We start from the raw sequence: 72089 nt of genomic DNA on the forward strand, positions 1-72089 counted from the left end.
TTTGATACTACCTATCACCAGGATTCTTTCTTTCATCGTTGATCGGAAACCGACACTTGAGAAGGCAATCCAAATTCTCTTCTCTTCATGTCTTGAGTTCGCGGAATGCTTTTTTTTTTTGCTGGTAGCTGAGTTTGTGCATGTGTGTACGGTTGTACGGGTTAAACTTTTTCAATTTCCCCCCCTTGATATCATCGCATTTCCACGTTTTCCACTGCGCCCACTCATATATGTATATGTACCTATTCAGCTACTTATATGAAAACGATGTGAATGGTGCTAGTGCTTATCGCAGACTGTTGCTTGAATTGATGCAAAGGAATTTATTGAACATTTATTGGATTTTAGGTATTCGCAGAGATGCTCGATGGAGAAAAAAAAACACAGTCCACTTTCTTGAAATCTCATCTTTGGCGCTATACGGAAGGACCAGATCTAGAGCAAACACTGGCGACAACTATGCAAACCGGAGTGTAATAAAAATGGCAAAGTGACACGCTGGCGAACAGATGAAATGGAATTGCTGCGACGAAATTAACATGGACTTGGGCATTCCAACAAACAGTAATGTGATGGGTTTGAATTTTCATTCATTTGCTTTGATCGCCAGCTGTGCATGTAAGTGGAATGAATTTTAATATACCCGACAAGGAGTTTGAGATATTCCAAACCTAATTAAAAACCCTATCCATTTTGCATGGAATGATATGTAAAAGTTCACCGAAGCGAACCATCATATTACTGCAATAGAATATATGGACATCAACTTAGCGTGATGTTTGTGACTCAAAAATGCCAGGAATTTTTCGATGAATAATTCCGAATAGACATGTGAACAACGAAAGCCTTGTGTTTATTTACCATGCTTGATATTATTATGACAACGCACCGTTATAGAACCAGCTTCGATAAAACTTGCTTCCCCTTCAAAACCTTGCAAGGAGTGGGTGTCTTTCCACCTGGTTGGTACAAACAACTAAAAGTATGTCACCAGTCAGTCTGGAAGGATATTCAGTGCAGTGCAGTGTCTTTTCCATCGGAAAACTGGATTTGTCTAAAATCAGTCAACGGATGGTGATAAGTTACCATCCAAATTACTTGTTGATTGGAAAACCTTTGGAGGAACCAATCATGGGTAAATGTTTTAAAATTGTACCTCCTGCAAGACCACACGAGCCTCCGGTGTTGGATACTACTTTGGCTTGTGTTAGTTACCATCAACATATCGTTAAAACTGAGCGTTCATTAATTGTGTGGTTTTTTACTTTTAGATTCCAATATACTGTCACTTAGTTCTACATCCACCGTCGGAAATTGTACGTCCTAAAACACCAGAACTTCTTGTAAGAACTAGGATGGAGAGAGTCATGGATACATGGGTTGATTAAGTCATCCAGTAGAGTAGTGTTCCCTAATTTATTAGAACGACGTGGTTGAATAAATTGCTTAAGTCAATAAAAAGTTCTACCGGTACCGGAACTCTTGAATTTAGAAGTGCCTAAATTATTGACGAAACATTTTGCTTTCTCTAGTTTGCTACCCTCCGAAGGGATGCGAAATGTATCTGGAAAGCTCTTAACGGGTCCAGTTCAGCAGTCCGTTCAGTACGTGCACCTCTCGACCGGAGTAGTAAATTATTTTCTTAGCTGGGGCAACATTCTCCTTTTGTTTTCCTTCATTAGCACCGATGACGCTTGACGTCGGTACGTGACTGTGATCCTTGAGCGCAGATGAGTGATACATTTGCAGTATAATTTACTACTTGGCACCGATGTTGTTACGAGAGAGGAATTCTACCCCACAGGTACTTGTTGATGTTTACAAATTGTCCTTCCTCGCCTGGTGTGGCCCGTTCTGTGCCATGCCAACTAATGTTCGAAAATGGGCTCGATGACCCCACGGCCTACTAGCAGATGTGGCAATCTAATATTTCATCCACGAGCCATTCCTTGTTCCAAGGAACTGAACAAATGTTTTGGCTCTATCTTCAATTTGAACCTGAATTATCTCTGAACACTTTACATACTTTCTGCTTGGCTAGGAGCATCAACATTCACGAAAATGGTTAGAAGGCTGTAATCATCAATTTTGACGTAGGACTACGTCTAACCACACTATATCGAGATACATTCTGCGGAAACTAAAACCAAGGTGTAACGTTGGAATGAAAGATTTCAAACGGTAATGCTGGTGTAACCCACATCCATGTCACGAACGTCATTCTCATACATTTTGTTTGAAGCCGTTTTTCTCTGGCTCTCTGGCTCGATTATACGTCAAACAGTTGTCAGTGCTTTCAAAAAGACCGAATAAGCACAGTTCATGCGAAATCAGCAGGCGTGTAGAAAGCGAAAAGTGAAAAATTAAAACGTTTGTTTTGTTTTGTGCGTTCGATGAGTTCTGTATCGGTTCTGCTGTGTTCTGCTGAAGCAAATCGTTTGCGTTTTCGGTGCTCGCGGTGTTTGCGTCGGAAAAAGATATAAGCGGTCTGTGGTTGCAGTATATTGAAATAATGAAGTGCATTATCACTGGCTGTGATAGCAATATCAATAAATCATTATTGCAAGGGGGAGTCTCCAGTCATAGGTAACTATCGTGACTTAAAATTATGCTTAAGATGAATAAACGACAATTTTGAATTCAAGTGATAATTGAAAACAACCGAATGATTCAAGAGTTTACGATTAATATTACATGAATTTCTTTAATTAATGGTTTTCAGCACGGGGAGTGGAAGTAAATAATCATTTTAACCAAAAATAACCTGCGAAAGCTATATAAATTATTTTCTAGAGCAGTAGTTTCCAACCGAAGGCTGGTACAGAACCGCGGTGTTTTTTTATATCTCCGTGAGGGCGGACTTTCATCCCTTATGCATATTACGATCAAGCCATAAATCAAATAAAGTGTGCAGGAAGATATGAGACTATAGGCAAAAGTTGCATTCGAAATTCTAAGGGGCCAAGAAGCTGTACCTATCAAAAACGACCGCAAAGCCGAAAAGGTTGGAAACTACTGAAACTACAACTCTAGAATACTACGCAATTATACTAGTTAACTGTTTACTGATGAATTAAACATTACCATTTTCTCAGCTACAAAATGCCATAGTGGATAAAGCAGTTGGGTCTTTTGAAAAACGCTCAGATCTCAACATGTATGGAGATTTATATTTGAAATTTTGACTTTTTATATTAATTTCATTAGATTTCCTTCATCGGAAAAAAGAAGCAAAGCAATGGGTACATGCGATCAGGATTTTCACAGGTCAAGAAGTATCACCTGCATCAAATCAAAGGATTTGTGGGAAGCATTTTAGGACTGATGAGTTCCGAGTAGTTGGAGCAAAGCTTTGTTTGCAAAAAGGATCAATACCATCCGTGTTTGCTAAAACACATTCTTGCGATACGTAATATTTTCTAAATTAAAGAAACCAAATATGATACTATATACTCATTTACAGTGAAAACCTCGAGATACTTTTCAGTGATGAATCAGAACAAGATGTTCCAGTTTCTGTAAAGTAAGTTAAAATGTTACAAAGTGATAATATAATATTAATTGAAGATCACATTTACTGGCTGCAAATGTAAAATTTCTGTTTTTTTACAAAAAGCCAAATATTTTACAAATAGATAAATTAAAGAAACCAACAGTAAAAACCAGCCCAGATGAGCCGGAGGAAGAAGGAATTGTACGGAAATACGAACATAAAATTCGTATGTTGCAACAGAAAAACCGAAGGCTTCAACAAAAATTGACTAGCTTGGAAGACATACTGATGCAAACCCGCGATAGAAACATGCTGTCGCAGCTAGCTGCAGATCATCTCAGATCAGTAAGTGTAGGCACTTTTGAAATATAGGGTAACAACCCCACGATTCGCCAGAACATAAGCCTACCCATGTTTCGTCTATTTTTTTCTATAACCTCGCAATATGGCGTCCAATTTTGTAACCGTGCTTGAACATAAAAAAATAGTAGACGAGTGGATGGCCGAGTTGAGAGGTCTTGGCGAATTTTGGTGTTCCCCATGTATTTTTATTTTGTTTCGGGTTGTTATGTTTTTGTCTAGACTCAGAAAATACCATTCTGTACGGTAGTCATATTAGAATCTCCTATAGGCTTTCGGTAGGATAATACCATTCTGTACGGTAGTCATATTAGAATCTCCTATAGGCTTTCGACGAGAGTAACACACTGATTAATGCGCTACAGTCGTACCGGCGCAAGCAACCGTTTCCTGATCAGTTGAAAAGTTTTGCCATTACGTTGCATTTCTATTCCCCTCGCGCTTATGAATTTGTACGCCGTTCCTTTGGTAACCGCTTACCTTATCCAAGGACAATCATTCGCTGGTACGAATCGGTGGACGGGGAACCAGGTTTGACCTCAGAAACAATGACAGCCTTAGAAGTGAAAGCTCAGGAGCACAAAGCTCTGGGTAAAAGATTGCTAGTTGGGATCATGATGGATGAAATGGCTATCAGAAGGCAAACTGAACGGAACGACGTCAAAAAATGTTTCGAAGGTGTTGTACAGTTCTCTGGATTTTTGACCGAAAGCTCAGATCAACTACCCGTTGCCAAAGAAGCTTTGGTTTTTATGGTAACCGGAATCAGTGAAAGCTGGAAAATTCCAATCGGATATTTCCTTTCTGACTCTTTAGATACGGAGCAGAAAGCGTCAATTGTCGAGAATATACTGACGCATCTGCAAAACATCGACGTACATGTCATTTCATTCACATTTGACGGGACGAGTACCAATTTTAGCACGGCTAACAGATTGGGTGCCTATCTAAAAAGCGGGCCAGAAATGAAAACCTTCTTTCGTCATCCTATTAGCGATGAACCAGTTTATATAATTCTGGATCCTTCACATATGCTCAAACTAATTCGTAACACGCTTGGAGCGAAAACGGTGTTTACAACTCCCACAGGGAACATTAAATGGGAATATATTGAAGAACTGAATAAAACCCAAAATGTGTGCGGCATCAAGTATGCTGGACGACTCTCCGATCGACACATACGTTATACGAACGAGAAAATGCGTGTGGATTTGGCCACCCAGACTCTGAGTAGAAGTGTAGCGGAAGGAATAAAAAAGCTGAGTGAATGCGACGAGGTCAAGATACGCAAGCAATTTGCGGGCTCTGAAGAAACAGTCGACTTTATCCAAACCGTTAACGACGTCTTCGACGTGATGAATAGTAAACATCCTGGAAGCGAAGGCTATAAAAAACCCATGTCGATTGATAATGTTGAACAATACACAGCGTTGTTCAACAAAGCTGAACAGCTCTTCAGGTCCCTGAAAATTCAGGTTAAAAAAGCGAATTGTATGGTGTGGTCGCCGCTTTTGACATCCATTAACAACACTGGATTCCTGGGGTTCATTATTAACATGCACAGTGTTCTGGGCTTATTTCAAAAATATATTGAGGAGTTAAAAGAAATCCAAATGATCTACGTTTATAGAATCAGCCAGGATCATCTGGAATCTTTTTTTTCTGCTATACGATCACGTGGCGGGTTCAACAACAACCCCACAACCGTACAATTTAAAGCTGCATACAAACGGCTACTTGTCAACAACGGGGTACGATCATCCGCAGCTGCCAATTGCAATGACTTTGACGAGATAAAAATGGTTCATTTTAACGACAAGGCGAGTATTACTACATGATGCGAAAACATTTACATACTGCAGTCTGGGCATTACTAATTTTCTTCTTGATCTCATTAAAGGCGCAGTACTATTTGGATGCAATCAACAGCCGAAGGGAGGAGAAGTTGTCTGCTTCAATCGGAACGGATCTTCCCGATAATGCGATCGAAAAGTCGATTGATTTGGACAGCGCCATATTTTCATGTGCTCTTAAAAACTCTGCACACACTGTGCACAAGAACTTGAATAAGAAGGTCAAATGCAACGAATGTTTGTTTGAACTGACGAACATTCAAGGTGTTGCACAAGAAGACATATTCTCAATATGCAAAACAACAGAAAGGACCTTCAAATCGTTGGTAGGCGGCTATAATAATTTCAACATTCCGCAATATTACGGAAGATTAGTAAACCATGTTGTTTTGGAAATTGTTGAATCTCAAAATATTTTTTCACGTCTATCTAAACACATCCTTGATCAAGATGCTCTAATGAACCATCGCAATCTTCTGATCAAGCTAACGATAGAGCTTTATTTGAAGCTTCGATTGGAAAATTACTCCAAAGGTTTCGCCGGCTTCAGAGAAACTGTGCGTAAAAAGCTTACAAAGGTAATATTATTTAAGGGAGATTGACTAGTTTTATTTTTTGTTGTTGTAAACTTGTTGATTATACTTTTTACTATGAAAAAAAAGCTCGATCTTTAATATAACTGTCTAAAATGTATTTCTTTCCAATTACCGATGACTGTTACATGCTCCTTAATATATTGGTCTAGAACAGACAATAAACTTCAAACCCATCGAACCCCTTATGTTACAACTCTACGTAATTGTAATTATAAAATCTAAACAGTTTGTGGTTATATCACGGCATGAATGAATGGAGCTTAGAACTACATAGTCATCACTAGCGCTACTATCATCGACGGCGGCTTCAAGAAACAGTCATCATGACACTCCTCTGGTGTAACCACATGATGGATTACAATAATCAATATGTCGTTGGATTGATAAAATGATGGACAATTTTGTGATTCCTCAGTTATCATTATCATTTCATTGTTTAACAGTGAAAATTGAATAAAAGTTTCAAGGTCGAATTTTCACGAACAATGTACCAATCACATGCGAGCACCCCTGGCACAGACTTCATGAATAGACACCAACTGGTTGCTGTGATATCCCGTATAGCAGTGGCAAAAAAAAAATTTGACAGAATCCCCCCGTCCCAATAGGTCAACTAACGTTTGCTTCTATGAGCCTAGACTATATTGATGTCTTGAAGATGAAGCTTTTTCGGGAAGTTCGTAACCACCTCCACTATAAGACAGTTTCACGTTCTGCTGTCAGAATGTTATTAAAACTGATGTCTTGATGGGAAACATGCTGGCACAGGCAACAGTACTGCACCGAGCAATGTATGAATAGAGCGCTGGTCTAGTGTTGGCCGATATCGTATCGATACTTACGGTATCGATACCTTGGGGCCTGAACATAGCTATTTTTTATCGATGCACGCGACTTCGATATCAAGCTGGATCGATACTTTCGCCCCGATATTTTTTCGATACTGAAGAGAAACTATAAAATCGGAAAATCTTGTTGATTGCTACAAATTGTCTAGCGGAAAAGACTTGTAGAAGTGCGCGGATATGATCCATCGCGTTAAAATCTTCTACAAACAGTGCAGAAATATGGTTTGTGCTCTTTTTGTAAAAGACACCAACAGGATTGAACACACCCGCGAGAAAAATGCTGCCGCATTTGGTAATACTGTCTGTGCAGAGCAAAATCGTAAGCGCCGAGTTCTTGCAAAAAGGCAGGCAATAAAGATTTTTATTGATTCGCAGATAATTATATTTTTTCCAAAGTCTTTGCAGATTTTTGTCGAAGTTTCTTTATATTTACGCAGACTTTCTCAACATCTGTGAAAATTTTTGCAGACTTTTGCCTGCGCGAACGCATCTTTTCAAATCACAGACAATTTTTTTCAGACTTTAAGCAGATTTTGTCGGTTTTTCGAAGAGTTGCTTACATTTTTCAAAAACACCTGGCATATCTGATTTTCCCTTCAAGTAGACCTGTTTCAAGTAGCAGGCAGAGTATCGATACAGCTGGTATCGATGCTCTGCCTGCTACTTGAAACAGGTCTACTTGAAGGGAAAATCAGATATGCCAGGTGTTTTTGAAAAATGTAAGCAACTCGATATCAACCTGGCATCGATACCACCAGGGAAAAATTATCGATACTCGAGTATCGATACTTCTGCAATTTTTGGCCAATGCTACTGGTCACTCGTCGTCTATCAGTACAGTAGAACTCGATATCCATTTGTGTGCAACCAAGCCAAGTTAAGACTACATTGCCGTTGTCGACGCACAATGGGGCGTGTTGGGTTAACGCGTAGGTATCGTTTGACGATCTGGAATACAATCGAATTGCCGTTTAAATTGTCTTCTTCTTCTTATTGTTTCTTATTGTATATGTAGTAGCAAATATCAGAATTCAATATGATTATTCGGGTATCGCAAAATACGCTGCGCCACCGGGGACAGCAAAATTCTGTACGTGTCGGTAGAGGCAGATAGCAGAGTATATAAATTAGGTTCATTGTACAGATAATCGCGTTGTTTATTTTTAAACTCTACACTCTGTTTTTCTCATGTCCATTTTAAGTTTTCTGTGAATAACATTTTGGTTCAAAAACTGTAATTTTTTATCGTTATTTTTTCCACGAACTTGTAATTGCAGGAAAATTTTATTATGTGACATCTTTGCCGCTTGGTGATTGGAGAGTGAGCCATAACAACAAATAAATATTGTTTAATTTCTACTAAATCGTACTCAATTTAGGTCTGTATAGAAGCTTGCCTTTTCGCGTATCGAAGAAAATTGACTATATAACCGGCACATGTTCCGGTCATGTTCCGGTCATGTTCCAGGAACCGTTTTACCAATTCCGGTCATTCGCTTTGGCAACATAAAGAACCAAAATACCTTTCTTTTGGAGGATGTTGAGCTTAAATTTGTTGAAATCATCAAGAAGAATAAGAAATGTGTTTAGACATAATCGCTCATGTGTGCCAAAATCGAACCGTGCTAGAAGTAAAACGAGCTCAAATCAAACAGAGCCTCAAAGGGAAATATAAAACTATTGTAGTCCTACGTCAACTACGCGGTCGTATCACGGATACCACCCTCCTACTATTTTTTTAGTTTAAATTTTTTGACGTGGGACTTCGTCTTTGTTTTCTATACTGGAATGCATTCTGCAAAAAAGAAAATAGAACTGAAAATGTTGCGTCAGCAGGGCTAGTAGCGAACTTGGAGTAAAATAATAGTGACTTTAGTGACTTTTTTCATTAAAATAGTGACCAAATAGAGACTAAATAGTGACCAAAAATATACAAAAGAGGGTTTTGAAATTTATTGTTGAACCATAAATGAATTAAATTTTATCTGAAATTTATGTCTTTAGAACATAGGATGTGCAATGATTTGTTCTCGTAGAAAAAAAGTCGAACTAAAATCTGTATCATGATTTCACATTGGAATGGTTGTAATAACACCTTGTTCAATATATTCGAATACAAGTTTTCGAGTTATAAGTGTTAATGAAAGTACGTGAACGAATGTATGCACTCTCGAATACGCATTGGTGTGTTGGTGGTCTGTCAGTTGTATTTAGTTCTTGATGTTCGATGTAACAAATCCGGAAGGTCGTAGTAAAACGATTTTTGGTTAGTGACTGCCCTTGCACAATATTCAAACATCTCAAATCGTGTGAAGCTAGGCGAGATTTCGTTTATTAAACCACCGAAAAATACAAGGAGACATTCTCTTTGGGGGATCGTTGAATATTCTGTCGGCCACAATCTGCAAGGATGCTGCAAGTCGTAAAATTGTGACTGTTATGAGGAAGCGTGTCCGGCGAAATGATAACGGTCAGTTTGTAATTCCCACTCATCTGAGTATATCTATTAAATCACTCCACAATATTTTGGCCGATTCTTTTAGAAAAAGAGGCTCGATAGAGTGAAAATGATACTTTCACAGCTCGCTGTTCGCGAGTTCACTGTTTCTGATGAGAAACTATTTGTCCTGGAGTGTGACACAAAACAATCGAATGTGGGCAGCAGCAAGAGACAACGTTTCAGAGTTCTAAAGGAGTGTTCCTCGATTGCAGAGTACAGCTTTAGTGATGGTCTCAGAAGCAATTTGCAAGCGAGTGAACGTCCTCTGATTTTCATTTACAAAGACGCCGAATTTAATGCTGTTTATTATAAAACGGTAGTTTTGGAAAAAACGTTACCTACCCTGTGTCTTCGAAAACTCTTAAGGGCTAATTACTATATGTTCCAGCAAGACGGTGCATCAGCGCGTACTGCGAACTTGACTCAAGGTTGGTATAGGGACAATTAGAGGGACTTTCTGAATAGAAATAAATTGCCATTAACTTCACCTTATCTCAACTCAATAAACTTTTTTTTACAAAATCTCCAACTTGTAAAGCGGTTAAAGCGGTCATCCAGAAAATCTGGGATGAAATCTGGGAATTCGTGACAGCTTCGAAAAGCGTTTGGCATTGGTTATATTAAAAATAGCATTGTTCGTTCCGAAAATCTGCAAAAACAATACTAAGCTTGTTTGTCCCATCAATGATTTTCCACGCATATTCAACCCACTTGACATTTTATAATCAAATTCGTCCCACTAAACAATCGTTTGTTTGATCTGGAGCATGGGACAAATATGCGTAGAACGGGTTATTATTATGGAATTTCGAAATGGTATCTGGTAAACACCTGTAGGTTCGGATGATTGAAAGCAAAACCCTACGAATTGAGACCTAAACACGACTATGCACAATACAACTCGAAATTTTTGAATCCACTTCAACCAGGAGGAACAGTTGATCTGAGACAAGCAAATCAAACTACAAACGTAATTCCACGCACAACACAGATTAGAGACGCGAGTAGCTTGTAGAATAAACCCTTACATTCCTTTGCAGCTCTTAGACAATTCGTTCGTAACTATTCTGCACTGTTCACTTCGATGAGAAACTTGAAAACATTGCCTGGCATCAAAGATAACTAGAACAAGATACCTAACTTCCATATTTTTCACACATTTTGAACACGACCGATTTCTGACGGTTAGTGCTGCCAGTTGCAGTTCGGTCAACTCGACGCTTAAGATAACCATATTTTTTGCACTTCAAAGTACGAAAGGAAAGTGTGAAATTGACTGTCAGAGTGGGGGTTTGTATTGAGGGGTTATATTTATTTTTAGGTCCCATTCTACCAAAACTTAAAGTTCGCCAGGTTTTAGTACCATTGTTACCGGAGCACCCGATTTTTGCTTTATTAACCTCTGCAAGAGTAGAAAACTTGGCTGTAGAGCGTGCTCATAGTGGTTATCAGGAAGTTCTGATGGTACGCTTAATTTTAAATGATGCGCCGATAACTCTTGATTCTTCACGTACATAAGACATACGTAACACTCAGGAAGAAATCTTCCAAAAAAGTTGGTACAAAATGAACTACTCGAATGGTACCATCCTCTGAATAAAATCACTGTTTGAGTTGTTTTTTTAACCCAATGTACCTGCGCAGCCCTGCATTTGTCTTTCCTACTCGAATAATGCTACATTATTTTGTAAATAACTTTTTGACAGTTCCTTATAGAGTTCTCCAAGCAAGATCTCACGAACATTAGCACCATTGCAATCTAAGATAGTGTGCGTAGAATTCATCTCTGTTTATTCATTTTTTGTTCGAGATTCTTACAGCTAACCAAAAATTCTTACAGCTAACAAAGAAAACTATCTCACTAACATCACTGCATCGCATCAATACAGAATCAAATGAAGAACTCTATGGGATTTTCTTTGGGGCTCGATAAAACTGGGAAAAAGAAAATTCATTTGGTTCATTATTTGTCGAGCAGTTGGACAGGACGAGGTACGGAGTACTATGGGCAACATGTACCAGAAAAAGTGTTACGTATGTCTTATGTATTTGACTAAACATTCGTACACATTATTATCATTTTTCGGATTGCAACACCGTACAGTCGTCCACATGGGTACTGAAAAAATTGTTTCACCTTCCAGCATTCATATCTTGGGCTTGTCGTCAGTTGATTTTAACGTTATGTATACATCATATTTACAGTGTATAAATTAGTTCGACTTTTGCTCACGCGCAGCGACAATCATGTCCAATGAATTCTGCAAGAGTCAGATATCTTGTTCAAGTCATCTTTGCTGGCATGAAACTTCTATGATGGTAAAGTTAACAAAAATGCCTTACAAACCGAACTGTCGAAATATTGTGTAAATGAGAAGCAAGCTTTCTAAAGTATGTTGCAATACAACAATAGTTAATTTATACATTTAAACTTGTTTGTTTGTCGACTGTAACGGTTAATTTTGTAGATTTATCGGCTTAATCAGTCCGTGTATAGAAGCAAAAACTATTTTTTGTTTCCTAATCCGACAGTTTCGGTGAATTTAGTTTCACCTTTTTCAAAAAAAAAAATCGTATTTGCTTCTAAACATGGACTGATTAAGCTGATAAATATAGGGTAGGGTACATATTTTAAGCAGCTTTAGGAGCCGCCTGTGTATTGAGACGAAATAGGGTAACCCATAAATCGCCCACTTCATTCATGACTAACCAGTTAAACGTTATACATTTTCTTTTGTTGTTTCGACGATGTGTAGTATTTACTGTATAGTGCACAATAAACATTGTGTTGCACATTCGGGTTGCTTTACAACCAAAATAACTTATCTAGTCGAGTTAAATAGAAATTGCCTGATGGGTTTCCGAACCCCTAAATTCGACCCCGAAAATCCTAATTTTGTTAACCTAAGGATCCATTTTTCGCCCACCTCGGAAATATGACTCTCGGAAATATGATCAACTTAATTATGTATGGTTGGTTAACCGTGAGAAGCATTTATTTTATAATTTACTAGCTGATTACCCAGCCTTACTCGGGATTCCATGTTAGCTCTTGTTGTTATGGTGGCTTAGAAGTTGTTACGGTCTGGTTTTTTTGATATTCTATGTTACTATTGAACCTATCATTTCAAACTGGATTGTAAGAAGATCATGTTGTCAATAATGCGTTTATTCTTCTATAACAATAAATTTCATATCGAAAAATACCTATGTCAAGTTTGGTCTAGCTGTTCCGCAATGAACATGAAATATACATTCAAATACACCGCTATTTTCATATTAAAAGATTTTAAAAACTCTTATTTGTTTCAATTGATAGTCTTCCTAAATCTTCAATTTGAAAATGCACCAGATCCAGCAACTTTTCGAAACGTATTTTGAACTCTCCGCTATCAAATCATTATTATTATTGTTACATCAAGAAGCGAGAGGTGAAAACAAACAATCGATCAAAGCGAATTTTTGAAATGCTTCTTTAAAAATGTTTTTATGAAAGTCCAAAAATCGCTGGAAATGCAACATCAGCCACAGATATTCCTAGAACATCCAAATAGTAATCGATAACGGTGGTTAATTATGCATGAAAAGTACCGGAAAACGTCGATTTACTTTTCGTAAACTGGAAATCGCCGTGTCGGGTTTCAAAATGGCGTGGGACACCGATTCTAAATTTCTGAGCATGATCTTTTTTCTGAGCATAATCTTTTTTCTAGATGGTTATCCCTTTCTTTCCTTTCAATTCTATGACCATCAGCTCTGTGAAAAACACACGTATACCAAGTTTGATGGAAATCAATACAAGCATTCAAAGGTTATATTGAAATATACTTGATTTTTATGTAAAAAGATCATATCAAACTTGTGTCGGAAACGTTGTTATTATTTTCCACTTAATTGTTATTCACAGAGAGGGCGAAAATTAGGCACACATCATATTCCCAAAACAGTGTATAGAGATTTGCCCAGGGCGAAATATGAAACCAAGGCAAGTAATGTGACCCATTTTTCGCCTCTTTATAATTATGAAAAATCTTCAGAAAAACCGATATTTTTGTTATAACTAACATGAAATCATTAAAATCACATTCAGGAAATTTTAAATGCCTATAAAAAAACAATATGCTCATAGTTTGAAGTACATTTCCGCTTAGAAATATTTAGCACTCGTTTCTGCAAACCAAAAGAAAATCAGTCTTACTAGCAGACGCTCTATTGATAGCTCGTAAAATAGTAAAATATTATAACCATGAATCACGTTTCAGCGTTAAAGATATCATGAGATTTCAAGCTTGAGAGTAGCGAATATAAATCATTGTCTTTGAACATTCAAAAGGATTAATATCGTGATGATCCATAGGAGGGCGAAATATGGTGCCCGGACGAAATATGGTTCCTCTACCCTACTTGAAATCTGTAAGGTGAAATACAAATATGAGTATATCGATTTGTTCTCTATCCTTTTCTTTGTCAGCACTTGTTTTCAGATTCTAAAACCGATTTAGCAAACTTTAACAATGATCAATTAAAGTTCCCTATCGAGGGACGCTATTCCAATCACCCCGAACCTTTTAAGCAGTTTGCATCTGTTTTGCAGGGGCTTTATTTCAGCACCCAAATAGCGCCTGTATAGCTGCAACATTTTTCGTTTGATGTTTTTTTCGAAGTTTTTTCCGTGTTGAACGGAATTTTATGTATTCGTAAGACAGCTAGTCAATCAGAGTTTCCGTTCTCATCATTGAAATTGTCGATATTGATCAAAATTCAGGAGATTGAGGCTCGTTTATTTCGACAGATTAGAATAGGCGCCGCTGCTTAAGCCGTTCCTTACCCTACATTTAAAGCTAAAAAAGTGACTTTAGTGACCATTTTGTCGTAAAATAGTGACTTTTTAGCGTAAATAGTGACTTTTTAGTGACTAGGCTAAAAATAGTGACAAAGTCACTAAAAAGTGACTCACTACTAGCCCTGCGTCAGTTTTTAAACGATAACAACAGCATAACCACATGAATAATAACAATATGTTGTTGGATAGATAAAATGTTGAACAATTTTGTAATACGTTCATTGCTCAGCGCTGAAAATTGATGGAAAGTTTCAAGAACAAATTTAGGTGAACAAGAACCAATCACATGCGAGCATTCCTAGCACAGACAACATGAATAGACATTAGGGTGGGGAATCGTTATATGGAAAAAACGAAATTTGATAGCAGAAAGCCAGAACCAAGTTTTTTTTTGTTCTGTTTGGGGTCCTAAACAATCCTGAATTTATTGCAAATCGATTGGTTTTGTCTCCGCTTGGCGCATTGCATTTTAAATTTATATGGAGATTTGTATGGAAAAACCAACTTTTTTGCATTTTCCATTCTAAAGAGCTCAAAATGGCTCAAACCATAGGTTTCATGACTTCAAACGGTAGGTTTATTGATGCCTAACAACTTGGCCGAAGACACTAAAAAGCTAGGGTGAGCCAAAAAAATACTAGAGCTGTTAAAAGCTGAATATGTCGAAATTTACGTTGCGAACCATTTTTTCTGCCAACACTGCCAGTGTACCGGCGTCAGTCAGATTTCCTTCAGAAGTAACCTCTGAAACACGCTGTAGATTCTATCTACGCCTATAATATTGACCTAAATTTGTTTGTTTGATCCAGCTGAGTGTATAAACTCGTTACTGTCGGTTACTTTTGATGGGAATCCTACTGACGCCGGTTCATTGATAATGTTGGCAGAAAAGAAGATTTTCTGCATTTAAATCGACATACTCAACTTTGAACAGCTATAGCTCTTCTTAGGGACGTTCTAGCTCTTTTGTGTCTTCTACAAAGTTGTTAGGCATCTAAAATACTATACTTTAACATAATGTAGTGCACTATTAGAGCATTATTGAGCTCTCTAGTAGGTAAATGCAAAAAAGTAGGTTTTCCCATATAAATTATACAAATTTGAAATGCAATGCGCCAAGCGGAGACAAGACCAATCGACTTCAGGTAAGTTTAGGGTTGTTTGGAATCCCAAAAGGATCCAAAAAAAACTTGGTTCTGGAAAATCGATCATTTTTCCCGCCCCTAACATTTCCTCTGATATTCTCTTTATCAATATCAAAAGGAAAATTGACAGAATCTCCCCGTCCCAATAGGTCAGTTTATGTTTGCTTCCATGGACTTAAACTAACTTGATGTCTTAAAGGCAAAGGTTTTTCGAAAAGTTTGAGACAACCACTTTTCCTTGAAAAATTTCTAAATCGGCTGTTAGAACATTATAAAAACTGATGTCTTGAAAGAAAATATGCAACATGATAAAGGCAACAGTACTGTACCGTGTATGTGTAGCAGAGAGCCGCAGATCTCTCGTCGTCTTTGATTGTAGCGGTACACTTCTATTCGTAGATAGAAGTGTACCGTATAGCGTGAATATATATATATATATATATATATATATATATATATATATATATATATATATATATATATATATATATATATATATATATATATATATATATATATATATATATATATATATATATATATATATATATATATATATATATATATATATATATATATATATATATATATATATGGTGAATAAAAGTTTATCTCATGAATATAATTATCATAAATTACCCAAGAATTGTACATTTTTGCAACGGTTCTAAGTTATAAGTTATTTTTATATCATTTCAGTTTCGATATCCACTAAATATTTGTGACTGGACAAAATCACAAGAGTAAATTCCTAATTCATATTATTTTGAAAGTAAGATCCATACAATAAATTTGATTTAATCAGAGTTAAAAAACACAAAATAATTCATTGTGATAACGTAAATATTATTGGATTTGGTTTTTTAAGAAATAGAGTTAAAGAGAGAAGCAATAACAACGATATGCTTGTAACTTGTCAAAAAATGTTGTTTGCACAGCCAAATGCTACATGCACAACATCGCCTAATGTGAACGAAATTTTTTCGAGTGTTGTTAAATATATTTCTAAAAATAGATTTGTAGATTTGTAACAAAAAACCCTCTAATAACAGTGTTTAGTCCCACGCAGTGCTGATAAAAAATATGATGATATATTTCTATAAATAGATTTATAGATTTGTAACAAAAATCCCTCTAATTACAGTGTTTAGTCCCACGCAGTGCTGATAAAAGTCATTTTCCCCAGCAAAATTCTTCGAAAATTACAGCCAATCATTTTCAATTTTCACTTCCAATGATCGCAGCACTCTTTCAGATACACTAGATTTTCGTTCTAGTAACGTGCTGTTATACTCAGATGAAATAGATCGCGCGCATCGTTCCCGGTTACGGAATCAAATTTGACGACAATTCCAACCGAATGATCTTCACTTCAAAGCGAAAAAGAAAAACAAACAGTCCACTCAACAAAAATGAACCTCACCGAAACACTTTTTCACTGATACTGACCGATGCCTTGACAATATTCGTTAACTGATAAACTGATTTTGTTGTCTTGCTTCCATCGCATGAAATATAATGAGGTGTTTTGACAGTTCACTTCCATGCAAAAAGCGGGAAGGGAGAACTCTGAAGGGATTGTGAAAAAATAACGTTCATGGATTCTTTTTTTCACTTTCACTCAAGAGTGTCAACAAATATCAACCCTGGTCCCACGTCACCATTCCATACAACCTTAGGGCTGTATACCTTGTAGTATTTTTCGCTCAGACAGGTTTTTCACCTTTTTCCGTGTTAAAAACATCGTCACGATTCAAAGAAGTTACACTCGATGGAAGCCGAAAATAAATTTTTGACATCCACACCGACGCACAGTGATCCTATAAGGTCAAAAATGGAACTTAATTCCATTGCGTTTTCCACCTTCATCCTAGCTTAATAGTGTCTCCGGAACAATTGTTTGTATGTATGACCCGCATAATCGCAAATTGTCAAAGAATTTGAAAAGTTTACCACACTAAAAATAAAAAAAAACCTTTTTTTGTGTTAAGAGATAGTGGATTGGTTTATTCAAAAAAGTTGTTGATAATTCAAAAATATGACACTTTGGTGAACAAATGAAAATCCTATCTTTTTTCTGCACAAAGTTATGAAGTATATTATATAAAATTTACTTAAAAGTTAGTTTTTTGTACTTAACTTTTGTTAGTTGCATTTTACACGAAAGTGTTGTTCGGAAGAATTGTCAGGGAACACAAAACACACATTTTTCCCAAAGACCATACATCTCCAGGACTTTTGCTTACAAAGTTATATTATATTCTAACTTATTTTTTCGATAACTTCAAGAACGTATAAGTTAAAAAGGAGCAAGTGGAATGATGTCAATACTGTTCCTTGAAGTTAAGCTCAAGTACTATAAACTCTTGTAGGTTCCATTTGTCCCAATCCATCCATATTAGAGTACGGCGTGCATATATCACAGTAGGTTTTCATATATCAATAATACTAACTTTTTTATGTTAAGAGATAGAAAAATGGCTTATTCAGTGAAGTTTTAGAACGTTCAAAAATATGAAACTTTGCTGAACAAACAAATTTCCTATCTTCATTGGGTACAGAGTTACAGAGTATTGAAAGTTAGTTTTTTGTACTCAACTTTTGTTAGTTACATTTTACAAGAAAACGTTGTTCTATAGAAGCATTTGGGCATACAAGACACACGGTTTTGTTGAATGCCAAACATATCCAGGACTTTTCCTTACAAAGTTATAGCATATTTTAGCTTATTTTTAGATAATTTTAAGAACGTATAATGTAAAAAGGGGCAAGTGGAATCATGATATCAATACTTCTTTTCAAAGTTTAGCTCGCATGCTCAAAACTGTTATAAGCTTCATCCGTCCCAATCCACCTAATCTTTATTCTATACGGTGTTAAAATAATCAAAAAAAAAGCAAAAAATTGCTGTAACTTTCTAAGGGAAAGCCCTGGAGATGTGTGCGGTTTGAGTTTCGTAACTTATATTAGTTCTAACTGTAACATTCTGTTGCAAAGAATTTAACCAACCATATTCAAAGGAATGGTTAAATTGTTATATTCTTTGATTTTTTCGGTTTGAACTTTTGAAATGCATTTTTTTTCATTTTGTCAACACTGGTTAAACTCGGAAAATCGGAACAGGAAGGGAGGGAGTGAAAATATTGCCAGTAATACTACAAAAGAGCAACAATTTTCTCATTGCAGTTATTAAGAATGCATGAAAAGTGATTTTAATACCAAACTATGCACCTTTAAGTCTGAAACAATAAAAAATAATGTTTGTGCAAGAAACTATAGGATGTATTAAGAAACTTCCGATAGTATTTAGGCTAGTCAGTTTTACATGAATATTCATTTAATTCGATGGGAAAAATCGAGAATTCTAATGATGCTTCAGAAAACCAGATTTTCTTGATAAAGAAGGAGCATTACATAATGCGCCTCTTCATTCAATGCAAATAACCCTAATAAAGCGCGGCATAAAAATAAACACACAATAATGTGGATTCATGCCATTCTGGTTGATCGAGAAATAACTTCGCAACTCAACAATACATTTCAAAAAAGAAAAAAAAAACTGCCTTCAAGGTGGCTTTTGACTGAAGAAGATCACGAGAACAAATATTCGAAAGAAATTGCACTGAATTATGAAATGTATTTCACAAATCTGAAATTTATGGAACAATCGTTTGTTTTCGTCATATAATAAAAAAATAGTAGGAGGGTGGTATCCATGACACGACCGCATAGTTCACGTAGGACTACAATAATTTTGTAATTTTATTTTGAAGCTATGTTTGATTTGAGCTCGTTTTACTTTTGTAGTTTGCTCGATTTATTTTTACCAATTTAAGCTCAACATCTTCCAAAAGGAAGGTATTTTGGTTTGGGTGGTAATATCAAGTATCTAGGTCGTCAGCCCAAATTCATCAAGCGACACCTCGGAAGACTTGGAACTAAAACTAGTTCATTTGTGGCCATTTCTACTGTTAAGGTCGTCTTTGACCATTTAAAAAGTCAAAAAATCATGAAAAAAGAACCGTTCATTATTGGCATGGTTCGAATTTGGCAACAGAAAAAATTCTGGCGTGTTGTCAAAATCGAACGGGGTCTGTATTTTGATTATTTGTTTGCAGTACAATAAAAATATTCTCTTGAACACTCACAATGGTCCAGAAACCAAATTTAGGGTGAAATTTGGGTCTAGAGCTCGATAGCAATGTTTTAAAGAAAAAAATTTTTTGCAAAGTTACTGAAAATTATTGGAGCTATAAAATTGTAGAACAAGGTTTTCTATCTACAAAAATAAAAAAAAGTAAGATACTTGATAGCATCGAAAATTTTGGTCACCCTAATTTTTGATACTTTTTAATAAGCGTTTTATCATATGTAACAACTTTGTAGAAGAAAGTTTTTTTTCTAAAATATTGCCATAGAGCTCTAGACCCGAGTTTCCCCCAAAATTTGGTTTCTGGACCATTGATGAATACCTTTCATTCTAAAACAGCGAATTTTCTTTAATACGTGAAAAGGCAACCTTCTATAAAAAATTTAATTGAGAACGATTTAGTAGAAATTGAACTTCCTTCTATATCTATTTGTCTTGTTGAAGTTGGCTCACTCACCGATCACAAAGCGGCAAAGATGTCTCATTATTTCTTTTCTTGTAGTTACGACCTCGTGCAAAAAGTATCGATAACAAACTACAGTGTAAGTAAAAAAATGTATACTCACAGAAAATTTAAAATTGACACAGAATTTCATGAATATGTTAACATTCAATTCAGGTCAATTTTATCATTTTATCAGTATACAGAATCAATCAGAAAAAAACTGATCAGTTTCAAGATACCAAAGAACAACGAAGATACCATATTTGAAAGTTATATGTCTGTTACCTTCGAAAATAAACTGAGCTAGAGTGATGCACAACATTAGCCTCAGCAATTGATGTTTGCATAGCGTTCTTCAATTACAAGTAAGGTTATGGAACTTATTTCTTGCAAATGCTAATGGTTTTCCTCTATACCGCCACCGCTGGATGCAACTAGTATTGTCATATTGGACTAAATTCATTTAGCTAGTAAAATATAATCATCAGTACAGCTCGTTTAACTACCTTTTCAAAGATCTGTACGGAGCATTTTGGTTTTCTATTGTCTTTTAAATACCCTATATTCAGTTATTAAAATAAATCTGAAAAAAGCAGAGTGTAGAGTTCAAAAATAAACAACGCATTTTGTTGTCCCCGGCGGCGCAGCGTATTTTGCGGCACCAAAAATCATATTGAATTCTGATATTTGCTGCTATACGAAACAAGAGAAGAAAAAGAAGACAATTCAAACGGCAATTCGATTGTGTTCCATGCCCCACTGTGCGTCAACAGCGGCAATGTAGTTTTCACTTGGCTTGACTGCACAAAAATGAATATCGAGTTTTTCTGCACTGATAGACGACCAGTAACCAGCGCTCTGTTTATGCATTGCTCGGTGCAGTACTGTTGCCTGTGCCATCATATTCTCCTTCAAGACATCAGTTTTATTAACATTAACATATTTATTAACAGCAGAACGTAATACTGTCTGATAGTGGAGGTGGTTACGAACTTTCCGAAAAAGCTTCACCTTCAAGACATCAAATTAGTCTAGGCTCATGGAAGCTAACATTAGTCGACCTATTGGGACGGGGAGATTCTTCGTCTTTTGCCACTGCTATACAGAATATCACAGCAGGCAGTTGGTGTCTATTCATGAAGTCTGTGCCAGGCGTGCTCGCATATGATTGGTACATTGTTGGTGAAAATTCGACCTTGAAAATTTTATCCAATTTTCACTGTTAAACAATGAAGTGATAATGAAAATTGAAGAATCACAAAATTGTCCATCATTTTATCAATCCAACGACATATTGATTATTGTGATCCATCATGTGGTTACATCAGTATAACCATTTGAAATCTTTCATTCCGACGTTACATCTCGGTTTTAGTTTTCGCGGAATGTATCTCGATATAGTGCGGTTAGACGTAGTCCTACGTCAAAAATAAAACTATAAATGCATAGAAGGTAGCTTTGATTGCAAAAATGCGCAATCGTAGCTCTAATTCACATTTATTTTCTAATAACAATACATGGTTACATTTGGATTGTTAACTCTTATGTTATGCTTTCAAAACTCCTCTTTCACCGAGAAACGAAACCCGATTAAGTTCTCCGTAAAAATTCTCGGATGTAGCACTTCTGCGAATAGCAAACTGTTCTCTCAACTGGAAAGTTTATTTTGTATTCTTTGACAGCTTCATACACTGACTATTCATGGTGAACGTATAATCACTGACGTATTCGTATTTCCACTGTATACAGATAATTCATTGATTTTTTTCTATAAAAGTTGCTCTGATGATAATCGTCTTCAGTTGTGTTTTCTGTGGCAAAGTGTGAGGAGCAAAATGATGGATCTAAAGTGTACTATAGTTGTTCTGAGGTAAATTTCTTCACTAATCTGATGTTTATTTTATCTCAAGGAAACTGGCATCCTCTTTTTAGTTTTTTTGTGATAGTGAACGTTGCATTAGCTCGTGATTACCGATGCACGGTGGAAGGGAACAGCTGTTTGTTCCGAGATGTTCAACTCAAGACAAGTGAATTGCTTGCAAAAGCAACCTTTTCGTCGAATACCGACTCGCCGAAAAGCGTAAGATTCGAATCGTCTTCTATGTTTCAGCTTCCGGCTGCAGTTTTTCAGAAATTTCCCAACATTGAAGTGTTTGACGGAAGCTACAGCGGAATCAAGGCTCTTCAAAGTGGTTCTTTTCTATCCGCTACACGTATTAGGGAAGTAAACTTAACTGGGAATAAAATTTCCGCGTTGGGAAACAATCTCTTTGATGGCGCAGGAAAAATTAACAGCTTAGATTTGGCTCAGAATGATATCAGTGATGTTTCAGCTAATGCCTTTGGAGGGTTGAGTCAGTTGAAAAAGTTGAATCTGAGCAGTAATCGAATTGCAGCACTATCACCGAATGTGTTTACTCCATTGGTTGCCGTTGAGGTTGTGGAACTTCAGCATAACATGCTCTCAAAAATTGATGATGGATTATTTACCAGCTGTACCGAATTGATCACGCTGAACGTGTCTCACAATGCATTGCAAAAGTTTGAGCTGCGTCAATTTTTACGTGAGTGGTCTGTAGATGCCATCGATGTTAGCCATAACCGTCTCAAAACAGTTAGTATTCCGAAAAATTTGAGAAAGTTGGTGGCATCAAATAATCAGATACAATCAGTGGAAGCATTGGGTAAGGAGCCAGCACTCATCTTTCTTAGATTGTCTTACAACAGATTGACAAGCATAGAGCAGATCCCCAACCTCAACAAACTGGTTACACTAGATCTGTCCTACAATCAGCTGGAGACGTTCGACTTCAATTCGGTGAAGAAGTTCAAAAATCTTATTCTGCTCAAACTAGACGGGAATAAAATAGCGTCAATTTCCAACACATTAGTCAATGACGTAAGGTATGTAAAGTACATTCACTTGGCCCACAATCGGCTGACGCGGTTTGACATGGACACATTCCGTACGTTGCCCCGTATCATCAAGCTAGACGTGGGCTATAATCAGTTGACCGAATTCAACGCGAAACGTATTGGCGACAAGTTTCCGGTTCTGGTGCGTCTGATATTGGATGGAAACGATTTCCTGTGTGATCGTGTTGGTGAATTAACCAACGAACTTAAACATGCCATAACTGAGTACCGAAGCACTATCGAAAAATGCAAGGCTGGACAACGTTTGGTGGATGGGATTTGCTGCAAGTAGCAGTGGAGCAAAAATATCAATAAATAAAATTTAAAACTACAAAACATACCATCCTGATATTTTTTAAAATTTATTTATCAAATTTTAAATCAAAAAACTCCATTTAACGACTACATCTACCAACTAGGGAATCATTGCAGAGAAATACAGTACATGTTACATACATACATACATACCAGCTGCTAGTTAATCGGTCGGCAGAAATTGGGTTTCCACTTCCGTTCTCAGCTCAGCATTTTCCATGATTAGCTGTTTGATCATTTTGCGCGATTTATAGATTTCCTTCGTGAGTCGGACGATTTTCTCTCGCAGGTGATGTTCGGTTGAGGTGCAGCAGATGAATTTGTGCTGTTCTGGCTTGGTGCAGTTCCGGTTAGCAGCGGACCATTTGACGTAAGCCCGTTCCAGTGTCGTAACGATGTTCATCAGATTAATGCAGTCCCAGTCGTTGTTATCGGTGGAAACCAGCGCCAGGTAGGGGAAGTTTTGCTCCACATCTTCGATACGCATGTCGATTAGCTCGTTTCCATGGAGGTAAATGTTTTCCAGCGCCGGGAAAGTATCAAACACAGCCAAATCAATAAATAGAAACTTGTTGTGGGCGAGATTTAGTGTGCGAAGAGATTTCGCCGGTGCCGGTATGCCATTGTCTATGATCCATAAATGGTTGTTGTTCAGTTTAATATCTTTGAGATTTTTCATGAAAGCGAATATCACAAAATCAAGCGTAATTAGTTCGTTGTACGACACATCAAGCTCGATAAGGTTGCGAAACTTGAAAATATTATTTATGTTGGCTATGTTATTTCGGGATAAATTCAAATGAGTTAGCTGGAAAAAATCTCCTTGGTCCATTAGGATTCGACTGATTTGATTCTCCTGTGCGTTCAGGGTGCGAAGGTATTTCGTTACATAGACTTCATCCAAATAGTTCTTCCCGATATCCAAAATTTCTAGCTTGTTCAATCCAATCAGTTGAGTCATGTTGAAGGTGTTAATCATGTTGGTCGAAAGGTTTAACTCTCTCATCATTGAGCACAGAATGAACTGATCATCGTTGATTTCCTTAATTTTATTGTTCTGCAGTTCCAGAACCTGCAGCTCTTCCAATCCGGAGAACAAACTCTCAGGTAGCTTTTCTATTAAATTGTCATCCATGTACAGCTGACGCAGATGCCCGAGTCCATCGAATGCATGTTCCTCCAAATATTTGATCGTGTTGTTATAAAGAGACAATACTTCTAGCTGCAATGCTCCATTGAACACAAAGTTATTTAGCTTCGATATTTTGTTATTGTAGAGATGCAGTTCCTGAAGCCGCTGGGCATTGGCGAATGTTCCACTGAGAAGCTTTTGGATGTTGCACGCGTCACTTGAAAGATACTGTATCGCCGGGAAGGTTTCGAACACTTTTTTCGGGAGCACCACCATCGAGCAGTCACGAAATGCTATACTAGTGTCGTTGAAGTTTTGCTCACCGAAAAAGATGCTATCGGCTTCTGATTCGCTTCGAATGATAACATCACGGAAAAGACAATCATAATAGTTAGCGGTCAAGGTACAGTTGAACTTGATCTCCCGTCGACCGTCGACAAGTTGCGCCAGAACGCAAATCCCGATCAGGCTAAAGAAGAGATTTAATTATAGTTAAATTTTCCATTTAATTCAGAATATTTGATTTCGCTTACACGAAGTACCAGAACGACGTCGCCATTTTTCGCATCAGTCAGTGATTTGTATACAACCTACTGGTCCTCGCGTGAAATGAACTCGGCTGATGCTACGCGCTTATCAGCGTTCTGTCGCGGAAATATGCTTTGTTGAGTTCTACTTTGTGGTACATTGCAACATTACACTTGTTACAAAGCGTCTTCCGAGAGACAAAACGAATAAGAAGTTTGGAAAGTAGTGGCGAAAAATTTCAGATAGATTTCATATTATTTATTTATATTGTATATGTGATATACAATATAAATTAGGTTGCTTCATTTCACGAAAAAATGATTAAAATATTATGTTGAAAGAGAACATTATTTGTAGAAATTTTAAAAAAGTACACTATATACAATGTTTACAAGGTTTTTCTCACATGCTGAAAAGCATTTCTATTGCTTACTAGGTTCTTGTATAGTATCTTACTAGATTCTGTATAGTGAGGAATAATGCTAGTGATTAAGAATAGCATATAGCATGGCAAGTTTTGTCAAGTGTATGCGGAGGAAAAAAACAGTCCAAAATTCTAGAATTGGTTTTATATTCACAACGTGTGATAGCTTAATAGTGTATGTCTTTTCGAAATTGTGGCTGAACCACCTAAAAAAACCCCAACATATTGTTTACTTTTCTGATGATAGAATTATAATGCTCTGCACAAGTTAGCCTAGTACCCTTACTTTGCAGTTTTGTACGGTTTGGTTTCTTAGAAATGTTACGATATACCGCGATATTTTGGGTTTCAAATGCGTTACACTAAAGTCGCTTCTTACGCGGGGGATACGTGCCGCGTAAAACAAAACTGCGTAAATTCCGGAAACCGCGTAAAAAAACGCGTAAATTCCGGAATCCGCGTAAAAAACCGCGTAAATTCCGGAATCCGCATAAAAAAGCCGCGTGAAAAAAACCCGCGTAGAAAAAACCAGGTAAAAAGCGACCTTAGTGTATTTCCTTCGATGTTGAGTGAGACTTTCTTTGTATCAAGTGCGGAATAGTTCTTGCATCACTAGACGTTTTGTAGAAAAATGTTGTTTTCTGTTTGAGTAGAAGATTCAAAGCAAATCAAGCAAATAATAACAGTCTGAAGATTAATCAAGTTTAATATGGTGTTGTGATAGTATTTCAAAAATCCACTGATTTAAACAGAAAATAAATATTTATTTCAAATAAATACACCTAATTGTATAAGGCAGAGTACAAATAAATAGATTTTTACTGGCAGATAACAGTCAAAAGCAGCATTCTATTTCCTGAAACTATTCTTCATTTCCGCTGGTAAAAAAAAGTTGTTCAATAATCGCGTCATTTTCTCGTTTCGGCTCGATATATCACTAGAGAAAAGAAGTATTCCACAGTTTTATTCAGTCCAAGCGATGGTGCATGTCATCGCAGATAGAGTGTTCTGGCGCACCTGTAACGAAAGAGGAAAAAAGACGTAAACGTTGTTGATTTGATAAAACGCTAGAATTTAGTGAAATCGTATAATTCGTATCGAGCAATTCTCGCTGAAACCAGCCCCCTGCAATTGGAATGTGAGGTTTTTCAAAAATGATATTTATGATATTTTCTTTTCCTTGACTTCCACCTCCATCTTTATTTTTGTATTCGTTCTCAATAAAGTTTTAATGTCTTAAAAGAGAGTTTTCAAGTTGCAGTTTCTGACATCGCTACGCAGTGCGGTTGGTGCGGTCCGCACCAGGCCCACCACTCAAGGGGGCCCCAAAATCTTGCGAACACCGAACCGGTCAACATGCCCATCTGAACTTAACCTCATGTATCTGTGCTCGCCACTCTGCTCTCGTGATCCACACGGACAAAGTATATGTGATACCGATGTTCATTTTTACCATGACTCGTGATTCGACTGACACCGAAGTTGAATGTTTTGCGATCGCAGAAAACACTCGATGCAACGTGGAAACAAGCAACGGAGCGATTTTTTGCAATGCTGAAAACCAGACTTGGTAAAGCACGCACCGCACTAGAGGCGGAACAAAAACTGAGCTCTTGCTTGCTAGGTATCACGCACTTGAGCTGGGTGCTTCGGTCGATGATTCGACACGCGAAGAATGAAGAATACCACCACAGAGCGGATATCTCTTCGATGGTGTTTTTCTAAAGTTACATAGAGCGCACTGTGCAGCCCCGAATCATTTTGCTTGCTTTTTTGCTTCGTGGCATCTCCGTCTCCTTGTACTCTGCTTCTCTTTGCTATGCATATTACACGCTACAGCTTGTGCAGAGGGTGAGCGCTGACGACGTATGCGGGTGAGTGGGTGACTATATATTTGTGTTGTTTTTGAAATTAAATGTCATGAATTCAATGAAATGAAATTTAATGTAATGAAGCAGCAAAATAATGCAATGTTTAATAGTTTCAAAAGAACATGCCGTGAAAATTTTTTAAAATTTTTGCAACAGTTGCAATTACTTGGACTTGTTTGTTTCGTTTAAAGAAAGCATGCGTTTCGGTAAATATTTCCTGTAATATGAGGTTTAAATTGCTTTATATTTCTTTTTATTCAGCCAAAAAATACAGCGTAATGGAATCAAGACACTATTTTGATACTTTCCGTCGTTTCAGAAAGCATAATCATCAAAAAGCGAGTTAATATTTAAAAAAAAATACAAAATTCCTAATCGAACTTGCACAGCATCTCAAGCAGAGCTTAATTGTAGCTCTAGCTCCATGACCCGCACGCACTCGGGCTAGGTGCTTTGGTCTTCAGCTTGGTGCGCAACAAATTACGAAAAGCATCACACAGCAAATATCTCTTCACGGATCAAAACAAAAAGAAATACCACAAAAGAGCGTAGGCGCAGCCTTAGATCAGATAAATAAAAGGAAGAAGAGGAAGATAAAGCCCAGAAAGGACAACTTTACGGCACAGAGGTAGCTTTTTTTTTATTCTCGCTTATTTGCCGTCGGTCTAGTTCCGCCACTGTTGTGGCCAATCACCGACGCCCAGGGAGGCGACTCCACATCCAGGACCCTAACTCACGACCCATTTATTAACGGACCGGCGCCAACGGCTTTACTTCCTCATGCGATGGAAGGCGTGATCCCAGAGATTTTTCGCCTCAGAAAATCTCCCGGTGTCGGCTAGAATTGAATCTAGACCAGTTGGGTTGGTTGTGAGTGGATCACGCCACCTCACAACCATCGACACCTATGTCGGCGGTGGGATTCGAACCCAGGCGTCGAGCGTGGTTGGCGGAGACGTTACCAACCACACTAGGCCCCCGCTCCACAGAGGTAGCTGACTGAAGGTTAAATATTATTAGGGGCTTTACTGTTGCGATTCTTAAGATTTATAGCAATTTGAAACTTAACCATGTTTTCAAAATCGGCGAGCAGTAGAACTGAAAAAGTTTACATCCGATTGACTTGAAATTTTAACTGTAGCTTTTTCATTAGATTATCTAGTGAAGTACAAACGATTTTAGCGATTGATTAACAGCAACTAAAGTTATAAACAATCAAAGTCGATTTTTTTTGTCGAAACAGATTTTTTTTTCAAAACCGTTGCCATTTTGTGAAAAAAAATTCTAAAAATATAATCATGTGTACTTCACTAGCGACACTTATGTAGATAATGAAAAAATTTTTGTTTTGGTTATAGGTGGAGTTGGGCATGACTTCTACTGCTCGCCGCGGAACAACTTTAAAAAAAGCGGTTCACGGCAATCGCTGCACAGCCGCCATTTTGTAACAAAAATAGCAAAAAAAATATTTTTTCTTTTCTGCAAGAGTTGCTCAATCCAATGATATATTACTTATATACCTTACATCTCAAATGTCCTGTAAAAAAAATCATGAATAAAGCCTTGTTTTTTGAGCATTTGGTAGATATAACCCCTTAAATTCACATTTCTAAAATCCGCTATGTGTCAAACACTCGTTGTTTCTTTTGAAAAAAGAGTAACCTAGATTCAAGTTACCCTTTAGGCACCAGTGATTTTCGTAACATTGATTTTTTTCTAGAAAAAAACATTAAAAACGCTGACTCAGTATTAGGGCAGCGAAAATGGTCATGTTACCGACCATGTACATTTTGTTTATTGACCTAAAAAATTTTCCTAAATTGGAAATGCTAATAAACATAAAATGATTCAACAAACCACATGTAAATCATTTTAATGTTTATTAGGCATCTTAAACACATTTTTTTTAATAAAAATGTTAATTTTCGATGGTCAAAACACTAAATTTTTAAGCGTTTTGAGGCACTCCTAAATCATGTCTGATTAAGCTGAAATTTTGCACAGGTTATTATTTTGGGCTAATAACAAAATGAACATGGTTGGTTCTTTAAATTCGATTTTTTTATACATAGTATTGCCACCCTGCTCAGTATACTTTGGAAAATCATAGAAAACTCAACAAACTCAAACTGGTTGGCGGAGACGTTACCAACCACACTAGGCCCCCGCTATAGGAAAAATATAATTGAAAAGAAATTCTCATTTTCAATTTCGGGTCGATGATCCGCGATTCCCCACTGTGCATAAGTTGCTCACAGAATAGGGTAACGGGGTATTTTGGCCCGCTTTAGGAAGTGATTGCACAATTTATTAGGAAAAAAAGATTTTTACAACTTCAATACCTGCTTTATCGTACTTTTGTAAAGACCTATATATTCACTTGGCTATTCTACATCCAGAATGCAATATCCACAAAAACACCTGGCAATACCCGAGTGGTGACACTTGCTCCCAGATAGACCACGTGCTGGAAGACGGTCGACATTGCTCGGACATTATGGATGTGAGGTCTTTCAGAGGGCCAAACATCGACTCAGATCATTATCTTGTTCAGAAAATTCGGGCGCGATTATTCAGCGTCACGAGTGCAAGAAACAAAAGAACGATGTGTATCTGCAGATTACCGCCGGAAGTTAGATGAGAGGATAGGAGCAATCGACGTAGCTGCCAACAGCAACAGTTTATGGGAGTCTATCCATGGAACTATGGCTACAACAGCGCAAGAGGTGATAGGTACTTCTAAGCGACGCCAACGAAATGGCTGGTTTGAAAATGAGTGCCAGCGAGTGACGAACGAAAAAAATGCTGCCAGAAGCCGAGACCTGCTTGAGGAGTCCTCCATCGGCAGATACCAGGCTGGTTTTCGTAAGGGCCGATCAACGCCGGATCAGATGTTTACCCGGGAACGATCCTTGATAAATTCCGGAAGTACAATTCGCAGACTAACCACCTGTTTATTGATTTCAAGGCAGCTTACGATTCGGTAAAAAGAAATGAAGTGTGGCAGATAATGCTCGAGCATGGTTTTCCGGCGAAACTGATTAGGCTGATACGTGCAACGCTGGATGGCTGAAAATCAAGTGTTCGGATTGTAGACGAAGTGTCAAATTCGTTTGTGACCTTAGATGGATTGAAGCAGGAAGATGCGCTGTCGAATTTACTGTTCAACATTGCACTCGAGGGTGCGATTAGGAGCACTATCATCACACGGTCGCACATGCTCCTTGGCTTTGCGGACGATATAGATATCATAGGAATCGATCGCAGGGCAGTGGAGGAGGCTTTTGTATCTCTGGAGAGGGAGACGGCGTGGATAGGTTCGATCATTAACTCTACCAAGACGAAGTATATGGTTGCGGGTACAGACTGGGGCAGGTCTAGTGGCATTGGTGCTGAGGTAGTGATTGATGGAACACTTGTGACATGTGACAGCGATGTTTTCCGTGAAGTGAAAAGACGGATTGCAGCAGCGAACAGGGCCTTTTACGGACTGCGTAACCAGCTCAGGTCCCGCAACTTGAAAACGTCGACGAAATTCCCTTTGTATAAAACGCCAATCCTTCCGGTGGCCCTCTGAGGACACGAAGCGTGGACGTTAAAGGCGGCGGACCGGAACGCTCTCGGAGTTTTCGAGCAAAAAGCGCTGCGTACAATTCTCGGTGGGAAACTAGCAAATAATGTGTGGGGCAGACGCATAAATCACGAGTTGTACCATGTGTAGGGTAGTTTGGGGTAATTTGAACCCCTTAAGGAAAACTGCTGTTATTTCGTAGCCTGTGTTTTCCCATAAACGTTGTGTATTATAGTAATATTGACCTGTTTTCTATGTTTTTACACAAAAAAATCATGATATTGAGGTCAAAAATAAAATTAAAATAACGAAATTAAAAATAATGATTTTTGGACATAAAAAATCGTTTGGGGTGAAATGGACAAGCTATTGGGGTAATATGAACAGTGTTTGGAATAATGTGGACAGGGTAAAAAATGTGACAGTGTGTGTGACAGTGTGTGTGTGTGACGGTGTGTGTCTGACTGTGTGTGTGTGACGGTGTGTGTGTGTGTGTGTGACGGTGTGTGTGTGACTGTGTGTTTGACGGTGTGTGTGTGACGGTGTGTGACGGTGTGTGACGGTGTGTGACGGTGTGTGACGGTGTGTGTGTGTGTGCGTCTGTGTGTGTGATGGTGTGTGTCGGTGTGTGTGTGCGTGTGTGTATTTGTGAGTGTGCGTATGTGTGTGTGTGATGGTGTGTGTGTGATGGTGTGTGTGTGACGGTGTGTGTGTGACGGTGTGTGTGTGACGGTGTGTGTGTGCGTGCGTCTGTGTTTGTGCGTCTGTGTGTGTATGTGTCTCAGTGTGTGTGCCAGTGTGCGTGAAAAATGATTGTCCATTCTTAGCAACTTTAATTCAGAAAGGATCACCCTTAGGAAAAAAATACGGGTATAATTTTTTTCGGTAAGGAATAACATGGGTATACTTGAGCATGACGTGCACAAAACATACATCTAAAAATAAGGAAGGTTTTGCGGCATTTTAGGTGAATAACATTTTCTGACATTAGAAATAATTTCAGCACCTCAAAATTGGCATTATACATTTGTTCGTCCGTTTTTGTATGCTCGCGGCATCAGTCCGACAAAAGAATTTACTTCAAACTCACCTAACCATATCACCCCAAAAAAACTGTCCATTCTTACAAAAAACTGTCCATCCTTACAAAAAACGCAGTATCTCCCACTATTTTTTTCCACTATGTAATCGTAATATTTTATCAAAATGTAGCCTTTTGCTGGACAAACACGACTGCAAAGCTGATTAGACTGAAAACGTTGAAGAAGTTCTCATAAAATCTTAAATACAAGAGCGTAAAACTTACAGCAATATCAACTTTTGGTGTTTCCTTTGTTTACATTGGCACTGCGGTGCACCTATCACAGCAAACCATGAAATTTTTATGTTAGGTAGGGTTTAGTAGTTCATGGAATGGATGAAGTAGTACATGGAACCCAAAAAAGTAATACTTTCCAAGATAAAGCACCTGTCCAGTTCACCCCACTCACAGAAAACCGTAAGTCAATGGAAATTTGTATCAACAGCCACTTCACGATGTATAGTTTACTTTACACCTATTATTTTTTCCACTAAGATGTGGGCCAATGAAAGTTTATTTTCACTCACGGTAAATACATCATGCATGGCGTTCGAATATACCTCATACAGGGGATAGTCAAAATAAGTAGGATAGGCGAAATTTTGATGAAATTTGAAATACTATAGCTTTGCTAAACGTTATTCGATTTTAATATTTCGAACACCATTGAACTGGAAAACTTTTGAAGTTTCATTTTCTGACCCCAGATCTGGCCTAGGTCACCGGATATAGGAAATATTCCTGAGTTCCGGTAGGCATGTCAAACCTGCTAATTTTTGGATGGATTTGGTAATGGGTTACCTGATAAAAATGCCCATTTGCATCATTGGCATAGATGACAAAATCATTTCTGAAGCAAATGATTCATCAAGATCCGAAATCGGCCAAGAACTCATCGAGAAATGGCTATTTTTCATCCGGAAGTTCTCAGAGGAACCATTAGTAGGGGACATTTACGTTTTTGCACCAAATATAGCGTGTTACACCTCTATCTTCAGGATTTTTTATCAGGAATCTTCTGGCCGAATTTGGCCTCATGCCACTATTCCAAGGACGTGCTGAAGTGGTATGCGGACAATAAGGTCAATTTCGGGCCGAAAATGTTCAACCCTCCCAACACTCCGGAGCTCCGCCCCATCGAAAAGTACTGGGAGATTATGAAGCAGCACCTTCTTAAACAACCTAAGGTAGTGAAGACAGTCGAGGAACTGAAGAAAGTATGGGTTTACATGCAAAAAACGGTTGATTCACAGGTTGTGCACAATCTTATGGCCGGGGTTAAGGCCAAGGTGCGGGCATTTGCGTATGGACTGTAAATAAAATACGAGTAAAATGGTAGAATGAAGTTTAATAGTTATTTTTTAATCCCTGAAAATTTGATGGCAATCGGATGAAAACTCGAATTTTGCGAATCAATTTTGTGTGTGGCAATTTCATCGTGGACACCCTTTATTCATTTAGTCAGTTTTCGGTGTTAAATTGGTGGATTTCTACTGTAGGGGAGAACTGTACAAAACGCACCAGTTGAATAAGAGGACTTATGCTATTAATTCCCTAAAATGCTTACACATAGAAATGTTATTGGTGGATTTCTGTATTTTGCTTTAATGCTTTCCTACAGTAAAAACGACTAAAATACTTAAAAACTGTAAAATTGTCAGTGGCTCTGTCCAACATATACTTATTAATGAATTTTATATAACTGATTAACAAATATTAAACCAAAATTAATTCACCTAGCGGTCAGACTCAGCCTTTCTCATTCAAACTTATTATTTGTAAAAATAAATTTACATGAATGCTTAAATCCAATAAAGGTATATTCACTCTTTGGGTTCTAAAATATTGATGTTGTAATTGAAGTATAAAATTTAAAATTTGACGTAATGTTAGTGCTTAAAAAATATCGAAATAAAAGAAATGACTCTTAATTTCGAACAATTTAATCACGAGTGGTACCAGAAACGTTCATATAGTACGATGCCACATTTAAATCATGTTGAGGCCATATAAAGCACACGGGTAGAAATAAAATCTCGAAAACGGGCAAAATGACTCATGGTTTCATGATTTGACTCATGGAAGCGGGTGTTCGATTTATGAATTTTTGCTTTGGTTTGCTTGCTTGCTTTGGCATGAGTCACGAGTCATGCAATTTAGCATTTGACTCATGAAATCAGGCGTTCGATTTATGAAATCTCGCTTTGACTCCTGGAACCATGATTTTGATTTATGAAATCATGAGTTGCGAGTCAGGACATATAGCATTTGACTCATGAAATCGGGTGTTCGATTTATAAAACGTTGCTTTGATTTAGGAAACCATGAATTGAACTCATGATTTAATGGGTTCGCATCGGCAGAGCGAAACGTCAAAATTTGGTTTTATTTTGCTCTGTTGATTTTGCCCGTAGGTCGAATTATTAGTTCTGCAAGTTCCGAAACTTCATTTAAATACTATTCATCGCGTGTTCTACCTGTCCAACTCATCAAAAATACGCGAAAGTCAAGTGATTAAATACAAAAAGTAAAAATTTCTGAAATATTGTGAAACATGATTCGCAAATCGTGTAAAATGATGGTGTTTGATTGAACGTTTCCATTTCAGGCTGAAATGTACATGAAGTGCATGAAAAGAGTTCTCTGGTATGCTCTACAAATTATCAAGTCAGATACGGGAGATTGTCAAGCTATATCTGGTAGCTCAACAGTATCGTTTAGTAATTCGATATACACGGATTATGGCTAGATTAAAAATGGGTTTACACGTACCATCAGCCTTTAAGTAAGGAGTATGCCTCTTGAGAATTTCCGTTCCATAATTAAAACCAGCCAACACTCGAAGGTTCAGAATCGTTTTGTTTGCTGTAGAGTGATTCTTTAACCCATTTTGGCCCAGCTGTTCGATTTACCAAACGTTTTGTTCAATATATCGAACACTTGGGCCAAAATGGGTCGTTCGCATGCCGAATGCAGAATATGTTTTCAAAGACAGTGTTTTTTACAGATGTATCTCAATGCTGAATGATAAATGGAAGAAAATACAACGACAACCTACAGTCAGCGGTTTCCATAAATGGTAAACTTCAATCCCGAAAGTGATATTGTAATAAAGAAGCATTACTGATGCATAAAGTTTATTTCATTGAAAAAAGAATATGTGTGTGTTTAGTAACAGTAACAAATAAACAAGTAAAAAAACAGTTACAAAAAGTTACAATTCAAAATTACGAAAAAGTTAGTTGCCAGAAAAGAGAATTAGTTTTTTTAATGTTTGTCTGTTGGAAGGTTATAAACTGATAATTTGTTTTGCATAAAATTTGAAGCATATGTTTAGATAACTGACAATTATTTTCTTTATCAAAGCAGCTCGGTTTGATGTACAGGTACTATAATCGGTATAAAATTCGAATATGCTCACGAAATTTAGCAGAGAATCTAGAGTGGATTCTACCAGATGATCAAAACAGCTTGCCAAGGTGAGATCACGTACTTCACCGACAAATTCCTACAAGTAGATACACGGTGCTCCCACAGACCGTTATTATAAAAAAAATGCACCAAAGAATCTACACCATTTCACCATTCGATTCGTTATGACGTCCAGAATGTCTGGTCAAAATTTCAAAATCATCGTACGGTACATTTTTGAGTAATGCCCTTTTGAAGGTCGTAAAGTACAAAAAAGTGATATAAAAACGACGAAATACTTATTGTAAAGCACGTTTTTCAACCACCATTTTATGAAATAACTTCCAAAATAGTTTCTACACATTCCAGGGGTTATATTTCAAGACAATAACAATTGGTGGAAAGATTTATTTGAAAATCCCACAGTGCAGAGTGGTCCAAACTCGAAAAATCGTGATCGTCCTAGATTTGACTGTGAAAAATTGATTTTATGTACTTTATGTCTTAAGCAAAATTATTTTATAGAACAAGGCCGTACTTTTGACGTTTTTGGTTTTTTGATCAATCCACCTAACAGTTAGATAAAAAAAATATTTTTTCTAATTTTCAATATATCAGATCGCTTCCTTCAGCAAAGTTGTGTAAAATTAAAAAAAAAAACAATTGCTGAATACTGCGCAGTCCTATCTGTACGTTGGACACGACAAAACAGAGTTTTTTGTGGAACACCCCTCCTTTAAATCAGTTTTTTGTCTATAACTTTTTCTATGGTTGTCAAAACAATAAATTTTATAAAGTCTTGAGAGAATCTTAGTTGAATGAATAAAATCTTAGAACATTTTGCATTGTTTTGACCATTACAGACAAAATTTAAGACAAAAAAAACTGATTTTAAGAAGAAGTATTCCACAAAAAACTCTATTTTGTCTTTTCCAACGTACAGATAGGACATCGCAGTATTTAAAAATTGTTTTTCTTTTAAAATTTTACACAACTTTGCTGAAGGAAGCAATCTGGTATATAGAAAATTAGAAAAAATATTTATTTTATCTATCTGTTAGGTGGATTGATTGAAAAACTAAAAACGCCAAAAGTAGGGCCTTGTTCTATGAAACAATTTTGCTGAAGGCATGAAGTACATAAAATCAATTTTTCACAGTCAAATCTAGGACGATCACGATTTTTCGAGTTTAGACCACTGTGCACTGTGGGATTTTCAAATAAATCTTTCCGCCAATTGTTATTGTCTTGAAATATAACCCTTGAAATGTGTAGAAACTATTTTGGAAGTTATTTCATAAAATGGTGGTTGAAAAACGTGCTTTACAATAAGTATTTCGTCGTTTTTATATCACTTTTTTGTACTTTACGACCTTCAAAAGGGCATTACTCAAAAATGTACCGTACGATGATTTTGAAATTTTGACCAGACATTCTGGACGTCATAACGAATCGAATGGTGTACGCAGATTCTTTGGTGCATTTTTTTTTATAATAACGGTCTGTGGGAGCACCGTGCGATGTGTATGAAATAATAATCAAAGTATCTATAAAATTATGAGTAGGTACATGGAATTTTTTTTTCTGTTGCATCTATGATGCATTTAACGGAAGCCACCCTATCTTCTACGACTAGTTTTACGCATTATGGTTTCAATTTTTAAACTTTAGTCTCAAAATTTTAATTTCTCAGAAGAGTAAATCTATGTTTCACACTTCCTTCATTTCACACCACCGAGTGTTGATGCTTGCGAGTTTTATTTGCTCCCATAATCATGGACACACACTCCTGTTTACGGTCTCATTCGCGTGCACTCCCCTACTCGCGAGAACGACCAGCCAAAAATAATTATTTCAAGACGCATCGGAATGGCGTGGCGCGATGCAACGGAGTGGCAAAAAACATATTTCTACAAGAGGTTTCGAGGTACGATGCTGGCCTAACAAGCCAGTCGTCGTATGTTCGAATCCCGGTTCAAGAGAGACTGTTGGTGACAGTAGCATCGTAGCGTTAGCCCCGCAATTGTCCTGTACACTAACAGTTGGTTGCAAATTCTGTGTCAAATGAACAGAAGTTCGAATTGCGATACGGAATGTAGCACCAAGGCTTTGCTTTGCTATTTTGATAATCCGATAACTTACACGTTGCAGCATTCGGTACTATAAAAAATTTTCATCCCACACATTTAAAATTTAAGTAATTGACAAATCGCATGCGTGAGTCGGTTAAGGAAGCATTTTCTGGCACATTTTTTCAAGCCCTCCTAGTCAAGTACTTTTATTCGAGTACTCCACTCGCATGTCTCTACTCGCGTACGCGTCGTGAGTAGAAAGACAAAAGAGAATTTGCGAGCGGTTTTATGTTGGCTATTGCTCTGGCGAATGCGTAAATAACAAAGCGTTTCTCGAAAGTGTGTGTGCAAACGATTGGAGAAGTCAGAACAGTACAATGTCGTTGACAGTAATTTTGACCTTCCAAAAAATACTCCGTAGGACAAAATATTTTTAAAAGTAAAAAACCCAAAAATATAATTATAAAATATACATTTGAAAAAAAAAAACACTTTTCAAAAATTCGATTTTTTTTTCTTCGAAAACTACACGCAATGTGCAAATTTCTTTATAAAGACAGTTGCACAAATAAGAATGGAAAAATGTCGAAAAATCAATTTTGAAAAAAAATTTTTTAGTGTAAATTTCTTCGTAAGGACAAAATTATTATCTACAACTTTGCCGAAAATGTCACACCGATCAAATCTATCACTCTGGCTCTAAAAATATTTGTAATTAACAGTACCAGTTTTACCTAAACCGTTATCACAAATTAGTCGTGATTCAAGAAAAAATAACTAATAGCACAAACAACATCTTTAGTTTATAGGAACATCTGTGCAAAGTTTCAAGCAAATCAAAACTGGTCAATAAAAATGGTCACCTTTTTTGTGCACCATACCGATAATTCTGGTTTTTTTGTTGTTTTATGTTTAGACAAAATAACCATCTGCTGCTTCACCTAAAGTATCATATGAGTCAAACAAACCGTTCTAGCTCAAACAATATTTCATGATTTTTTTACGTAAACTGTGTAAATGTAGTAAAAGCTAGTTAATGTTGCTTGCTTAAATATTTATAATCAAAATGTCGCCTCAGATCCTCTAAGAAAGCAATATGTTGAACATCATGGACATCCTTCATCTAAATCATGGACAAAATAATGTTTGACGTTGATGATTGCTTTGAACTGGGCTCCTTCGCATTATTGTGGAAAATATCAACAGGGTCTAACTTATAAAAAAGTTGGTCACTCAGTTATTTGTTCCTGGGTGCATATTGAAATTTCGAGCTCGATCTGAGACATGGAGATGAAATCGAATTTACAATCGTCTATGTCAATGCGCACCAACATTTTGAATAAGATGTAATGAATGAACAAGAAAATTTTAACTCTTGATTGAGTATTCATCCTAAAGGGACAATTTGTTTTTTAGTCCAATTTAGGATATAATGCTGATCCCATCTCTGTGCTATTCCCGACATTGAAAGCTGTTTCGCACTAAAAATTTGACGGCAGGCAGATTTTGATTGCCAACACCCCCGTTTGTGTGTTGCCAAATTTTTCACTGGAGGAATTGCCGCTACCGCACAAAAGCAGCGTTTTTTACCAGAAGATGTAATACCGCTACACTTACCGCAGACGCTACTACTACTATATTTGTCTGCATTTGGGCTGATGCATGGATAATTTTCAATTGATTGCTAAAAAAACTACGGAAGTGCATTGGAAACTAAACGGCTTATGAGCATAAAAAACACAAGTTTTGTCCCCTTTTCCGTTTTTACATTTTTATTTTCACCTCAATGTAGCTGATCTTCCAGAAAAACGTAGCTCTACGTAAAAAAACAAGTCTATGTTATTCTCAACTTCAGTGATGTTCCAGTTCCAAATTTCCGCTAGCGAAATTTGTAAGAAAACCCGGTTGGAGAACACACAGGCATTTCACCAATCTGCAGTTTACAGTTCAAGCGAAGCGAATACAACCACCACCTAACAAGGGAAGCGGAGGTGATAAAGGCAACCGAAAGATCACTTAAATCGAGTGCCGCGGCTAACAGAATCACGTACCACATCACCATTACCAAAAGTATCTCACAGGCACAGCTGTTTAACTTGAACAGATTTTGTTGGCACAGCCGGCACATTATTTAGTTTTTCGGCAAAATAGGCACGAATTCTTCTATCGCCTAATTTATCTTTACAGGCAGGGCAAATAAACATTGCCTTCCCTATGACGAACAAATCCTTGTGGGCACGACCGTTTATTCCACAACATTGCTAGCCGATGTGACGAAAGGCATCGCAGAAACCGCGGGGCACTGGTTTAAAATCATTAATAGGCAAATGACACTTGCCACACAGCTTCTTATCCATCAATTCTAGCAGCAATAACAACAACGAGTTTACATTTCTAGCGATTGAACTCTAAACTGGGCTTGATGGAAAATACAAACTTTACGGCTAGCTATTTGTATACGAGCACTACGTTAATAGCCATATTTTATCATAGACCTGGTATCATCATTTTGTATCCTTTTCGATCTCCAATCCGATTTTTTTCCGATCGTATGTTCTCTGCCACAGTTGGTTTAACCGCACTTGATATTACTGTGTTGAGTTAATTTACGCAACCGCAATCGCGGTTTCTAAACTTGCAATCACTGAATATACCGGCGCGCAGTTTGACAGATATGTGTTACGTTTTTAGCAGTCATGAGTCGTATTTATAAAAACGCTCTGACTAGCTCATGGTAATCAGAATCCAACTTATGGTATCATGAGTCATGACTCATGATTCTATGAGTCCATGTGACAGCGATGTGTTACGCTTTTAATAGCCATGAGTCACATTCATGAAAACGCTCTTCATAGTTCATGATATTTGGAGTTGAGAACATGATGTCATGAGTCATAGGTCATAATTTTGTCGGAGAACATCATTCATGATTTCATGACCTAAAAGGTTTAGTTTTAAATAGTTTTTGAGTTTCTTTTCTTTCCAAAACTTTTGAACCACATATCAAATTGTTATGAAGTTTGTTATTTGTAAGTTTGAGAGATGACTCGTTCGTATGACACTAGTTATGTTCAAATAAGTCGTGTAATCTTTGTGATAATAGACTTTCGTTGTTTTAACAATTTAATACATAACGGTTGCTTATGTTCGATTATAATCGAATGAAATGGGAACGTATAGAGCAGCCGAATTATGAAACCACTTTTTCAATCATAATTCATCAGTTAACCATTAACTAGCCCGTTCATCTTATATCGATATTGTTCAAATCGGTTGCGTAGTTTCTGAGATAATGATGTTTCGTGATTTTCACATTTCGATACATTACTGACGAAGTTACAGTCCGATTACAGTTAAATTCAATAGGTTGATATGAGGCAGCTGAACCTCTCACTTGACACTAATTTAGTGAAAATCGGTTCAGCCATCTCTGAGAAAAGTGAGTGAGTTTAAGTAGTCTTGTGAATATTTTTCTTTTTAAAGCTGGATTTCACATTTTTAAACATAACAGGCAAAGTAAAAGTCCGATTGCAAAAAAAATCAATAGGGTCTTATAGGGCAACTAGACCTTCCATTTGACATCGATTTTATTGAAATCGGTCCAGCCATCTCTGAGAAACATGAGTGAGATTAAATAGTCTCGAGAACACGTTTCTTTCCATAACTTTTGAACCACATGTCCAATCTTTATGAAATTCGAAAGTTAAGGGTTTTTCAGGCCTTTCATTTGAAATTAATTTTGTTCAAATCGGTTGCGTATTTTCTGAGATATTGATGTTTCGTGATTTTTACATTTTGATAGATAACCTCTAAACTAGAAATTCGATTACAATAAAATTTAATAGGGTCTTATTGGGTAAATAGAACTTTCATTTGAAATTAATTTCATTGAAATCGGTCTAGCCATTTCTGAGAAAATCGAGTGAGATTGGGAGAGCGTTACACACACACACATGCACACACACACACACACACACACACACACACACAGAAAATGCTCAGCTCGTTGAACTGAGTCGATTGATATACGAGATTCGACCCTCTGGAGCACTTTTATACCTTTGGTTTTTGCAGTGATTGCTATACCTTTCTAGGAGAAAGGCAAAAACTGTGGTTACTCTAATACTCACACTTTTGCAATTTACAATACCATAAATATTTCAATTTATTTCACTAACTTTTATCAACTTTTACCTTAAAACGATCGAAACTAAAATGGGGACAGAATGCCCTATGAAACGCTACAGAAGATTGCTTAGTAAATTAGGATATGTTCTATTGCTTTTGATTTTAGGAGAACAACGGGGAAGACGGTCACTCTAAGGAAACCATTCATTATTCTGCTCAAAACACAATTTTTTAATCTACGACATTCATGAAAATTCTACATTTTCATAAAATACTGAGAACCTTTCCTTTTTATATAGATTTAATATTAGTTTTCACTAAAATACAATTAGTTTCGAAAACCACTATTTTACGGACCGGTTGTGCTGGTAAGACGGACCTACGAAAGACTCTAGCAAATTGCTTTTCTATACAGGACGACGCACTGCGCAAAAAAGCACGTGCTTAAACCATACAGTCTCACCGTGGTCGGAGGCCCTGAAAACCTCGATTTTTCATGTCAATATTTTTCATGTCAATATTTTTCATATTTTGCATTTTTCCGAAGATTCTTAAACTATGAATGACCTTTTCCCAAAGTTTTATGACAATCGGTTACGATATCGATTTTTGGTCCCACTTTGAATGATGCTATATGTGATAATTTCAATGATTTTCTTAAATTCAAACATCTGTAAATCCCTTAGTCTTGATCCGATTTTGATACAATCAGTTTAATTTTGAAGGGAAATTTATGTACTTTTTGGTAGATTTTCAAAACTTGCCAAAAATACAACCTATTTCTCAATTCAGGTAAAACATATTGCAGGGAAGTAAAAAAAACAATCTTGTGAAACGGTTCGGAACGATCGGATATCCAACAGCCAATGAGAAATTTATTGTACTTTTCCAATTTTTGGGTCTCGTTTTGCACATCTCCCTATGAGGAGATATTTTGAAAAATACAACTGGAGACGTATGGTGCTCAGTTGTAAAATATTAAGTTTCGTATATTTTAACAAAATGATTGACTGGGAAGCCTACATGTAGTTTTTGCAGTAGTCTCAAGCAAGCATGGAAAAGTTCACTCACCACTCACAGAATTCCGCCTACAAGCAACCAACATTTGAAAGAATCATTGCGATCGCTTAAGTGCAATCGTTTACGATTCTTTCGTGAAACACTCGCTATATGTTGCTCGCTCCGCCTAAAGCAAGCAATACTGAAACAAAATCATCAAAGAAAGCTACCATATATTTCTTTGCTCTAAGTTGTCTCTTGCAAACTTGAGAATGTGTAACTTTTAATAGCGATGGTTTGCTAGGATTGAAAGCTTATAAATAGCACGTTCAGAAATGATACCCGCATGATTGTTATGCGATACGAGTTTTTCCATCCTTGGTCTCAAGCATTTTTACATAGACTTGTAAGCATTTTTACATAGACTTGTACAACTTTTTTCGTAAAAATGTTATATCTCGAGATTGACTCATATTACCTCGGGATGATAGTTGTTTCTTATGTGATATTTTCCAAGGAACACGATGGTATTATCAAATTTAAAAAAAATGGCTGCATTCGCCGAAAACTGTAAATTTAGTTTTCAAATACAAAAATGATTTATGTGGCAACACTTCCGGTCAAAACTTATATTTTTTCTGGATTCCTTGGTTTATTTTCTTCAAAAATCATCTATCAGTATCTTAAGTCTATAAATTGTAAGAAAAAGAAAAAAGAGATTTTGAACAAAAAAATGCGTTACTTTGTAATAAAGAGGGGGGTCCCACAGAGCGGAGGGTATTCCAATCGACACCAAATTTGGGATTTTTCCAAAGTGACAGTAGATGAATAGTTCTCCCAACTTTCAGCAAAATCTGTGATGGTCGTGTCCAAGTTTGTGCTTTTTCGTGGTCACTTCGTATGGAATGACCCATGTAGTATTTTAATGGTTTTATCAGCATTCCTATTGATGATTTTTATTTCAAACGAGAGTTTGTGACTTTGGGTCTCATTTCACATGTTAAGAATGCAGAAATTAAGAATCATAACGATACCAAAATGCAAACAATTTTTTGAATGATTCCGATTTCCGAAAAAAATAATATTTTTACTAAGCTATCTTCACTTTCATATTTCTAATATTCCTAACTATTAGTATGCCATTTAAAACTACCGTTATCTGAAGTTTCACAGTGACATAAGCTTAGGGCATCTTCAGCGGTGGTCTATTTTTGAAACAACTTTATACTAGATTTACACCAGCGAAATCTGAATAGAACCAGCTTATAAAGACCAACTTTTCGTTCTCCGCACCGGTGTTGTATATCTTCTTGTTTTAAACCGCTGACATCTGTCACACTGTCAACAATTTAATACCCCATGTTATCAGTTTATGAGACTTGTTATAATAAAAAGCATTTAATACACTAAAGTCGCTTATTACGCGGGAGATACATGCCGCGTAAAAAAACCGAGTAAATTCCGGAATCCGCGTAAAAAAAACGCGTAAATTCCGGAATCCGCGTGAAAAAGCCGCGTAAAACAAAACCGCGTAAAAAAACGCGTAAAAAGCGACCTTAGTGTATTTATCAAACGGAATTTCGATAAGTTTCACGCACATTTAACGATTACTTTGGCAATACACTTTAAATCCACAAGACTTTATAAATTTGACGGTTTGACCCGAGCGTCAGTGACATTTTTCAGGATGGATTGGTATGATCTAAAAATTTCTGCTACAAACAGGGCTTCGGAGGATAGCGAAAAATGTTTGATCGCGTAGATGTTCATCTTCCGTTTTCATGTCATCAATCTTTCTGAATCTTGCAGTTCTTTAAACTTGGGTTCGGTGTTGAGGATATTGAAACAAACCTGGGGTGACATTGCGCATTTAGTTTCGAGTAACTCGAACAAAACTAAATGATCGCTGGTGGGGTTATGTTTCGTTTTCCGTATTTTTTTCGACTTTGCGGGTTAGATGAGTTGAATAACAAATGACATTGACAGCTCCTTTCGAGCTTAGAGCAAAACTGGCAGTATGTGACGTGCTCGAAAATAGCGAAAATCGTTCGATTCGAGCTGCACAATGCCACTCCTGCATTTTGAACGTTTTCAGTTCAGTGTCTTCGAAGAACATTTTTCTTGCCTCTTGAGGCCTCCTCTAGTCCCACTACAATTAGGGCGATTAACGAATAGCCGACATATTTGGCTTCCTGGTGGCTGATGGTTGCAAACCAAGTAGTTGAACCTACGGTTATGGTCTTCCAGAATTCTCCCTTTTGCTAGTCAGTTTCCTTGAAGTCAAGAACGACCAACATGTTCATTTTCTTCTTCAGAAAAACCACAAAAATGAATTGTGAATAATCATGAAAAATCTTTGTTTTATTTATCTTCAACTCAGGCAAAATGCTTATATGTAAATAGCTAAAAATGCGGTATTCAATTAAAATATGACATTTTACCCACCTATTGGTAGCGTACAAAGGGTTTTAGAACGATCTATTTCTTGTTCCAAAAAGTGACAAAAATAGATCAAAACGTATACCAGTTTCAATTTTTTTCAATTTAGATCTGGTATAAAACAAAATTTACACCACCGGTGCAGCAATGAATTTGAGTTTGTTCCAAAAAAATAGAACAAAACAACGATTTGGACCACCGCTGAAGATGCCCTTAAGTTTGGCACTGCAAAAACTACATCACATTGCTCTACTGTTGAAAGTGAACTTAGTTTGATTATTTCTCAAATAACTAACTATTGTTTTCATCTAGGTATATAATATCTCTAAATTCACAAAATTCTGTTGATATGTTACTGGCATGAATAGTTTAGGTAAACTCCCATAGTTTATGTAGATATGAGCTATGGTCCATCGGGTCCACCCGGTCCGTATTGCCCGTTGTTCCCCTACTTCTGAAACTTCTAGCGCTCCTCACTTCACGTGCTGATTTCTGTTACGGACATATTGGCATATTGTGGTTTGTCGAATGCTTTAAAATACGCTTCGTTATAAACATACATTATATAGATCCTTCAATCATCCTTGACGTTCAATGTAGATTAAAAATGATTAAAAGCGCGTGAATATCTACCTGGTGCGTTTTGTAAAGTTCTCCTCTACATTATTTTCTCATATCGTCGGTTTTGAGAAACACTGGCACTACTAAAAAGTTTCTCATTTTTGAGTTTTTTGATAGCAAACGTTGCTAAATATCTACTGTAAATTTTCCTCCCACAAAACCCTGTTTAAAAATTCACAAACAAAACAGGGTTATGAGTAGAAGGGCCTTTGTAGCACAAATCGAAATATCTCTTTGATTCCGTTCAATATCCACATTACATCTCAAAAAATTGAATTTCAAAAAATTGTAAATTGGCTTTAAATCTACCGATCCTAACGAAATTTTGAGAGAATAATGAGCAGCTCTAAGGCAAACAAGTAAATACCAAAGCATGATTCTTTTTGGTTTTTGTTAAACTTATAGAAATACTCTTCTCTGAGTTTTCTCGAAATAGCACTTCTCTGAGTTTTCTCGAAATATTTAAAAAAAAACACGAATAAATCCGCCTAGCGGTGAGACCTAGCTTTTCTCATTCACACTTTGTTATTTGTTGAAACAAATTTGTCAAAAACTTCAAATTTCCGAAAAAAATACATCTTGTTAATTCCTACTGGATTTTTAGTTTACTCTAAATAAAAAAAATCGGTAGCCAACAGCACAATCATTCTAAACATTCACAAGCATACGCACATACACTCACACATACAAACATGTACAGACACACACATACAAATTACATTTGAAGAAATTTGTTTCGAATATAGTAGGTGAATTTTTTTTATGATTGTCACGTCACTGTGGGTTTTTCAGGTAGAGGACGAGAATCAACTTCAATTTCATTTCGAAATCCGAAATTGGGGCTTTCATTTTTTGGAATACATCCTAGAATTGCCAAATACGATCCAAAAAAGGTATTTCCACTCTTTGCGTTCCAAGAATAGCGATGTTGTTTTTCAAATAAGTATAATGTATAAAATTTGACGTAATATTTTTGAAATGAGCTGTGCTTAAGAGGTAGTAGAATGGAGGAAATGATTCCTAATTTCGAACAATTTAATTCTTAGCAACGTCGAGAACGTTCAATTTAAATAAAAATGATGTTGAGGACATATATTTGATTTTAAGCAGTTTGGTTCTAGACAGTCTTTGGGTTACGTTTCTTTCCAAATCTTTTGAACCACATATATATATATATATATATATATATATATATATATATATATATATATATATATATATATATATATATATATATATATATATATATATATATATATATATATATATATATATATATATATATATATATATATATATAATGAAATAAATTACTCGTTAGAGACAGCCCGTTCATTTGACACCAGTTTTATTAAAATCGGTTTTGTGGTTTCTGAGATATTGATGTTTTATTATTTTTACATTTTGATACATAACCTCTAAACTAAAATTCCGATTACGATGAAATTCAATAATAACCTATGGGGCAACTAGATCATTCATTTGCAATCAATTTCATGAAAATCGGTCCAGCCATCTCTAAGAAAAGTGAATGAGAAAAAAAGTTGCACATACACACACGTACATTTACGCACATACATACATACATTTAGAAAATGCTCAGTTCGTCGAGCTGAGTCGAGTGGTATATGACATTCGGCCATTGGGATTATTCTTATACCTTTGGTTTTGCGAGTGATTGCTATACCTTTCTGGGAGAAAGGCAAATAACCATTCCAACAAGAATTAATCTATTTTTATTGCTTTGCCCTGAACCTTGAAACAGCTGCGCTAAACAGATTATAGATTTTTAACCATTCCTGTGAATTTTGGTGCTCCTGGTGAATGCAGAAGGGCGTCAAAAACCCACAGAGTAATTGCTCGCCGGGTTCGTCACTTCTACGTTGGCCCATGAGGAAGTGAGTTTTTCTCATTCTTTGAAAAACTTAGATGCACTAAAATTAAAGGCAAAAAAACTATAATCTTGCATTTTTTCTATATTGAGCTTTACCAGTGTTGTTTTTAAAAGTAATATTCATTTCATTTGTTAGTGTAAATCAAGTAATATGTTTGTCCTCGCCATCTGATGTCCATGTCAAGCCAAACCAACTCTTGTTTCCATAAGTATCAATGTTTCACCAATTACATTACAAGAACATTTAGCGTTTAATGTTGCAAAAGATGTGACCCTTCACATTAGCCCCAACGAGAAAACTTACAGAGATATTACATATCACATGTGAACGTTTTCTTAACTTATTATGAACCGGACCTAGAACCAGATTTTTATCCAACGCGATTTTCACGTCACAGGTTTCTATTGTTCTAATCAAGAAAAAAATGACAAAAAATACCGACTTTCCACAGCCGAGTTTTTCACTGTTCGTTTTACCGATAGAAAAAAAATAAATGTGAAGAATCCTGGAAGATATGATTTTATTGAATTTTTTTCTGTGGTACGAAAGCTTTAAAACATTTAGAATGTACTAGAACATTACATTGCTCAACAAACAGATGAACAGTGCGGGTTTGTGACAATGTCTTAATTAGAATCCCAATCGAATGTATGAGATAAAACTGATCTTCAAATTTCGTTTAGCGGTAGGACTCAAATATTTCGTCTTCTCGAAAGGAGTCCCTATGCAAAATTAAAGCTCAATCGTACTTCGGAAAGTCGTGTTTTATAGCGATTAAAATTGATTTACATGGCAGTCCAGTGAACACGTATTGGACCATTGCATTGTTCGGTAGAACGAACAGTAATTTTCAATCAAGTGACGCACGCGTTGTAATGCTTGTAAAATATAGATAAATGGTACAAAAATAATTTTATTTATAAGCTACTAGAACAGTTTCGACAATTTTTTTTTAGTTTAAAAAAAAATATTGAAAAATTGTGGATTTTGAACACATTTGCGCGAAACGCTCCCCTCCTTACGGAATGGGCGGGGAAGAGTGTCCGGTAGGTTTTATTGTACCTAACATTCCCAGCTATCATATACAGAAAACGATTATGTGTTAAAAAATTCTAAAGTACTGTTCGATAAATCGAACAATCATGGGTTAAGAATACAAAATATCTACCAGATAACACGCCTGGTAAATATTTTGAATTCCGATGTTTCACAATGTACGTTTAAATACACTTCAAACTGGTTGAAACTGGTTTCGCCTCGTTTTGTTTTTGTGGTATGTACCTGATAAAACAGTATGTGTGTACTGTAATTGTATACTGTATGTGTATACTGTATGTGTATGGTAATTCTTGTCTGTAACATTTCTCACAACATTCCTTAGATTCACTTACTTTTGGTCAGCATGACTATGGAGTTCCAATGTTACTGGTCAATTTTTGCAGAAACCCTTCGGCTACTAGTTCGTTCTAATCTAATCATTGATTCGTTTGTATAAATCTGTGTGCACAATCCACTTCAGCGAATAACATAATCGAATAGCGATCAAACTGTTGTCATTTTGTCATAGATAAAACGCACTTCACTCGGTCGCTTCACTACTTTGTTCACTTTCCGATTCGATCAAATTTTCTTCCGTACTTTGTTCTTCCTCACTGGAGGCTTCCTCGGTGATAACGTCCAGTTCCACACTATCCTGATCACTAAATCGTTCGAGCTCACTACTGTCGTCGTACGCAAAATCTTCTGATGATTCCTCCTCCGTGGAAGCTAAATTGTCCGCCTGCACTTCGCCGCTCGTTCGTTCATCCTTTATCATCACGGTGTAGTTCTGCATAAAATTGTGCAATTGCGTTCGCATTCCATCTACGATTTGACGCAGCACTAAATTCTCCTTTTCTAGACTCTTGATGCCTTCGTGTAGTTTACTTTCGGATTTTATGTTCATTTCAATTATGTACCGATTATCGATTGATTCGGTGTTATCTGAGCAGCACACTTTATTCACTGATCGGGACTTACACTCTTTACTGCGTATGATAACTCCATTGTCCAGCAGGTATTTACTAACCATCGACAAATGCTGACAGCCCCAGTAGTTGTCGTCAATGACAATGCTTCGAATGTCCGGAACGACAGAACGAACTGGTTCCATCTCCATGAAGTAAATGTTGTTCCCATTCAACCATAAATGTTGCAACTTGGGAAATGTTTGGAATAGCTGAATGTTGACGTAAGTTAGTTCATTGTTGGATAGATCCAGCCGCAGCAGTTCATTTAGATTCAACTTAAGACTGTTAGTTATCTTCCTCATTCCCGTATTTTCGAGATCTAACTTCCAAAGATTACCCATTCGGGAAAAGAAAGCAAAATCAACGTCTCCAATGCGCGGGTTATTCTCTAACACTAGAACTTCTAAATTTGGGAGATTGGTTATGTTCGCGATGTCATAAATTAAGTTCGACTCCAAATACAACTCCTTCAGATTATTAGATCCATTTCCATCCACCACGATGGAGGTAATTTGATTGTTACCGGCATACATTTTTTCGATCAACCTTGTTATCCTCAGTGTATCAATCGAACACCGTCGCACATAAAGTTCTCGAATATCGTCGAAATTCCGATATAACGAGGGTGGAACAAACGGGAACTTTGAATTAGTGAACGCCACTTTTTTGTAATCTAAACTGCTTGCCATAAAATCCGCGTACCGCACCTCGTTAGGCAAGAACACATCCTTAAACACGCAAAAGTCGTCAGTTTTCTTCTGATACCAAGCGTCGTACAAGTCGAACTTTTCATAATTACAAATTATAACACTATACGCGACTTGAATTAGGAATGCCGTGGTCACGGCAATTGTTAGTGCGCTTTTGGCAATCGATGCCCGATGACGAATTGACTTCGATTTCATTCTCATCGCGATGCCGTTACGAAACGAACTGCGGTCAGTCTGCGTTGCGCGTCACCATCAACCGGGTTCGAAATGGTCTATTGCGAGCGTTCGACTGCACACTTTTACTTTTATTAGGTATCTATCCATGATGCTGCTGATCTTGTTTGTCTGTCGCTCTCTCACTCCACTAGCACGCCTGTTGTTGTCGGAATAAAAATCCACGGATGGATGGTCGGACACTGCGAATTTCCCGAGCCATCGCCCGAAGGCTTGCAAGTTTATGGCTCACGGACGATGTGAGCGCCTGTTTGGTGATTGATGAGTATTGTTTTGTAAAGTGGCGCCATCGACGCCGGTTCCGTTCATTTATCACGGAACAGATGACTTCTGCTCCGTCGTCATGATTTTGATGAATGACTAATGAAGGGAACCGGTTATGAAATTGAAAAGAAAACATTGAATTGTGTAACCTGCGAACCTGTCTGTAAATGTTTTCGGTCTTATGCAAATGCTTTTGCTAGAAAATATATTGTTAATACAACATAACTGGATTTGTTGGTCAATCAGTAAGCTTAGATATGTGAAAGTAAGACATATTTTATTTTGACATTTCAATAAGAGCATAGAGCACTAACGAGCCCGGGATGGAACTTATTGAGATACTTACTGTTACGAAGATACTGGGAGCCTGGGAAAGTGGGGTGTTGAAAGTTTCCATAGAGTAACAGTGAGCACAAAATCTGAGGTATCCTAGGCGTGGCAGTGAAAACAATTATCCAATGTTTCCGAAGTTGAAAAGATTGTTGAAAACTAATAATATATTGTTTTATAATTATCATTGTTGGTTTGTGTAGACTGCACTGTGAAAATCAATCTTTTGACATAAAAGTGAACCTTATAAAAAAACCTAATTCATTTCCGATATTTCTAGTCGTGAAATAAGTTTTTTCGTGGCAGCCTCCTTATCTGCATGTGCTGCTATTTTAATTAAATTCACCAATTGACAACGTACCTGTGCACGAGTATATCCGTTTGGGTCTCCTCATCACTGTGTGTGTATTTGCGACAGGGGTTGCTTAGCAATTTTCATCATCACCGGGGTTAAAAAAAAAAAACAAACTGCCAAACAAACATTAATTACAGTGCTGTTTCGTGTGTGATCTATTACCCTCCAGGGAAGTGCTGCGGTGAAAAACAGCCGACAAAATGTTGCACCAAAAAGTCGCCAGTTTCGTTGGCTTTCTCGGACTGTGGCTGACAAATCCTTTACATGAGAATACGGCGTCCGGGTGGGAGTCGTTGGTTTAAGAATAGGTAGGTACTTGTTAGAATGATATCCGTTTCCGTTGCTAATGAGTTGTTGCGAAAAATAAAAGTTGGTTTCAGAATGAATGAAAAAAAAGCGCCTTCTTCTGCATTATATTAACTCTCTAGTGCCCAGTGTCGCCTTTAGACGGTTTTCAGTTGAACCTCTAAAAAGCTTCAATAAGAACTTAAAAAATGTTTATAAAGCTGCATAGTGTTTTTTTCGAAGTCCGTCTTAAAATTAATCTGGGCACTAGAGGGTTAAGATATGCCAGATTCGATCTGGCATTATCATACTCTTTTTCGTTTTGGCATAACGAAAACACATCCGCCGCAGCGTTTTAAGAAGTTGTTCTCATTATTAAATTCTATCGTCGTTCGAACGTATAAACATTTACATTCAATCTCAGGATAATTCTACTGTCAAATCAACAAATTTTCAAATATTTTTCGATTGTTTTCCTAAAATTTTCCTTATTATTCCATCGTTTTTCCTTCAACTGCTTTTCTATAGCCGATCTAGGAGAGGTCTGTCCTTCCCATATTGAAAGCTATTTCTTTCTTTGGTAACCTCAAGTGAAAGAATATCCAAAGGGTCGAATCTCTTATATCAATCGACTAAGTTCGACGAGCTGAGCATGTATGTATGTGTGTGTGTGTGTGTGTGCGCGCGCTCGCGCGTGTGTGTGTTTGTGTGTTTGTGTGTGTATATGTGTGTGTGTATGTGTGTATGTATGTGTGTGTGGGTGTGTGTGTGTGTGTGTGTGTGTGTGTGTGTGTGTGTGTGTGTGTGTGTCAGAGCTCCGAAATCTCACATTCAATGCTTAGAATACACCTGAAATGAAGCTAACTGTACACTCACTCTCACCCTTTGCAGTGATACTGAATCGAATCTAGTTATCCTCACCCCAAATTTAACGTTTTACTGATTCGGCTGGTGTTCGTTCAAAAAAGTAATGAATGATATCAAACTTATAGCGCCTATTTAGTTTCGTCAGCTACAGCAAACATTGGGTGCTCTACAGGATGAAGCATGATTCTTCAAATTAGTGTTACTATAAAAGCATTTTACAAGAAACCAATGGCTAATAGTTATTTCAGCTCCAGGAATTGGAAAATCACTATCAATCCAGCGAATTGATAGAATTTTGAACAGAGACTTCAGTCAAGCAAGCGCAAAGTAGATGATATTTGAACGAACGAGAGCTTCACACCGCTATCGGCACGGTAAAAAGTTTTTGTCAGAGCATGCTGTATGAGGGATAGAATAGAATGAAATAGCTGGAAATATTGTACTCTGAATGCTCTTATTATTCGCCTTTACACAGTTCTGTTACTTTTTCCAAACTCTGGTGTGTGTGTGTATGTGTGTGTATGTGTGTGTGGATGTGTGTGTATGTGTGTGTGTATATATGTATGTATGTAACGCTCTCCCAATCTCACTCGAATTTTTTAGAGATGGCTGGAGTTTCGAGGTTATGTATTAAAATGTGAAAATCACAAAACTTCATTATCTCAGAAACTACACAGTACCAAAATATGAAATTTACTACTAATACAAATGAAAGCACATAACGATTTCTAGCACATAAAGTGAAAAACATATACAATTTCACATCGTAAATAATGTACAATACAGAATCGTTTTAAGACATGTAAATTTGTACGTTAATTGATATAAACTTAAAGCTTCGAATATAAATATGCATGCAAATTCACAATATATTCATTTACTTTGCATGTGAATATAATGCCACACGAAATATTACGTGGTTTCCAATGCTCCATCTATGTGCATTTAAAGTAATGTAAATTTTCTTTACTGTGTACACAACCGCTTTAAACAAAATTGGTATCAAAAGATGGTCCCCGTGGTTCTGTGGTTAGCGATGTCGGTCGGCTAGCTCTCCCACACGGTTGTGATATCGGATTCGATTCCCGATCAGGTCGAGGATCTTTTCGAGCTGGAAATTTTCTCGACTCAGCACTGGGGCACGGTGTATCGTTGTACTTATCCTACAACATGCAAAATGTGCCGAAAACAATATCGATAACGAATTCTCTCAACTAATCTAGTTGATCGAGACCGCATTAGCTCCTCAGGCTAGCGTGCGATATTGTTGTTGGTATCAAAAGATCGGGCTTGTTTTTTGAACCATTTGTAAAATAATTTTATAATGATTGGACATGCAATTCAAAGTCTTTCCACGTGTTTCAAAAACTGTTTAAACTCACTCACTTTTCTTAGAGATTGCTTAAATTAGCGTCATATGGAAGGTCTTATTGCCCCATAAGACCCTATTGAATTTTATTGTTATTGGACTTCAACTTTGTCCGTTATGTAAGTTACAAACGTGGTTGCGGTGATATCTTTTTAATAAAGATTACAACGTAACGTTCGGAGTGTCTACAATGAACTGATTGTTATTCGTAACAATAAATTCAGCGATCCCACGATCGCGCTTAGAAATATGCAAGCCTAGCGAGAACCTATCGCCTGATCTACATGCTGATTACTGCAAAAAATTAGTCGCTGTTCGGTGCACAGGTGTGTTCCGGTGCCGCGACGAGTCCGACGGTAACTTGTATAATAATGTGAAAACAGGTTATGAAAAGAAACACGTTTCTAAAACTGCTTGAGCTCACCAACTTTTCTCAGAGACGGATGGACCGATTTCCAAGAAATGAGTTGCAATAGAAAGATCTAGTTGCCTGATAGGAATTTTATTATAATCGGACTATAACTTTGTATGTTAAGTATCAAAATTTAAAAGTTATGAAACTCCATTATCTCAGAAACTTCATAACCGATTTGAACAAAATAGGTATCAAATAAACCGTCTGTTTTCAAACCTCCTAACTAACGAATTTTATGATGATTGAACATGTAGTTCAAAGGTTATGAAAAGAAACGTGTTCAGAAAACTTATCAATCCACTCATTTTGCCAAAGATGGCATGACTGATTTCAACAATCTAAGTTTTAAATTGAAGGTTTAGTTGCATTTTTGGTACCCATTTCATTTTATTATAACACTGGTCGACAAAATCGAAAAAAACGCTGCTCTGAAGCTCATAATAGTTGCCCTAGAAAGAAAACAATTCACAGGAATGGTTAAAAAGCTATAATTTATCATTTTTTCTCAGTTTTACCTTCGACGCCACACTTGTGTCGACCAGTGTAATCGGCCTTTTATTTCAACCATTATGTGTTAAATTGTAAATATATTGAAAGTCTATTCCCTCAAAGATTACACGACTTATTTAAAGAAAACTAGTGTCAAACGATCAGGTTGTTTTTTCAAACATACAAAGAAACAAAACCAAAGAAACAAAGGCTGTTTAAAACTAGCTGATTCGATAAAAGTTCGAAATTAAGAGTCAGTATGATAGAAAGACTACGCAAGCCAGGAGTGGTCATCTAGATTAAAAATGGGATTTGAGGTCGAATTCTGGCCACTGGGTATAATCCAGGTTTTAAGAACCCATGCTGAATGGTATTTAGCCATTCATTGGAGGCCTTTCAGACGCGATCAGTCAGAGTACGTTAAAGAAGTTCATTTTTGCTGATCATTTTGCTGATCATTAAAATTAATGTATAAGGAACAACAAATATTTTTCGGGTTCGGGTCGGGTACGGGTTTGAAAAATTCTCAACTGGTCGGGTATGGGTAATTCGGTTTTCGTGCATTATGAGAATTTAATTATTAACTTTTCAAGCCTAGGTGTTTTAGCATAGTCTTGGTCTGGGAGAAAAAAAACGGATACGAAGCTGTGGGAGTGTCAAATGAACCTGAATGAACCAGGAGAAAAAAGTACCTCTTAGTAGCAGGTATTGTAATAATTTGAAAGCATCGCCTTACTTGAAAAAATGTTCAACGCAAGCATTGTTTGTGTTCAGTGTGGTTACACAAAATATTTTGGTTTATTTTTACGTAAAATAATAAATTTCATAAACTTTCAGTAATAATCCTGCCAGCGTATTTCGATTATTCAACTTGTGCTTTCTAGATTTACGGTCCAAGCCGGGTTTCTTTTAAAATTTGAGGAATTGCTTAACCAACTTTTGTTTTATGTAGCGACAATTTTGTAGTTGCACCGGTAAAGTCAGCAGTGATTTCTATAGAAAAATAATTGCATTTTTCTTGACCGTGGACTTATTCGAAAAACACTTATCATGATAACATCCATAAAGCAAAGCCTTGGTGCTACATTCCGATTCGGAGCTTGATCTTCTGTTTATTTATAGACAGATTTTGCAGCCGACTGTTTAGTGTACAGGACAATTGCGAGGTTAGCGCAACGATCCTACTGACAATAACAGTCTCTCCCGAGCCGAGACTCGAACCTACGACGACTGGTTTGTTAGGCCAGCATCGTACCTCGAGACCATCTGGGAGACATCCATACACGCAATGAAATTAGCAATATTTTCTGAAACTTAATATTTCTGCCCTTTGGTAAGCTACGAGTTTTGAAAGTTTGCCGATTTCATTAAAGGCATTTTTGTTGTTTAAAGGTGTAAGCAATATTTGCAAATAAACTCTTTGCGGAATACCGCCTACGTAATTATTACTCGGGTATAAAAAAATGTCGTTTGGAAAAAATTTCGAACTATATACTTCATCACGGTTGAATGTTGATTTTCGTTTCTTAAAATAGTGAGGTATAAAATTGTAAACTTATTGCAACTCTGCGCAGGTCTGCGTAAATATATATAAGCTTAAAGATCTGAAGAAACTGACTCGAAAAATCTGTGTTTTACAGACAAATTTGCACATTTAGCATTCCTGATGTTACTAAAACTTAGTTCGAGTCATGCCCGGGTTCCAGTAGGAAGATAGTTACACGCTATCAAAAAACGACGAAAGTGCGTTTCATCTGTTTCGATCAATTTTTAGTGTAGTATTCCTTTCTCCCTCTCAGGTCTTGGTTTGCACTGTGACCAGGGATGCCGCATATACAGAAATATCTGTGTTTTACCGAATTTTAGATTCCAGGTTGCTACGATGTGCACATAAAACTCGTCGTTTATTTTAAACTCTACCTGACATGCATTTTTCACTATTCTCCGTGTTGTTATAGTAGGGTAAATTAACATATAGTGGACCCCTTGCCTATAGTGGACCACCCGCCAGATTAATTTACTTTATGTGAAAACTCGAGTGGTTTTCAGAAAACTTCCATCGGGAAACATCTTGTCCAGCCAACCTGCATCACAAATATTGGTCAGTTAAATAAAGGGGTCCACTTTTGGTTTTTTTACTGTATTCTTCTTGTTGCTTCGATCTGGCTCATTATAAAGTTATTAAGAATCTTTCAAAAAAATTCTATTGAATTTCCGTTAATCTCTCGAAAACAGAATAAAAATTTTCAGCAGTTTATATGAATCATACGTATGCATACAAAATAAATAATTGAAATCCCTGATCAATTTAATATGAGGTAACTAACACAAAAAAGGAACCCAAATTCTCCGTACACAGTAATGAATAGATATTTTGCTGCGTGATAAAAATTGTCAAATTTTTCAACATCAGACGAGCGGAAGTTCTCAGTAACAGATGCTACGCTGGATTCTAGGAGAACCAGGCAATTTCGAGGTATTTTTCTTTCGAGTACGGGTAGTTGAAAAAAAAATTCGGGTTCGGGTTGGGTACGGGTTTGGAAATTCTCGATGAGTCGGGTACTTATTTACTAATTTTCCATACCCGACCATCTGTAGTACAAAGATGTTTTAATCAAACCACGATCAAAAACAAAATCGCATCATATATTTGAAATAATGCAATGTTATTTGCATGTGTATGTGTTAATGTATGTTCATATGTGTGTGAATGTTATATTTAAATGTTCGATATAGTTGTGCTGTTGGCTACCCAAAATTTGTTGTTTAGAATAAATAATAAATCCAGCAGTAATTATCAAGGTGTATTTTTTTAAGTGTTCGTGTAAATCTATTTTAACAAATAATAAGTTCGAATGAGAAAGGCTGGGTCTCATCGCTAGGTGTAATTACTCGGGTTTTTTAAAATACTTTATTTGTTGTCCAAACTTGATCTTAAAACATGACTGCAGTAATCAAATAAACCATAGTTCAATTTGAAACCTGAACTAACGTTTGCCGTAGAAAAAAATGGACAAAAACTGCCGATTTTTCATAGTTTTACCTTTAATCGCACTGACGAAATTACTCATGCATCATCAATCATAGTAACCCATGAGTTAGCAAAAAAAAAAAAAAAAATGACAGCTCTATCAGTCAAACTCTAACTGTGATGGCGAAAAAAGTGAAGCTACTCCATTCAGAAGTGTGCCCGTTCAAAGAACGGTACCCCGCCACGTCAAAAACGGACATCGTGCAGCACTTTGTGGACGCCGGGTATGCCCGTTTCAGCATCTACAACATCTTGACACTTTTGGACAACGATCAGAGCATCGAAAGAAAGCCCGGTTCCGGACGGCCAACAACTCTGAGCGATGAGAAGCTTCAAAGAATACTCAAGAGGAAGACCGAGGGAAAAGTGGCTAAATCGCTGCGACCACTTGGCCGGGAGGTTGGTGCATGCGGTAAAACAGTGAAAAGGTATCCCGTTAAGGTATAGTCCCGTCCACTGGTCTCGGAGCTGCAGGTAATGACACAGCGACAGCGGTTGAATAAGATGGTCAAATCGATTTTCCCAACGAATCGCGACGTGGCAGTGGTGATGGACGACGAGACCTATCCCACCCTGGATGGCACCGACTGACAGGGAACTTCGTATTTTACTTCTCCTACAAGGGAAGTGAGCTCCGAGGTGAAATTTATTTTACACACCGAGTTACCCAAGAAGGTGCTGCTGTGGCTGACAATCAGCGAGAAGGGGATGTCAAACCCGTTCTTCTTTCGCTCCGGGCTGGCCGTGAACGGGGAAATTTATAGTACGAAGTGCCTGCGTCGTTCATTAAGAAATACCATAAGGCCGAAGACACGGTGTTCTGGCCAGATTTGGCGTCGGCCCACTACTCGAAGCGACCGTTGGAGGAGATTGAGCGGCTGTATATAGATGTGGTACCGAAGTCGGAGAATCCGCCCAACATCCCCCAGCTGCGTCCCATCGAGAATTTCTGGGCAAACTTGAAGCGCAAGATCTATTCCAACAATTTTGTCGCGAAAACGGAGGAGGAATTATTAAAAAAAAAACGGATAAAGAGCATAAAAACATGTCTACACACATGTTTCCGTCCTCCATGGCGAATGTTCCGGTTAACTGCCGGAAGGCTGCTCGCAAGGGTGTAGAACTTTTTGCAAATAAGATAATATAATTATAATTAATGGGAAATTTATCCAACTCAATTATCTGTCTTAGTTTTCTTTTCATTACCATCCGAAAGAAGTACATTTTTTACCGCAAACGTTAGACTACCACAACATGACCTACCACTACTCTCCCACTCTGCAGGAACATTGCAAGCCAGGGGGTACAATTGATTTGGAATATATCGCCATCGCCAAAATCGAATATTTTTATCGAGCTATATTTTAAATATTTGTTCCAGAACCCTTTACAAACAGCATTTCATTATACAGAAAACATCTAGGGCTTTCATGTGAAGTATTCAAAAGTTTAACCGCTATCTTGGATTCGCCGCCATTTTGAATTTTATCATTTAAACGCGTCGAAAAAATCCTATAAGATACATTTGAAAAATCAAGTGTGTCGCGAAAGAAACATGGCCGTCGAGCCAATTTTCTATACCGAGTTTTAACATTTCCAGCGCGCGTCGTGCTATCGATATAACAGCATTAGTGATGGGGAACTTATCGATACTTATCGATAATATCGATAAATGCTGGTCATCGATATTATCGTTAATTTTTTGACGTTAACGATAATTATCGATATTATAAGGGTGAGCACAAGTCAGTGCGGCTGGTTACTGGAGGAGACCCAAAAGAACCTACCCTACCCCAGGAGTTGCTTTTGCCGCTAGGTATTTGTTGGGTGCTGCTATTCGACAAGATTTAGCATTGTTGGGGGTGGTGTAAAGGTTCGCCCCGGTTGTCACTGAGTTTCTGAGAAATAATGGTGACTAAAAAGGTATTTATAGTTTTTAGTTTCCTAAGAACAGGTGAATTCGACAACTCAGCACTGGAGAACTTTAAAAAAAATATCCAAACTTTTGCACCATCTCATCAAAAGCAATGATACGAAATTGTAATAAAATGCATTTTCTTTGGCTTGCCCACTCTTATAATATGATGGACATGCATAGCGGCAGTCTATTGGCAATTCTCTGGTAATTGTTTAGTTTAACTTGGAATTGTTTAAGTTTAAAGTATCTGTTACCCAACAAACAATTTTTAGTTCCACTAAAAATCCAAATCAACGAAATTTTTGCGCCAAAAAAGCATCTTGATTTATACATGGAATAGACAAGATAATTGGGATAAATAAAATTCTCTATAAGTTTAAATGGCCAGAACTTTACGAAAAATGAATCAATTTTGATAACCGGTTTCATTTCACTGGAAAACAGTATTATATTAGTATTACTTGGGAACTTGGTGTGACCAACCTACACCGAAAGTGTTTCGGATTTCAAGAGTGTGTGTCAAAGTGTACATTTTTGCAACGCATAGAACGTTTTAGGCAACTAAATTGTCTATCTAAAATACTTCATTTAAAAAAAACTGAGATCACCGATATTTTCTAAAATCATTTTTTGTTTTTAAAATAATATTTTTTTCAGAGTAGGATCTTTAACTCATTTTTTTATATTCTTGAAGGAAAGTTCAGATAATTTTTACAAAGATATATTGATTCATAAGAAAAAGGTTCAAATACAGTTAGGTTTTCTTACGCGGGGGTTACATGCCTCGTGAAAAAAACCATGTTATTCTTGATAAGCCGCTTTAATTCATAAATTCGCGTAAAAAACCACGTTAATTTGAAAATCTGCATAAATAACCTTTCAGAGAGAATCCGCGTGAAAATAATCTGACCTTTTTAAATGTTAATCCAGATAAATTTTCAAACGCAAATTCGCAAAGTTGCTTGGTTTAATAAGACCTACACACCCACAATGTTCGATTGAATTCTGCTAGAGTGCTGCAAGCTCAAAGAAAACTAGTACCCAACAGGGAAAAAACCGCCAAAATCAACACCCATACTTAATAAATTCATACCTCATTGATTCCTTGGCGAATTTTCAATTATCGGCTACCAATGAACCCGAAACAAATTCTGATTTATTGACAACATATAAACCTAAGTGAAACAGAATGTCAGAAAAAGTTCTACGCGTTGCAAAAATGTACACTTTGGCACACACTCCGGAAATCCGAAACATTTCCAGTGACCCTTGGTCACGTTCAGTTCTCTAGTAATACTGGGAAACTAGGGCAGTTTTCCAGTAAAATGAAACCTGTTTTGTCAGAATTTATTCATTTTTCGTGAAGTTTTGGACGTTTAAAAATTGACAGAATTTTGCCTGCTTCAATTATTTTCCTTATTATACAACCTTCAAAGTGAACTTCGGCTTGAAACTACTCCGTAGAAAGCACTCCCGGCGTAAAACCCGAAGACTTTCTAAAACAAACTGTTTAACTCGTCCGGTTGTTTGAATTTTCATTTGTAGTATCGTAAGATTTGTCATTCAAGGCCTTAACACAATGGATACGTTGCGGATGCGTTTGCGGCAATTTGACAGTTAGCTCATACATTCACTGTCACATTGACGTCAACGCAACGCAAACGTATCCATTCTGTTTGAGCCCTCACTGTTTCTGTTTTTAACAAATTTATATAGCAAAATTGCATTTTTTGAATAACGTTTGCGGTAAAAAAATAGGCAAAAATTGCCAATTTTTCATGGGTTTACCTTTAATGGCACTGACGAAACTACTCATGCATCATAAATCATAGTAACCCATGAGTTAGCGAAAAAAATTTGACAGCTCTATCAGTCAAACTCTAACTGTGATGGCGAAAAAAGTGAAGCTACTCCGTTCAGAAGTGTGCGCGTTCATAGAATGGTACCCCGCCGCGTCAAAAACGGACATCGTGCGGCACTTTGTGGACGCCGGGTATGCCGGTTCTGGCATCTACAACATCTTGACACTATTGGACAACGATCAGAGCATCGAAAGAAAGCCCGGTTCCGGACGGCCAACGACCCTGAGCGACAAGAAGCTTCAAAGGATGCTGAAGAGGAAGACCGAGGGAAAAGTGGCTAAATCGCAGCGTGCACTTTGCCGAGAGGTTGGTGCATGCTCTAAAACAGTGAAAAAGCATTTGGAGACGTGGACATACATGCAGGAAGCGGCAGTCCCGTCCACTGGTCTCGGAGCTGCAGGCAATGACGCAGCGACAGCGGTTGGATAAGATGGTCAACCCGATTTTCCCGGCGAATCGCGACGCGGCAGTGGTATTGGACGACTAGACCTATCTCACCCTGGATGGCAACGACTAGCAGGGCTCTTCGTATTTTACCTCCCCCACGAAGAAAGTGAGCACCGAGGTAAAGTTTATTTCACAGACCAAGTTCCCCAAAAAAATGTCAAAGTTGCTCTTCTTTCGCTCCGGGCTGGCCGTGAACGGGGAAATTTATAGTACGAAGTGCCTGACAGAAGTTGCGTCGTTCATCAAGAAATACCATAAGCGCGAAGATACGGTGTCCTGGCCAGATTTGACGTCGATCAACTACTCGAAGCGATCGTTGGAGGATGTGGTACCGAAGTCGGCGAATCTGCCCATTGTCCCCCACCTGCTTCCCATCGAGAATTTCTGGGCAAACTTGAAGCGCAAGATCTATTCCAACAATTTTGTCGCGAAAACGGAGGAGGAATTAATAAAAAAAAAACGAAGAAAGAGCTTAAAAACATGGCTACACGCATGTTTTCGTCCGCCATGGCGAATGTTTCGGTTAACTGCCGGAAGACTGCACGCAAGGACGTAATATTTTTTTGTGAGGAAGCTAACATGGTAACCTTCCATGGGAAATTTATCCAACTCAACTATCTGTCATAGTTTTTTTTTCATCACCATCTGAAAACTTTTTTTTTACCGCAAACGTTAGCTGTCAAATTATCGATACTTATCGATAATATCGATAGAAGCCCCGGAATTATCGATTGTTATCGATGTCCGTTTTGGGCGATATTTCCCATCACTAAACAGCATACGCTGCTCGCCACGCAGTGCACACTGAACGATCTCCTAATATTGCTTATACGGAGAGACCGTTGAATGTGCAGGGGATACCTACATTCCCTATTGTGTGGCTATGAAGTTGATGTGTGTGAGCTATGAGGGGATATCCTCTAATAACGCTAGGTTAAGTACAATGATTTTGATGTTTATTGTTCAACAGACTGAGTGGAAATTAGTTGTGTTACGAGATGTTGAAAAATCGCGGCGGTAAAGTAATCAAACCGGTGGCTCGTGGTAGGAAGCGGTTCTGTTGTAATCCTTTCAATAAAACTGGTCACTCAAATTGGCGAAAAACTATGGAGCTTACGAAGGTTACACCAGAGCTTATTGCATATTTTAAATCGAATTGTTTTAAAAACGTTCCCGATTCCACTGACAAAATATGCACATTAGGGTTGTACAGAAAATAAATATTAGCTCCCATGCACTTTTCGTGTTCCTTATGGGTCCTGTAACAACTGTGTAACTTTTCAGATCGATCGGTGGAACCCCTGATTTGCGCCCGATTTTTAAAGTTTCCATACGATTTTATATGGGAAAATCCACTTTTTCAAAACTAATCTTCTAGAAATTTCCAGTTACCTCCTAAAAATATACCAATACATGATAATTGTAGGAAATTTTCCTGGAAATAATTCTTCTGAAGACTGTAAGGCACTACAAAATTTGTAGAAAAAGTTATTCACCTTAAACTGATCGAATGTTTGACGAACGGCTCAACATTGAATTTTTCCACCAACACTGCTGCAGCATGCTGCTGTTGCAAACTCAACAACGTGATGAGAAACAGTTTCGCGTAGAATTAAGCTTGAAAGCGTGATTTTTTGCTTATAGTATCTTCGGAGAAAATGCTCAGAATATCAATCCCTATATTTTTATAGTATTCGTTGTGTGATTTATACCCCTAAAAGTGAGAAATCAGCTTTCTAAACACCCCTACGTAGTGAAAAACATTTTCGTGTAGGATTAAGCTTGAAGGTATGATATTTTGCTCACGTTATCTTCATTATCGGAGAGCTTGCTTAGAACATTAACTATCAAGTTTTAATGTAGATTGATTACTCCCCCTAAAAGAGGGAAATAAGCTTTCTAAACACCCACGTCGAATGACAATTTGGGTTCTGGTGCTAATTTAATAGATCATACCCTGGTTTCTTTCAGAAAGGAGTTTGGTAGATACATAGCTAAAATTTGTGCAGCTACATGGCCAGCAGGTCACTACGAACCACCGTAAATGAAGTCTATTGAAAAAAAGAGAGGATAAGTTTTGAAAAGTGGATTTTCCCATATAAAATCGTATGGAAACTTTAAAAATCGGGCGCAAATCAGGGGTTCCACCGATCGATCTGAAAAGTTACACAGTTGTTACAGGACCCATAAGGAACATGAAAAGTGCATGGGATCGAAAAAATTACACCAACGCTCTTTTCCCATACAACTGTGTCCCAGTCTAATGCACATGTCGTTTGAAGGTCACCCATCTAGAAAAGAATTAATTTTGTCAGCCTAAAGAGGTGGAGGAAGACGACTTGGAACAAACGATAGAGGATTTGGAAGAACGAGCACCGATCGATTATTTAGAAGCAGAATCGTCGATCGAAGTTTTGAAAGAAGTGCCATCAGCTGAAAGCTTCAAAGAAGAAGGCTTCCACACCATGATTAAAGTTTTATCGAGCCTTGGAATCCAGTTCACCAGAGTACGGGAGCTACGACGAGATTTTTTTTTCTGTATGCCTGAAGGGCACTGGGTACTGAAATGCCACTGCGACATTCTTGCTGATTGTCTTTTGTGGCGGGCCCCGATTGCTGTGCACAGGTTACGGATTGCTCGTACTCATTGATGGAGTAGAACTGTTTTGTTGTAAACCTGTACCCCAATTAGGTACAACATAGTTGATGAAACTAATTACCTGTTTGGGATTAGAGCTCCACACTTGGTATGGAGTTAAAAGGTAGCTTCCTAAGGAGCTACGACGAGATAGCGTGCGCGTTGAATTGTTCAAACAGGCTGTGAACTCACTTAAACAAATATTGAAGGTGGATTGCCCTGTGTACTATCAAGACACAGATGTTCCTATTGTAAGAGATATTATTGATAATTGAGCCGTTGCGGAACAGAGTGGTCTAAAGACCATTTTTTTCGAAAATAAAAATGGTCTTTAGACCACTCTGTTCCGCAACGGCTCAATTCATTTTTTTCGAAAATGAGTTTTTTGCATAAACCGCATCTATTCAAGAAGCTGAAGTTGGGAGATTAAGAAAATTTCGGAAAATCGAATTTTAAAGCTGATTTATTCCGTGTTGAAAATTCGTCCGAAACAGAATGGCCGTTTTGTTTCGGAACAGAGTGGTCTATGTACATAAATCGATGTAATACTATCATGTAACACGTAACATGTAGCATATAACATGTGATATGGAAAATGCCACTTGTTTTGTACATGTCACACGTGATATGTAACATGTTACACGTAATGTAACACGAAAAATGTAACATGTAAAATATTATGTAATATGTAATATCTTGTGTTACATGTAATGTAACACGTGACATCTTACATGTGACATGCTATATGTATCATATAACATGTGACACTAGCCATTTTATACGATTTACCGTCATTTTCTTTGCCATTTACCGGGTTTGTGTACATAGACCACCCTGTTCCGAAACGATTCGAGGATTCCAGTGAATATATATTATATATATATATATATATATATATATATATATATATATATATATATATATATATATATATATATATATATATATATATATATATATATATATATATATATATATATATATATATATATATATATATATATATATATATATATATATATATATATATATATATATATATATATATATATATATATATATATATATATATATATATATATATATATATATATATATATATATATATATATATATATATATATATATATATATATATATATATATATATATATATATATATATATATATATATATATATATATATATATATATATATATATATATATATATATATATATATATATATATATATATATATATATATATATATAGTCAGAGTGGTCTATGTACATTGGTGAGATAAAATCACCGATTTCGCAAAGCAACTGTTAATTTTATGTATCCCAATGTTAAACCACTTCATAAGCTTTATATTAGAACATTTTGTTTGAAAGAATCCGTTGAACAAAATTTTATTCAGAGATTTTTCGAAAATTGATTCTCTTGAACATTTTGCTCTATGGCACATAGACCACTCTGGTTCGCAACGGCTCAATTATGGAATATCAACCAAATCAGAAAAGTTCCAAATTCTAACTTTGCTAGCGTCCTCCTGAAGTAGACAAAAAATGATTGATGAAACCGGATGTAGTAAGTATGCTATTATTTCTCGAAATCACGCATCTATTCACACAAAAATATCCTAAGGTAAGTGGTTTGTTGAAAAGTCTTTGAAGGTTCGTGACACGAGCAAGGATGGGAAAAATCGTTCAAGTGATAATTAATCAGTAGTCCAAACTGATTCTTTATCGCTTTCGATAATTTTAAAAGGATATGTGATGAAAATTTTTCACTCGCGGATACTTTGATTTGTTTGTTTCGTTTCGCGCTTTCGATTTTTTTTCAACACTAGGTAGGTACAGCACCCGCAAACCGAGAATGTTCTTCTTTTGAAATAATCAAGCAAGAATGAAAGCTCAATGTTCTACGGGGTGTTGTCTTCTACAAATTGGAATTTAGATACTGGTATTGTGGCCTGGGCGAATCAAACAGATATCCAGAAAGCATATATTCAAGTATATTACTTGTAAGCTTTCATGTAATATAGAGTGGTGAACGGCTTCGGCAGTGGTTTTCTTCGGCTGGTTCCTGTATCAGATCGCTGTAGAAAACCTGCCGAAGGAAACCACTGACGAAGCCGTTCGCTACCGTACATGAAGTACATGCATGATTGAGAATTGAATTGCTTTACAGTTTGGAGGTTTCAACCAAAAGAATTATCAAAAGACCTGTTTTGAACTTTATGAGTCCAATTTTATATCATTGTGAGACAAATCATTAGAGTATGGCATCATTTTATGTCGTTTATTCAATGTTGAATGTATTGCAAAAATTGCAGCTAAAACTAGAACTGAAAAAATATCGGTGAGAGAATTTTCGTCTTCAGGAAACAAAAATTTTCAGTATTGATTCTCCCGAAATTATCACTAACGATTCTTTTTCATTTCTGTAACTAAGCAGCCGTATCATTGTTGATAAATGAAAATTAACAAAACGATTCCATGCGATAAAAAATCGGAAGTGATTTTCCGAGTGAGTGATTTTTTCCATCCCTGGACACGAGAGGAATTTTAAAATTACTAGATGCAAGTATCTCGCTATCAGAGTCAGAAAGGAAATCTCACGCGGTAGCAACACAATTTTTTCACGATTGTAATACTACGATGCCAGGTATTAAAGATACAATCAGTGTAAGAACCTCTAGTGGACGTGAAACCAGACAAAAACGTTTGCTTTTGGCTCTGAACAAAATTTTCGCCAATTATAAAGATTTATTTCCGGATTCTATGATTGATTTTCCAACGTTCGCCAAGTTTCGAACACCGGAATCGTACTTTCTGGAAGCTCTGGTACACATACAATGTGTGTGTGCATGAAGCATGAGAACATTGACCTATGCTTACGTGCTGTAAAAGCATTACCAATGCTGAAAGATATCTCATTGAACCAGTTGATGAACAATTTCTTGGTATGTAAAAGTCCATCACCAAAATGTTTCTTTTTGGAATGTGACAAATGTCCGAACTTATGTGACTTTAGCGATAAATTGCTGGACGAAATCGAAAATTTCCCCGTTGAAGTTATAAAGTTCAAAAACTGGGTTCAAGTCGAAAGCCATTATCAACAAGTGGACAAGAATTGCTCACCAGAGGAGTTTTTCGATACCTTCAGCAGCTTGCTAAATGGATTCCTGGCTCACTTCTTTATCACAAAGGTAAATAAGCATAAAGTTTCATTGGGCATACTATAACATATAATACGTATACATCCCATAGGCACAGAAAAACTACCTACTCGATCTGAATTCTACTTTCCAACAAAACGAGGTCATCGTTCACGCCGATTTCGCCGAAAACTATAAAATTAACATACAAAATGAAATACAATCTCATCACTTCGCCAGACAAATGGTTCACCATTCACCCATTTGTAATTTACTACATGAAAAATGTGAGGTTAGAGCATAAAAGTTCAATTATAATAACACCTGTTCTCGACCACAACTATGTGCTTGTTCACTGTTTTTTTTTTCTTTTCAATGAGGGGATTTATTAGTAGCTTAAGTATTTATGATAAATATTAGTAAGTAATTAGTATGTGTGTCCAATCACAAATGGTGACTTCTCAACACTGTTAGGAATTTGTAATTTTAATTGTTAGGATTTGTTTACTTTCGCAATTAGGACTTATCGTTCGTAGGGATTTAAACCTACTTGTCAGAAAAGGGGAAGTAAACTTATAACTAACTTAATTACTAACTTTTTGACTATAAAGAGAGCTTATCGTAGCAATTGAGGATTGCAACGATTATTGTCGAAAATTGTTAATAATTTTATTTGACATAGCTTCTAATGGTTCAACACCAGTAAGTCTATGCAATTCGAGTGTACCAAACCAAGGAGGACGCTTCAAAATCATTTTCAGAATTTTATTCTGAATCCTTTGGAGCGTTTTCTTCCTTGTTGAACAGCAACTTGACCAGATCGGTACAGCATAAAGCATTGCTGGTCTAAAAATTTGTTGGTAAATCCACTTTTGCAAGTAGAAAGAAAAATTATCTGAACTTTTCTGCAATCAGCTTGTTCACTGTTGCTTCAATGAATTGTTTAGTTACATGAAGAGAAATCTGCCACACGTATCAAAAACGCATATTTTCTCTGACGGCGCTGGAAGTCAATACAAAAATAAGTATGTATAATTTTACAAACATTACGTTTATGAAAGATGATTTCCAATTGGACGTATATTTTCACGCAAGCTCGCACGGGAAATGCACATGTGACGGAGTTGGAGGAACCATCAAGCGAGATGCCTGTAAATATAGCTTATCTCCCAACAGCGACAGGCTGATTACAGATGCGGTATTGTTTTACAAATCACAGTGGTCGGAAACGACTGAAATCAGGGCGCAATTAATAACTACTAAGGGTTGCCTCCTAGATGAACGATGTCTTTTCGAAAGTTGATCCTGAAACTATTGGCCAACTTTTGGTAATGGCTATGTAGTTCAAAATTTCACCACTAGGGCGGCGCTATTGCTAATAATGTCTAAAGAAAGTTTGTAGAGAATAGTATTTTGAGAAACTCTTCCTTGGATATGAAGTTAGTACCTGATGTATTTTTTGAGAAAGTTAGCAATTAATCTTAAAAAACATGATTTACGGCTACTTATAGCATGTTTAAGAAGAAAAAACCGAAAAATCTCGAATTTCACAATCCAGTTATATCAAACAAAGTTAAGGTATGCGTAACGGCTATTAATATTTAGGTAGTTTGAATTTTAATTTTATAAGTGGCGTTCTAAGCTAACATTGCTGCAGAATGGCTGCTTGCGCGTCGCACGCTCGTTTTTGTTTTTGATATTGTGAATGTTTCGGCGAAAATTGTCCAGAAAACTTTTTTGTTCCTGTCTCTATGAACACGAGGGAACATTTTAGTCTTTGAATGAGCGCGGGTATCGGCGGGGATACCATTTAAAACTCTACATAAAGTTGGAGTGCAAAGTCTTTCATTATACTTATTTTGTGGAGGGTTTATTTCCATGAAACAACTTTAAAAAGGGAATCTGAAGTTGTTGGAATGCTAGAGTAAGGCTATATTATCATTTCGACATTATTGTAACATTCATTACTACTTCTGCATTTTGTTCTAAATCACCTGAGCAAACAACGTGAAAATAGAGAAGTCGTGCGCGAACAAAAAGCCTACTTTCTCAACTATGTTATATGTATGACAACATTAATTATCAGAACATTCTGATGATTTTTCACTAGCTTGCACCCTGCAGAAATGATTACCGAAGAGGGCTTGCTCGATGCATTAAGTTGAAAAATTGACTTTTTTCCGACTATATGCAGTTCCAGACCACTGTGCGAATGGGCTGTGGAAAACCAAAGCAAAACAATGGCATTCGCTTACGTTGAGCAAGTGGATAACGAAGCGGCTCAAACTAAACTTCAACATCGGATGAAAAATGTCGAAACTATCAAAGGAACGCAGAATTATCACTATATTTTACCTCAAGAACAATATAATTTGTTTGCTAAACAATATTCCAATAGTTCTGAGAGTGAAGTCAAAAACCTCAAATGCAAAGCTTAAGACGTTGATAAATGTATTGGTAACAATTTAGTATTTTCTTCGTGTTTTCATTATTTCACTTGTATCTTGTCCACTAAAGAAAGTAGTCCATCTATGGCAGTTCTACCCTATCCAAATAAGTTGTTTATAAAGACCTATTCAAAACATGTACTTCGCGCATACTAAACGATATGCGTTCAGTGTGCGCTGCGCGGCAAGCAGCGCTTGCTGCTACCTATATCGATCGCGCGGTGTTAAAAGTCGGTATAAAAAATTGGCTCGACGGCCATGTTTCTTTCGCGACACACCTGATTTTTCAAATGTATCTTGTAGAATTTTTTCTCAGCTTTCCAATTAAAATCGGTGGTTGCCAACCTGTTCTAAAACGCGTTTTGATGATAAAATTCAAAATGGCGGCGAATCCAACATGGCGGTCAAACTTTTGAATACTTCACATGAAAGCCCTATATGTTTTCTGTATAATGAAATGCTGTTTGTAGAGTGTTTTGGGACAAATATTTGAAATATAGCTCGATAAAAATATTCGATTTTAACTTTTCTAAAAATTTGTTCACCCCTTGATGAACAAGGGGCCCACCAAATGGAACAAATTTATGTGCAGTTATTCATTTTTTACTGCATTTAATCGAACTAAAATAAAAAAATCAATTTTCAAAGACCTCGTGTCACTAGTGGCCTGGTTTCAGTGAGAATTGCCCCAAGGTGTACGCGAACCAACAAGGTTTAGAACCGCTGCTATAAATCATCTACCTCATATTTGAACCGTTCGAATAATCTGACTACACTTGTTTACCTTTAGGGCAAAACTTCAATCTGCAATCATTTGTGTTGAATTTCCCACATTTACTACATTTTTGTTCTGTCGAGCGAATGCTGTAGACAGGACATTTTTCTCCATCCGGAAATAAATTATTGATGAAACAGAACAGTTTCGATTTTGGGTCCAAAGTGCGTAAAGTTCACAAAATGATTGTGAAGCGTTTTCTTCTATTCCAGTAATTGGTTGTTTTTGATTTTTCGAGCTTCTTCGATTCAGTTTCCTTCCATTTTACATCAACCTTAGCGACGTTTTCAGTTGGGACTAATAGCCCTCATCAATGAAATTTTAATCTTCATTTGAGTTTGATAACAATTTTTTTTATAAATAAAGTTATTATTACCGATTCCGAATCTACTAACATCTATTTCTTGGTTTTACCAGCGGAAAAAACTTTTAAGTTCGAATGGGATGCATCGCTCGTTCTAATTTTTCTGAAATACCTTCGACATTTAGTCGACGGTCATCCATGAACAGGTTGTGGACCATTTTAGTTGTAGTCACTTCATTTGGTTAATCACTGCGATGTTCGGCTATACAGTTATAGTTTAAACTCTACCGCTCAATATTTTACGGCTTCTAGCAAAGGATTTATTTTTCCTCAAAGTAGAATCGGTCTCAGTTTTGACATTGGTGAATTGGCTAATGATCAATAAAGTAACCTAATTTCAATTTTTAACACGCATTTAAAACAATATAGGGGGATTAGGGGCATAATGAGCACACGGGGCGAAATGGGCACCCCTCTTTTAAGCGAAACTACGCATTTTTTAATACAATGTGGTATGTGGAACTCTTCCGTAGTTACTACAGTATCCCTTTATGTAGAA

At 36.9% G+C, this 72089-nt stretch overlaps 3 protein-coding genes across 3 annotated transcripts; 1 reads left to right on the forward strand and 2 right to left on the reverse strand.

Moving 5' to 3' along the window:
- The first annotated feature begins 21996 nt into the window (after nt 1–21996).
- Nucleotides 21997–24101, forward strand: LOC129721435 (leucine-rich repeat-containing G-protein coupled receptor 4-like). Its single transcript, XM_055673991.1, has 2 exons — nt 21997–22103; nt 22166–24101. Exons 1-2 carry the CDS (start codon nt 22069–22071, stop codon nt 23439–23441), a joined length of 1311 nt encoding a protein of 436 aa, XP_055529966.1. The 5' UTR covers nt 21997–22068; the 3' UTR covers nt 23442–24101.
- On the reverse strand, nt 23496–25206 carry LOC129721433 (leucine-rich repeat-containing protein 15-like). The gene is made up of 2 exons (XM_055673988.1): nt 25130–25206; nt 23496–25065 (listed from the first exon to the last, which is right to left on the reverse strand). The coding sequence occupies exons 1-2, from the start codon at nt 25162–25164 to the stop codon at nt 23628–23630; spliced, it is 1473 nt and encodes a 490-aa protein (XP_055529963.1). The 5' UTR covers nt 25165–25206; the 3' UTR covers nt 23496–23627.
- A 1142-nt stretch (nt 25207–26348) lies between these two features.
- Nucleotides 26349–50597, reverse strand: LOC129721434 (dynein axonemal assembly factor 1 homolog). Its single transcript, XM_055673990.1, has 2 exons — nt 49028–50597; nt 26349–26565 (listed from the first exon to the last, which is right to left on the reverse strand). Exon 1 carries the CDS (start codon nt 50554–50556, stop codon nt 49216–49218), a length of 1341 nt encoding a protein of 446 aa, XP_055529965.1. The 5' UTR covers nt 50557–50597; the 3' UTR covers nt 26349–26565; nt 49028–49215.
- Between the last annotated feature and the right edge of the window lie 21492 nt (nt 50598–72089).

This window comes from Wyeomyia smithii, chromosome 2 (genome assembly GCF_029784165.1).
Source record: "Wyeomyia smithii strain HCP4-BCI-WySm-NY-G18 chromosome 2, ASM2978416v1, whole genome shotgun sequence".
In the NCBI taxonomy this organism is placed as follows: domain Eukaryota; kingdom Metazoa; phylum Arthropoda; class Insecta; order Diptera; family Culicidae; genus Wyeomyia; species Wyeomyia smithii.

Excerpts from the sequence above, each read along its gene's own strand:
- LOC129721434 (XM_055673990.1), bottom strand. The coding sequence starts at position 50,556 with ATGAGAATGAAATCGAAGTCAATTCGTCATCGGGCATCGATTGCCAAA.
- LOC129721435 (XM_055673991.1), top strand. The coding sequence starts at position 22,069 with ATGATGGATCTAAAGTGTACTATAGTTGTTCTGAG. Across the intron at positions 22,104-22,165 it reads TGTACTATAGTTGTTCTGAG|TTTTTTTGTGATAGTGAACG; the intron begins GTAAATTTCTTC and ends TCCTCTTTTTAG.
- LOC129721433 (XM_055673988.1), bottom strand. The coding sequence starts at position 25,164 with ATGCGAAAAATGGCGACGTCGTTCTGGTACTTCGT. Across the intron at positions 25,066-25,129 it reads ACGTCGTTCTGGTACTTCGT|CCTGATCGGGATTTGCGTTC; the intron begins GTAAGCGAAATC and ends TCTCTTCTTTAG.